Source organism: Mytilus edulis, chromosome 5 (assembly GCF_963676685.1).
Source record: "Mytilus edulis chromosome 5, xbMytEdul2.2, whole genome shotgun sequence".
NCBI classification, from domain to species: domain Eukaryota; kingdom Metazoa; phylum Mollusca; class Bivalvia; order Mytilida; family Mytilidae; genus Mytilus; species Mytilus edulis.
In genome coordinates this window covers 8946575-9018663 of record NC_092348.1, presented here as the reverse complement: position 1 = coordinate 9018663, position 72089 = coordinate 8946575, and the positions used below count along the sequence as shown (strand labels likewise).

Sequence of the window (72089 nt, the reverse complement as noted above, 5' to 3'; positions counted from 1 at the left end):
GAATTTATTAAAAATGGCCTCGTTAGCGCTCTCACAGGTACAATTCTTGCCAGATTTTTTATAAAACTTACACTTTAAGTTAATATCAGTAATATCTCGAACTAGTTCTATAATGATGGACGATTGGCTTTTTTCTAAAAGAGTTATTCCCTTTGGAATATTAAATTTATGGAAAATGGCCATGTTAGCGCTCTCACAGTTACAATTTTCACCAGATTTTTATAAAAACTATACTATAGGTTAATATCATCAATATCTCAGTCAAGTTTTATAATGGTGGCCGATCGACTTTTTTTAAAAGAAATATGCTCCTTGGAAATATTAAATTTATGAAAAATGGCCTTGATAGCGCTCTCATAGGTACAATTTTTTCCAGATTTTTATAAATCTTATACTATAAGTTAATATTAGCAATATCTTTGACAAGTTTTATAATGGTGGACGTTCAAATTTTTTTAACTCTGTTAATGGTAATGATTGCCTTAAAATATTGGAAAAATTTAAATACAGTGATTCTAGGTTTTTCAATTTAATTACGATAGTGTTGAAATATAAGCTTGCAGTTTGATATCTAAAATATTGTATGTTTCCTTGGTCCTTAATATTAATTAAGAATCTGTTTACTATACTGATCTTACCACCTTTGCTTCTCGGTTTTACTTCATGATTAAACTAATACATCAAGGGTTACAAAGTATTCTTTTTTTTTAAATCATGTTGTTGTTATGTAACTTATCCTCGTGAAATCCCAAGTCATTCAATGCATTCTGTTACTTACAATATGAATATAAGCATTTAATCGTTCTTCGTCAAATATAGAATAGTAAATGCCTTTTGTAAGGACAATTGATGTTAATTGAATATTTATTTTTGTATATCCATCATCTTGTCGTGATTAGACACTGAAGTATGTGTAGAAAACTCAATTAATTATGTAACGCAAAAAGACATTAACCACTACTTTAATCTATCATTGGCAACCAAACAAAATGAGTTTGCGTTTTGAAGACACAACAAATAAAATAATGACATTAAAAGCTAGTTTTTTACACTACAAACGCCCTTCGAAACCGAAGTTCTTCCCCACAGTGATTTTACCAAACATTGAAAAGGCACAGATAGAGCGTCAACATCATCTATAAACAATTATGCACCAACAATAGATCTAATGCACATGATCCAGGTGCGATACAATAGATAAATATTCTACTTTATATAAACACGTGTTTTTTTTTGTTTGCCTTTTCAAACTCATGATCCTTTAAGTGATTGTTTTAGTTGTTCCTGAATGTGGTTGATTATTCAGAGTATTTCGTTTTGGTGTTGGTCTTGTCAACGTAAGTATATATTCATGCACTTCAAACAACAAGTAAATGAAACAAGTTCGTACCAAAAATGTGTTTTGCACTTCTCCTGTTTTTTAACTTGTGTATTAATTCATCAAGCAAATTATTTTTGGCAATGATGTAATTTTATGATGACTTTTATTTGGTACTTTCACCTTTGTGTAGTCTGTTCTTCGATCAACATCATCCTTTCTTAGAATCGAAGTCAAGGATCACAGAAATCTTACGTCAATCACTTTGCTTCTACTGAGTATGAAATATACCTACGAATCATCTTACTTAAATGGGATTATTTCACAACCACGATTATAAAAGGCAGTCATATAAATTGTCTGTGAATGTAATAGGAAGATACAATTGATTCCATTGGTTCATTTATGATAATGTTTAAATTACAACAACCAATAGTGTATGCATGATTCAAAGGCAAATCGTTGTGACAAACTTATGATTTCCTTAGATTATTCATTATCATTATCCTAATCATTCTCTTCCATATACATTTTGATTTGTCTATAGTCGTTTACAAAGTGTGGATCGCATATATCGGAGCTTTAATTTTCGGCTTTATTTGCGACGAAATATCCTACAATCGTTCAAGGAAACCTAGCAATAGGGAAATGTCAGAAATATACTTAGAATCAGTTTACATTTTTTTCTGTTTTTCCTTCATAATTTGTTTGTTTTGTACCAACGAATCCACTCTTGACTATTGTCACGACAATTTTCATTGTCAATTAATTTCCTCTTTTTTAAATATTTTATAAAACAATTTCCTCATACATGTATATAAATGAGGAGATGTTTTATTGTTAAACATAAAGTTCAGTTACATTCCAAGGTAAGTGAACACGTATAATTCAAAGTAAATGTAAATAATGTCGGGACGTTTAAGCAGTACCAAAAGTACTTATTTCCATAATGTGTTTGTGAATGAAAAGTTAATTGAATCATGTGAAAATGCATGATTTTTTTAAAGTTTTTCATGTCGCCCTGATTTCCCCTTGTACTTCTCATTAATTTTGTTTACGCGTTATTTGTGTTTCGAAAATCCAATCTTGATCCGAATATCAGGATCATGAGGCGATGTTATTTTTGAAAAACAAATTCGGGTTTAAAAATGTTTATCATATATTTCGCCTGTCCGGCTGAGTTGATATATGTTTTAATTTCGAGCTTTATTTATGCGCTTTTTCAAACAAAGTGTATTCCTTCGGGTTTCCTGCGCTAGAATAGTTTAACAAAATGTTTGTGCCCGTTATTTGGATGGTAGGTGTGTTTAAAATTGGAAATTGTTTGAAAATGAAGCGTGATGCAATGCGACTTATTTGCTGTTGTAGTGAGATCTTATTTAACCACGAGGGAAACGAATTATGAGATATGAATTTTATTAATTGATCGTTTTGTGTTTAAGGATGTATTCTTCTCATGTATCAGTCTTGTTGAAATCTCGTTCGGAAATTATTTCCAAAACATGTGATACAAGTGGAAAATATTTATGAATTTAAGAAATATCACAATCAAACTAAACTCTGTGACAAAATTGTGTACTTTTAGTTTTTGAGTAATAAAATTTCAAATTTTAAAACCAATCCGGTCAATGTCATCCGTCAAAATATTGAGACAATGGGTATCGGTACACAGAAATGATTTAACCAGAAATATGGACATCCAATATAACGTTTTTATTTAAAAATATAAAGATATATGATTTGTTCAACCATTTATAACAAAGAAGCTGAAATTATATGCTTCTTGTTCTAAAAAAGAGAAAAATCCCAAGTTTACCAAATTTATATATATTTATTTGAAAAAAAGGTTAAGTACAATCTTAAAATAATCCTCCTACAGAAAACCAGAAATCTCATTAGAATATGTTAAAGATAATTCTTTGTAATTGAATTGAGAAAAGTTCTCAATTTTTTGTTGTGGAAACTTTACTTTTTGATACATTGTGGTTTCTAAAAATTATTCTTGCATGTTTTATACACAAACTTTTAAATTGATAAAAAGATATCATTTTCAATCTACTTTGTATATTTTTGAAATCTCTGGTTTTGGAATAAGCTTTTTGAAATTGTATATAAACAATATTTTAAAAACAATATTAGCGCTGCCGTCATATTTCTTCTTAAAAAAGAGGGACGAAAGATACCAAAGGGACAGCCAAACCCATAAATCTAAAACAAACTGACAACGCCATGGCTAAAAATGAAAAAGACAAACAAACAACAAACCACACGCCACAACATAGAAAACTAAAGCATAAACAATACGAACCCCACCAAAAACCATCCACCACAACAATAACAAATATTACCACTCAGATAAGTTTATTCCTAAACCCTCCTTCAAGTATACTTCCAAACAATTTATGCGCCTCTCCCAAATTAGGTTCCTCTGACCTCTGTTAGTCTTGTATATTTTTTTTTATTTGGGTTCACCTAAATGTTTCGGAGTTTAGTGTAACATCCGTTTTCGCTGAACTAGTACGGCTAGCTGAATCATGCCTCCGTATACGGGATTTTCTAGTTGTGGTGAAGACCCATTGTTGGCTTTGTGCTGTTACTTGCTCTTTGGTCGGGTTTTGTCTCTTTGACACATTCCCCGTTTCCATGTTGATTCCTTCAGTTTTTCACATTGATTCAAACAGTGCTTGGTTAAATGATTACAGTTAATCTATGACCATGGAATGCAGCTTATTCACCAAAAATAAATATTTTGAGCTTCGACCTTTTTATCAACTGCTGAGATTAACAACAATGATTAATTATATCATGTTTTCAGTATTATTACAATTTCTCGAGTTGTTCGAGAAAGGATTTGTCACAGATCATTAATAAAGGGCAAATATGTAAAACTTTAAGAATTTTGGTCCTCAATGCTCTTCAACTTCGTAATTTCTTTGACCTTTTTTAACTTTTTTGGATTAGAGCGTCACTGATGAGACTTGTTTAGACGAAACGCGCGTCTGGTGTATATACAAAATTTAGTCCTGGTATCTATAATGAGTTTAAGTATGTATTTAGAAAACAAAGCATTTGTTTCAAAAGTAAAATCACAAAAATACGAATTACGAGGAAAATTAAAAACGGAAAGTCCGTAATCAAATTGCAAAATTAAAAGCTAAAACTCATCAAAGGAATGGATAACAACTGTCATATTCCTTACTTGGTACAGGCATTTTTTTATGTCGAAAATAGTGGCTTAAACCTGTTTTATAGCTAGTTAAACCTCTTACTTGTACAAAAACAAATTAATGACCGTTAGGCAAGAAACGAATTATTTCCATGACAGACGTCGAACAGTTCAAAATGTTCAAGATAAGAAGTTAGCAATATCCTTTAACTCTACTTTCCGCTATATAGATGACGTTCTTTCACTAAACAATTCAAAATTTGGTGACTATGTGGAACGCATCTATCCCATCGAATTGGAGATAAAGGAAACTACAGATACAGTTATGTCGGCTTCATATCTTGACTTACATCTAGAAATTGACAATGAGGGTCGGTTGAAAACAAAACTTTACGACAAAAGAGATGATTTCAGCTTTCCAATTGTGAACTTTCCATTTCTAAGTAGCAACATTCCAGCAGCACCTGCATACGGGGTATATATCTCTTAATCGATACGATATTTCCGTGCTTGCATTTCCTATCATGATTTTCTTGATAGAGTGTTACTGGTCACAAGGAAGCTATTAAACCAAGAGTTCCAAATGGTGAAGTTGAAATCATCCCTTCGTAAATTTTACGGAAGCCATCACGAGTTTGTTGACCGTTATGGAATAACCGTTTCACAAATTATATCGGATATGTTCCTTACGTCGTAACTACAATCCCCTTCCCTTTCATGAATGTAACCTACCAAATTAGACTATTTACCGGATTTGTTATCACATAAGCAACACGACGGGTGCCACATGTGGAGCAGGATCTGCTTACCCTTCCGGAGCACCTGAGATCACTCCTAGTTTTTGATGGGATTCGTGTTGTTTATTCTTTAGTTTTCTATGTTGTGTCATGTGTACTATTGTTTTTCTGTTTGTCTTTTTCATTTTTAGCCATGGCGTTGTCAGTTTGTTTTAGATTTATGAGTTTGACTGTCCCTTTGGTATCTTTCGTCCCTCTTTTATGATTTTTATTTCAGTCATCAAGTTTTAGCTTGCCATCATGAATGTCTATGTGTGACGGCATCTGCGAATGCAACAGCGACAGCAGTCAGTTTTAATAACAGTAATGAAAGATATGTTCTAATAATAAATATACGAAACCAAACCATTTGTGTTGAATACGTAACCTAAGTTTTAATCACAGAGGATTATAATAGAATAAAATGAAAAACATTAAACCCACGGAGGGAAAAGTTCTCCGAAAAGCGCAACACGTAAACATATAACTTTCTTCAATATGAACTTAACTCTAAACCGATAGTGATAAATCTACGTCATTATGGTAATCTGACAGATAAAACAGTTTGACAGAAATATTGATACTATCTCAAAATATTTATGTTACTCAAATGATGAAATTTCACAAAAGAAAAATAAGCGTATAGATATCAATAAATTTCATGATCTTAGTTTATATATTAAAACGAAACATTGAAACAATATACCTTAAACAAAATGTTGATGTTCTTTTCAATGAAGGATGCTAATTATTAAAAATTGACCAGCAACGTGTACGATGCGAACTCACAATCTCAATGTTTAAAGGCTAGTGATACAGTAGTTTGACTAGTTAAACTAACCGTCCACAAAGACCCCTGCGTCAATTTACCATGAACTATGGTATAGACAATGGTGTGCCGTATTTAAAATAATGTGTGGATGCAAAGACTCCAACCATTGGGGAGTATCACTTGTTGTTGAACAAAGAGGGTGCTAATGTTTCAGATTCCGTTTCATTTTCTTTCAAAAATTTCTTTTTCACTTGAAACAGCAATCATTCATTCCTCCAATTGACTTTTATTACTTGTTAAATGCTATTTCCTAACGGCTAATCTATTTTACATTTTTATTTCAGCACGGCTAAGTGAGATAGAACAACATGTTTGATACATGTTTAAAAAAATGAAAATTAAACATTTTCAAAATATGATTGTTGTATAAAGTAACATCACAAAAATACTGAACTCTGAAGAAGACTTTAAAAAGTCCCTTAAATGTCCCTGAATGGACAACAACTGTATATTATTGTGAGAAAACTTATTACTAACGAACAACATTTTGATAACTAGTATATATGACATTTCAAGCATGTCTGTAAAATTTACATATATTATGATCTTAACAAAATATGATAATTGCTTCCATTGACCATCATGTTTTAGTTTCCGCCATTTTCGTTTGTTGTCAGATACAAACGAGAGGGGGTGGCACCTTCAATAAGTGTAAAAGACAGAAAAACATAAGGTTGCTATTTACTCCGGACTAAAGTAGTCAAACAAGCGGACAAAAAAATACTTTCTAAAAGATAACTTTAGTTTTAATGACTTATCCAAGAATATTCTAGACTTGTTGAATTTACCTCCGTCAGAAGGGGATGATACTTGTCTGACTAGTGTTAAGATAAAGCCATATATATTGCACGTAAAAGAAAACCATATAGATTATTTTAAAAAAAGACAGGCTTATGCCACTACAAGGACGCAAACGCACAATGAAAGTGCAATGGAATTAATATGAGTTTCAATAACTTGTTTCTCAATCCACTCTAAATAAATATGTTTAAACTAAACCAGACATGTGATTTTAGGATACAAGAAAAGGAAAATAAATTCTCTGCCGAGTTGAGACAAATAAACAACTTATCGGTTATTCAAATTGTTCGGTTGCAATTAAAACTTGTGCAATGTCAATTTAAACCCACATTGTTAAGGTCCCTATAATGTTAACTTGCAGTTCGTATTGTGTGGCCTGAATTAAGATATGAAAATATCATAAGCTGGTCAAAGGGTGTGTTTCTACTGAGATATATGAAGTTGTTAATAAAGAAAATGTAATTTTCACATTTAGTGTCAGATTTTAGTCTGAAGCAGGCCGTATGCATCAATTTCAAGATATCTAAATATAAAGCAAACTTGAGACAAGATAAATGAGAATGGTCGACACATTCAATAAGTGTGATGGACATACAGACATAAGTTTGCTATTTACTCTTGCCTATAGTCAATCAGGGAATAAAACGCACTTTCTATAAGATAACCTTAATATTTCAAACTTAACCAAGACATTCTAGACAAGGCTCTGTGTCAAGACCGTACTTTGAATAATAATGATTTACTATTACAAATCGTGACTTGGATGAGAGTTGTCTCATTGGCACTCGTACCACATCGTCTTACATATATATTGATTAATTTATATGCAAGTCTAATCAGCATACCTGTATCACATTGAACTAATATGCTTTCCCCAGTTTATACTAAGCTTCGAATCCTAAGTATTTAGTGAAAAGGGCCATGGAATAAGGTATATTATAAGGATAGATGATTTACAAGAAAAGATAACAACCTTATTTTAATGCAACAATGTTTGTAACAGTCATTTTAATTGGATAAAATCCCAAATTTCATCACATCAATTCCGAATAAATGCTTTAGAAGTGAACCTGCAAGCACAGAGGACATATGACAGATTCTAAATTTATGATTTGACATTGTTTTCTGTCAGATTTAATGAAATGGAGATAACCGTATCATATTATGAGATAGGACAATATCCATAATGCGCCTTGAAATGGGGAACTCAAAAGTAACGTGTTACCAAAAAATCTCTGTGTAGTGATAGTTGACACTTTTCTTTGATAAACAAGTGACTGATCTTAACCAGAATAAATGTGTAAAATCTAAGGAGCTATTGAATGTGTTCAAAGTCTTAAATTTTTCAAAAAACTTATTGTGTTAAAAATGGGATTTGTTACCACGAGGAGCCGCATCACAAAAGGATACTCGGGGTTTGCTATTTACGGAACATTCGATCACTAGCTGGTCGCTTATGAGCCTCATCATTCTTTGGTGTGAAAGTTTGGTCAGTTCCTTTGTCCATTACTGTTTGGAACACAAATACACAAGAGATGGCTGTATAGATAATCATTCAAGTATTTAAAATATTCATGCAGTTATTACAAACAGAAAACAGAAAATATTTTTGAGCACACCAATAAGCTGTCATGTCTATTTTCTACCCTTGATCGTCCCCAAGGGTATCACCAGCTCAGAAGTCAGCACTTCTGCGTTGGAAAATACTAAGGATTTTTTTATCCCAGGCATAGATTATCTTAGCCGTATTTGGCACAACTTTTTGGAACTTTGGGTCCTCAATGCTCTTCAACCATTTTTTTATTTGTTTGGCTTTGTAACTATTTTGATTTTAGTGTCACTCATGAGTATAGAGTAGACAAAACGCGCGTCTGATGTATTAAATTATAATCCTGGTACCTCTGATAACAAATTGCTGTCTGTAGATTGTTACCTTTTGATGATGCATTTAAAAAATTCCGTGTGTAGTACTGTCTAGTTAAAGAAGAGCTTATATTTATATCAACATTGTTTTTCCTGATATCTTCAAAATGTAACACTCTACAGGAAGACACCTTTAACCTACATATTTTTAGAACTAAAGCAGATCAGTCTTATATATTCAACATAAAGGCTCAAAGTTCAAAGTTTTCGTAGTTAGAAACAGGGAGAAATATGTCTTTTCACTATACCTTCTTCTCGTGTCCTTTATTCTTAATTGTTTTTATAGATATTTGAACAGCAGATTTTAAACTTTTCATTGACTATTGTATTACGAAAATAAGAACATTTAGTATTTAGTAAAGATAATTTGTTTGTTGCATGACTATCCAACTCAGGGCCATTCTTATTTTAATCAATAAAGAAGTGTAAATAGGGATGTTGGTAAGTCTATTTGATGTCTTGAAAACTACTCAATCATGATGTAAGTTTTTAACGACCTTGACCGGCTATACATCCCTTGCACGGTCGGGCAACTACTAAAAGTATGTCAATTAAAGGCGGACAATGGTAATCTCTTTCCTTCCTAACACATTCATTTTTAATTTAAAAAAACGGCCATGTCTTTATACAATATCATAGATGAATTAGTGATCAAAAGAATGGACATAGACATTTTCTGTGGAATTTTGTTTAAGCTAATTGTCACAGCATTGACATATGTTTAATAAAGAAATAAACTTACTTGTTGCTTCTCTATTTGCCTGAGAATAGGCCCCTGTAAAAAAAGATAACAAAAAATAAAAACTAGTATTGAAAATATCCCCTTATTTTCAAAATTGATATAATTGGAATGTTTTTCAAGAAAAAATGTTATACAAAACATTTTCTTTGACTTATCCCCTTGTCTACTAAAGATATTATTTATCCCATACAAGTACTTCGGGGATGCCAAGTTGTCTAGGGAACTTTGGTTTAGCCTCAAAAGTATGGAGTGGTATTCAAACAAATAGATTATAGAATATTGTGTCTACTGTTTTTAACAATTGTACATGTTGTATAATCAATGTGATTTGTTTAGAAAATATACATGTTTGAAAAGCCTACATTTTATTCCAATATAACAACATTGGATAGATTTTAAAACATACAGTGTTTAAAGATCATGTATTTTATTATTAAAAATTGTTACTTTTGCATAAATTTGAATGAAAGGGAAAAAAATACTCAAATGGTTTAAAATTGCCTTTTATTTTCTGTAAAACATCATGTCACTTGTACTAAGCAAGCAGTTTGCCAACAGTTTTATTCATTTATATATTTAAAAATGTTGATCTTTAATAAAAAGTGGTGTTAAAGGAAATGCTTTTGTAGTCTCTGAAAAATCATTAATAACTTGTATAAAGTCAAAGTAACTCATGTAGATTGACATATGGTATACACATTTGTCTATATTGATGAATAATGCATATTGACATCAATATGTATGTTGTTTTGTTAGTTGAAATGGTGTATGTCTCATATCTCAAACTGGTTTAGATTCCAATGCATACTCTGTAGTTACAGGTAGATGCAAATGCAACAGCTCTTATTACTGTAAATTCTGAAATTATTGCGAAGTTTAATCATTGCTAAAATTGAGACAAGGTTATAATCACAATAATTTAAACTCGCATTTTGAAATATTTTATATGAATTGAACAGGAGTCTCCTCAATTACGCATAAATTAAAATTGCATTTTTTGTCTAAAATGATAAAATCACAATGAGTTGACCAATGATAATCTGTTATCGCTATTTAACCTATGACAACGTTGTTAATTTCTTTGACAACAGCACGTGCACTCTTAGTTTCTAGTGATTGTTTTACATCACTCAATCTACTATGCTGAGAAAGTTATATTCTAATTAAGTGCAGATACATTATAAATATCCAATGATTTCTAATTTTTACACTTTCGTTTTTGCTAACTTAAAGTATGTATGAAAAAAAAAAGTTGTTCAGAAAATAAACGTATGAAATATTTTGACTTTGCAGCCATAATTTTCATGTTCTTAATTATTTTCACATTTTGATATGCAAAAGCTAATAAAAACGTCTCTGCTGACATGATACCTATTTAAAAGTAAGAACAGAAACGTTCTAGAGATGATCTCAATCATATCTAGTTATGTTAAACAATTTCAACAAATACTGTATGAAAGGCAAATCGTTACGAAAAGCTTATAATTTCATTCGGTTATTCATTCTAGTTATCATTATCATTCTCTTTATTATTTTAAATGTCTTTATTTCTATTTGTCTATATACGTCTCTTGTGGTTATCAAATATATTGAAGATTAAAATTCCCTTATCTTTTCAGTTTTAATTATGACGTATTGCCATACTGTCGATCAAGTAAACCTAGCAATAGGAAAATTCCAAACACTTTACATCCCAGTGTTTTTCTTTTATAATCTGTTTGTTATGTACCAAATGAATGCACCTTTGACTATTGTCAAAATAATTTTCATTGTCAATTAATTTTGTCTTTTTTAAATATTTAATAAAACAATTTCCTCATACGTATATATAAATGAGAGGATGTGTTATTGTTATATAATAAGTATCAAGAACATTTCAAGGTAAGTCGACACGTAACATTTAAAGTGAATATATCTTATGTAGAAAAATTCATACAAAAGCAATAATATCCGAAATGTATTTTAACATTCATTTTATCATACGAGTGTCGATTTGTTTTTCGTTATATTGTTTTCTAAATTCAAAATTTGACCCGATTTTCTAGATCATGATGCGTTTTTATTTTTTGAAAATACCAGTTCGGATTGTATCTTTTGCATGTCCGACTGAGTTGGCATTATTTGATTTAGAGCTTTATTTTTGCGCAAGTGGGTTCCTTCCATTCCAATTTTATCAAAATGGGTGTGCTCTTTTTATTAAGATCGTAGTTGTGTTTAGAATAGAAATTGATTGTTTAAAGATAAAGCGTGATATTGATTAGCGAATTGTGGTGATTAGCGAGATCTTAATCAAAAGCACGAGGAAAAAGAATAAAGAAATTAGATTTTTATTGATTGACTGCTATTTATATAGAGACAAAATTGGAAAATTTCATGCATATCAAGAATAATAACAAATTGAAAATAGATCCGCTAAATACGTTCTCTTGTTAACCAATTTTGACATGGAAAGGACCTTTCAATATTCATATAACATGTTCAATTACTGAACGATACATCGTTCAGTAATTGTGAGTTTTTCATTTAGTTTTCAAACATATATTCTACTGCAAACATTGTTAAGACAACCATCTTTAAGCAAGCCAATCAATATCTGTTCAGTTTATATTTAGACTATTTAGACAGTAAGGTTATGAAGTTCAATTTTTTACTCTAATAATTGGCCATCAAATCAATAGCTAATTTAGATAGTGAATCTGTTATACACCTTCCCACTATGCATTTAAATGCCTGCCCCTTAGCAACATGAACATGTCACTCTAGCATCCCATGTCAAGCTTATCAAGAAAATGGCTTTTAACATGAACATTACATAATAACAAAGTAAATAATTTGTTGTAGCAAATGTGAAATGGGGAAAAAATTACTGCTCATTTTAAATGTTATATAAATATGACATCTAAAGAAATTTCCATTTATTCTGAAAAAAAAAAGAAACAATTACAGTATTGCAGATTTGTAGGTTCTGGATTATTCGAAAGAACATGTTGTTTAACATCAAGATATAGAATTATACGTTACATACATGTTAAATTATGATGATAAATTACAGGTTGATTTCGGCATGTTTGATGAAAGAAGATAAGTGTGTTTACTAAATATCATAATGCTAATGATTCGTTTACCATTGCGCTAAAACAGTTTACGTTAATACCATTTGACAGGTTTTCTGTTTTTATATTAAAAAATAAATTAAGAATGATTTTAACTCCAATACTTAGTATAGTTAGTCTTCTCTGTTTTTGAATTTTCATTCATTAATATGTTTTGGGGTTTAGCATGACATCCATTTTCACTGAACTTGTACACAATTTTGATCAAGGGCCAGCTGAAGACCACCACCGGATGCGGGATTTTCACGCTGCGTTGAAGACCCGTTGGTGGCCTTCACCTGTTATCTGCATTTTGGTATGGTTGTTGTCCTTTTGACATATTCCACATTTCCATTCTCAATTTTAAACTTTTTATTTGAACTATTTAATCATGTTTGTATTATTATTATTATTATTATTATTATTATTATTATTATTATTATTATTATTATTATTATTATTATTATTATTATTATTATTATTATTATTATTATTATTATTGTTATTATCAATGTATTATTATTATTATTATTATTATTATTATTATTATTATTATTATTATTATTATTATTATTATTATTATTATTATTATTATTATTGATAATAACATTATTGTTTTTTGTTTTCATTTAAAGGAATAAATTGTTTTATTATATCGAACTATAAGAAAGACACTATGACGAAACTGATATTGATTGTCCTAATACTGTTCGTAACTACAGGTAATATTTCTGGATATTCATTCGTTTTTGATATATTTCCACAACGAATTGCTATTACTACGGCACTATGTTTCACGTGATTTCTTCACATGTAAGCGTTCGTTATATTGGATGGTTACGAAATAAATGCACATCGTACAGTTCTATGCCAATACAAGCATTCATCAAAAACGGGAAATTTATATGTAGAGCATGTAAAAGAAAGATGGGTGAATAGTGTTCGTCTCAACAAATCCGATTAATACATTTCATGTTCTATCAGGAGAGCTTTTGTTAAAACCGTACCCTAAAGACAAATCCTTCGAACATATTTTGCAATTATGTCGTATGCAGGCAAATTACAAAAAAAGATGGACAAAGACACATCAGGTTAATTTGGTTCGAGGTAAAATGTACTCGCTAGGCTACATGAACCAACTAACAACTATAAACAAAATTGTTGGTTAAACCTGGATTTAAAGCTGGCAAAACTGTTCTTCTTGTGCGACAGATTCATACTTCACAACAAATCCACATATTTGAAATAATAGTTAAATAAGATTTGATCAAAGAATAATAATTCCATATTTCCTGTAACCTTGCTAATCTAATTTAATGATAACGTATACTAAGAGAAAAGTTTACAAACCCTATAGAAATATTAATACTTTAAGAATTTTGGTCCTCAATGCTCTTCAACTTCGTACTTTATTTGGCCTTTTTAACTTTTTTAGATTCGAGCGTCACTGATGAGTTTTTTGTAGACGAAACGCGCGTATATATATAAAATATATTTTCGACAATGCAACAAGATAGAATTTTGAGAAAATCTATGGTGATATTCACCGAACGTGAAATTTAGAATGGTCCAGTAACGACAGAAAAAAAACATAAATTGATATAAGTGTTTGGTGAGTTTTTGTAGCCCAAAGAATACAAATGTAGCTTAATGCAAAATAATCAATTAGAGAAATAATATATTTGTAATCTATTTTTTTAATTTTATTGCTGCATTGTTTTAATTTAGGTATTGTGTATTCTGAACATGCTAGTAGCTGTCACTGTGCTGCGTTTGTTGATCCAGTTTGCTCTACAACTAATGTGACTCATAATAACGAAGGTTGCATGATGTGCACGTAAGTTTCTTAACAAAACAGAAAAAATACTAATCCTTAACATTTTTTATTAGATAAGAATTAACACGAACCCCGTGGTAAGAGCAACGTATATTTTAATGCATGCAAGTGATAATTGAATGCTACATGATTGTTGGTAATTATTGAATATAGTACTACGCTAGTGATAATTGAACATTGAATAAAGAAATTTCTCTTAAAAGTAATATACAAATATATATAAATCTAGACATCAATGTTGAATGGAACATTGGATCGATCTAGTTAAGATCATAGAAATCTGGTTGTCAACAACATTATACATTCACGCAACTTCATAGAAAAAGTTGCACAGCTTTAGCCGCAAAGGTATATCATATTGGAAATTACATTGTCTATTTATACAGAATTGCAACCTATAAACTGAATCACTTTAATACTAGAAACGTAACTGAATATTGCATGCTTCTGATAAGGATCATGCCTAATAATTGGTGTTCCCTGTCGGGGAACGCGGTTTCGCTAATGTGATTTAATAAGTGCTATTTTCGTAACCTTGATTTGTCTCTACCTTCACTTCATTTATGAGATTTGAAGATTGCATGGTTAATTACTATTGCTGAAAATTCAATAGTTATCAAAGGTACCAGGATTATAATTTAGTACGCCAGACGCGCGTTTCGTCTACATAAGACTCATCAGTGACGCTCATATCAAAACATTTATAAAGCCAAACAATTACAAAGTTGAAGAGCATTGAGGATTCAAAATTCCAAAAAGTTGTGCCAAATACGGCTAAGGTAATCTATGCCTGGAATAAGAAAAACCTTAGTTTTTCGAAAAATTTAAACTTTTATGAACGCTAAATCAAACGCAAGTCATTTCATGGCAAATTTTACTCAGCAATAAAATCTATTTTAATATGAGTTAAAATAAATACCTCCCACCCCCACCACAACAATATCATCTTTAATATTAGTATCATAAGCCCTCTTTCCATATTCATTCAAAACATTTTCCTAAAAAATTTGCTTACTATTCAAACGCTAATATTCGCGACTGGCTGCTTTCCTGAAAACCATTTTAAGATTGACAAATATGTTTGGATGGTCACATTGATAATGAAATAAGAAATATCACTAGTAAATATTTTATTGTTTATCTGTTGTTTATGGGTTTAAAAAAAAACATGCGCATCATTATGCCATGTTTGTGCATTCATAACTCTGTTTGTAAATACAACTTATAAAACATAAGGTACTATATATATCGCAGAGTTTATTTTAAGCTGGTTCATTAAAATTGAGAAGGAAATGGGGAATGTGTCAAAGTGACAACAACCCGACAAAGAGTTAACACAGCCGAAGTCCACCAATGGGTCTTCAACACATCAAGAATATATCGCGGCCTGAAGCAGACTTTAGCTGGCCCTAAACAAAAATGTGTATTTGTTCAGTGAAAATGCCGTGATACTTTATAACTTGTAAAACATATAAAGGAACTACAATAAAAAAAAATGCAGATAAGACTTACATTATCTCTCTCTTTATAGTTGTTACATGTTTCATATCACATAACAATTCATACACCTATTGAACGTACTGCTGTAGTCACTAATCTTTTGAAAAAAATCAAACTGCTGAGGTTAATATCAGTGCATAACTACATTATGTTCTCAGTATTATTACAATTTAACGTAAAAATAAATTTGAATCGGAATCGTTAGAGAAAGGATTTGTAGTATCATTATCTAAAGACAACAATGTATGTAATAAAAATCAACAGTATTTTTTTCAAAACATTTTCAATGACCGTTTGGGAAGAACGATATCCATAACAGAAGTGGAACAGTTATATTTGTTATTTCAGTCACCAAGTTTTAGATTGCCGTCGTGCTTGTCCATGTGTGGGTGGACCACCAACAACAGTAAGTTTAAATAATTATCGTGAAACATGTATTAAAATAAAAGATAACAAGTGTTGAATAAGTCACCCACGTTCTTAATATCGGGGAATTATAATAGAACACAATAGAAAAGCAATGAACCCACACGGAGGGTAAAGTTCTCCGAATAGCGCAGCACTTAAACCAATATCAATTTCACTCAAAACAGATAGTGGCAAATCTACATTAATTTTATTTGTAAAGGGAAATGGGGAATGTGTCAAAAAGACAACAACCCGACCAAAGAGAAAACCGGAGGTGGACTTATGCTGGCCCCTAAACAAAAAATGTATTTGTTCAGTGAAAATACCGTCATACTTAACTTCTAAAACATATAAAGGAGCTACAATTAAAAATAGTATAAGACTATCATTGTCTCTCTTTTTAATTTTGTTACATGTTTCATATCACACAACATACACCTATTGAACGTCATGCGGCAGTCACTAATATTTTGAAGAAAATAACTGCTGAGGTTAATAGAAGTGAATTACTACATTATGTTCTCAGTATTATTACAGTTAAAAGTAAAAATAAATTGAAATTGAAATTGTTGGAGAAAGGATGCGTAGCAGGTCATTAACTAAAGGCAACAATGTATGTAATAAAGATCAACAGCATTTTTTTCAAAACATTTTCAATGACCGTTTTGGAAGAAACGATTTCCCTGACAAACGTGGAACAGTTATAAATGTTATTTTTGTTATTTCAGACACCAAGTTTTACTTTGCCGCCGTTGTGAGTGTCCATACAACGACAGTAAGTGTTAAAAACAGTAATGAAAGATATATTTAGATAATTGCAGTGAAAGATATATATTAATCAAAGATAACAGGAACAAAACAAATTGTGTTAAAAACGTAACCTACATTCTGAATAACTGGGGAGTTCAATAAAACACAATTGAAAAACAAATAAACAACATAAGGAATAGTTCTCCAAATAGCGCAGCACTAAAATCGGTATGAATTTCACTCAAAACAGATAGTCAGAGGCGGACTTAGGGGGAGGGCCCAAGGCCCCCCCCTTTTGGGAAAAATTTGGTTGCTTATATAGGGAATCACTGAAGCGTGACTGGAGCAGGCCCCCTCTTAGGTCAGTCAGTGGGCCCCCACTTATGAAAATTTCTGGATCCGCCTCTGATAGTGACAAATCAACATTGAGTTTATTTGTAAAAGGAAATGGGGAATGTTTTTAAAAGAAAACGTATAAGATATCTTTGGCACAATTTAAAATATAATTATCAAGCAATTGTATAATGTATAAATCGTAGTATTCTCCAGATTTAAGCTTTTCTTTAATCTGTCAGATTTCAAAATTACATATGTTTGCCTTCTGCTTTAGTCATCAAAATATGACTCAAATGAAAAATAACGAACGCATTCTCCGAACAGCACACACTTAAACCTATTCCTTTGTCCAATATGAACTTTACTGAAAACCGGAAGTGATAAATCTACGTCATTATGGTAATCTGACAGATAAAAATGACAGAAATAGTGAAACTATATCTGAATCTTACTCAAATGATGAACTTTAACAAAAGCAAAACATTTGTGTTCTTCAAAGTTATTGATTATTTCTGCAAAAATCGAAATTAAAACTGAAAAACGAAAACGAAAATTGACACAATATACCTTAAACAAAAATTCCTCTCAATTGCGCACCTGCAACATGGAGGATGCGAACTCACAACCTCAATGTTAACAGGTTATTGATACAGTAATTCGACTACTATAACCATACACCATGCACCGAGGCCCCGGTGTGAATTGACTACGGAAAACATAATAGACAATGATGTTTCTTCTCTAAATAATGTGAGGTTTTATGTAAGAAAAAAGTAAAATCATAATAATACTGAACTCCGAAGAAAATTCATAAAGGAAAGTCCCAATTCAAATAGCAAAATCAAAAGCTCATACACATCAAACAAATGGATAACAACTGCCATATTCCTGACTTGGTACTGGCATTTTCTTATGTAGGAAATGGTGGATTGAACCTGGTTTTATAGCGATCTTAACCACTCGCTGGTATGACAGTCGCAACAAATTCCATTCTTTTGATAATGATGCGTGAACAAAACAAACAGACAGTATAGGTAAAAAAGTAAAAAAAATAGATGTACAGCAGTCAACATTTTGTAATTATCTTAATCATTATTAAAACGAACAAACTTTTTTTTCAGATGCAAAAAGACTTCAACCCTTGTTTTGGAGAGGTGTTAATAGTATCGATTTTATTTTCACTTTAAGCAGCAATTATTCATTCATCCAACCAACACTTTAATATTCCTTGTTCAATGTTATTTCCTCTAGACCAATTCATTTTACATTATTTATTTCAGCACGGGAAAGTGAGATGGAATAACATATTTGAAATATATTACAAAAGCAAAGAATAAAAGATTTTCACATTATTAGTGTTGACTATTATTATGAGAAAACTTATCATTAACAAACAACATTGTTAGCTACATCATTCCATAAGAAAACCTATACAAGATACTGAATACTGAGCATATTACAAAAGAACAGAAACATGAACTGACATTGCCACATTTTGTCTCAGATACTAGTCTGAAGCCAGCCATATGTGTTCATTTTAACATATTATAATGCAAATCTTATATTATCCATAGTATCTTTGATGTCAATTTCACCGAGATATATTATTTGTCCTTGTTGAAATGTATTGAAATGATGGGTGTCACATGTGCAGCAGGAACTGTTCAACCTCTCCAGAGCACATACAATATCCCCCGAATTACGTTTTCTGTTAATTTTGTGTTTTGTTTAAGTTGTTTGTATTTTCGCTGTTTTTTTCACTGGTATTTGAAACAGTTTGAATTCGACTGATGAGTTTGAATGTCATTTGGGTATCTGTTGCATCTGTTTTATTGGTCATTAGAAATTATAAACATACCTAAAGTTTTGTATTATTTTCAGCCAAATTTTCTTTGTTGCCAGAGACAAACTAGAGGTGGAATCAGCACCTTCAGTAAGGGTAAAGAATAGACTAAACATGTAATTTAATCCTGACTCTAGTGAATCAGGGAATAAAACACACTTTCTAAAAGATAACCTTCGTATTGCAGACTTAATGTGTTCACTTGTTTTTATGTCTTTTGATTGAGGTAAGCCATTTCAATTGATAGTTTATAGTGTGTCTTTCTATAATGTGATGTTACACTATTGTTTAGGGTAAGGGTTGGTACCTATTAAATTGTTTAAAAACCGCTGCAATTGTTTGCACCTGTCCTAAGTCAAAAATCTAATGTTCAGTATTTGTTGTTTTTTATGTGATTCATAAGTGTTTTTTGTTTTTTATATTGATTAAACCATTGGTGTTCCTGTTTGAATAGTTTTACACTAGTCATTTTTGTGGCCCTTTATTGTTACTGTTAGGTGTGAGCCAAGGCTATATGTTGATGACCATTCTTTGACCTATAATGTTTTGTTTTTTTTTAAATTGTGACTTTGATGGAGAGTTGTCTCATTAGCACTTATACCACTTCTTCTTATATCTTTTAGCCAAGTTCAATCATCACACCTCTATTGTTAGTAACAGTAATTTTAATTGGATAATTGGATAACTTGCCTAATGTCATTGCATAATTAATAATTGATACTTTTGAAGTGTACCTGCAAGCATAGACGACATATGCCAGATTTTAAATGTATGATTTTACATTGTCTTCTGCCAGTTTCAATAAAATGGTGATAACAATATTGTATTTTGAGATGTAGGTTTTAAACATCAAAAGTAGTTCCTTTAAATATGCACTTCTTTTTTTTTGCTACTGAATGAAAAAAATATTTATTGATACCAAATAAAACAAATCTGGCATAAAACTTTGAAGTGTATAACTGTATATGGTATACAATAAATGTTTGAAATTGCAGTAATTAACACTAGAAACACAATGTCTCCCTGGAAAGGGGTCTAGGATGGATGAAAATTTTTAGAGATAACATTTAATATTAATGTTAGTGTTAGATATATCAAACATTTGAATATTTTATTACAAAAATGAACAATATGATAAAATTGTTATGTCAGTTTTTGAGTTTTGCTTTCAGATAGATCTGTCCTATTTTGATCATTAGCTGGTCTCTTATGAGTGTCTTGGTTCTTTGGTGTAAACGTTTGACCAGTCCTTTTGTCCACTACTTTTTGGAACACAAATACACAATAGATAGCTGTAATGATAAATATTCATGTATAATATCACAAATTTGTAAACAGATTTTTTGAGTACATCAACAAGTTGTCATGTCTATTGAGACTTTATTGTCCTAATTGATGGGTGTTGTTGTCTTTAATTACGTTTATTTGTCCTAATTCAGTACAAAAGTAATTTCTAAATCCTGGTTTTAATATTCTAGTAGTATTCACATTTATTTTTACTAAGTGATGTTACTTCTCCTTAATGTAATTGGCTGTATAGCTAGTCCATTGTATTATATAAAATGAAATTTCGTAAATTTTCCAGCATAAATTGCATTTTAATTTTAAAAGTTTTTTTTTCTTTTGTTTTTTTAAATTTTGAACTTTTATAACACTTCTCTGACAGAAAACACAATACTTTGATTGACAGATATTTGCTAAAAAAGAAAATAACACTGACTTCACTGCCTAAACCTCTCAGATAATGTTAAATTACTTTTTGTCAATAGAACAATCTCTATTCAATCTGTTTATTTGGCAGATAGGTACAATAGAAATTCATCAATAAAGAAATTAATATTCATCAAATCTCCATCGATTGACCTACCTCTGCTACCATTGCATATACCAAGACAAGATATAAAAATTCAATATTTGCACATCCATTAAGGAAGCTCACTTGTCATGTTTTGGAATTTTGGTCAGATATTCGGAATCCTCTGGTTTGATCCATTTGAATGCCTTAACAAATTTTGCCCAGTGACCCCTATTTTTCTTTATATAATTCTTTTACATGGATAATGATAGGCTGTCTGTTGAAGTTTTGTAAAATTTTAATTATTTTTTAATAGTTTTTGAGGACTTAAACTTGTCAATGACAAAGCTATGAAAAGTCAAGAGAGAACATTTTCCCGCCAAATTTCAATGGCTAACATCTCGAAAACAAGCACGGTGACCTATATGTTTGTTTTGCTCTTTTGATTCCTTTATTAATTCCCTATCGATATAGGCTAGTGTTTTGAAGAGTTAATTTTGAAACTGAGAAGCCAACTCCCTTAATGTGAGTGAATTTTTTTTCATTTTTTTGTTTTGTTATGTTTCCTAGCTGAATTAGGATTATGAATTGATGGTAATGTCTAGTGGCAAATATTACATAAAGATCAGGACAAAATATGTAACCTTGCTTTTTACTAGAGTCACACATCAGGTCAATCCACACATTATTTTGACATTTGAGCAATTCAGTTTATGCTATTGTTCCTCAGTTGCATTTTTTAAGTCTTTTGTTTAACCAATACCACTGTCAATAGTCTCTTATCCTATCCTATCCTTACACATCTATCTTAATTTAACTGACAATTAATGTTGTCATGACATTATGCAAAAATATTGGATGAAATTGTAATGAAAAGAAATATCATAGAAATGTGTCTTCAAATAAAATTCCTGTGAAAATTTGTTTGAACTGCTTGCATTGGTCACAAAGGCACTACCTTGACATATATCTAATAAAGACAAATGAAAGAAATAAACTTACTTGTGGCTTCCCATTCTGCCTGAGACAAGGTCCCCTGTAAATAGAATAACAAAATATCAAAACAGGTATTGAGAATATCCCCATATTTTCAATATTCCTGAACAGTATATGCTTAAAAAATCAAATTATAGTTAAGGAGGCTCGAGGGTATAAAAATTTCAGAAAAAAATAAACATTTGTTTTTCACTACAAATTTTATTTATTACCTTTTGTAGTTGTTACTTTATCATATGGTACAAAAATCATTCAAAACAATCAATTCGTGTTGGCCCCAGATGACATTCAAAATGTGTACATCATTGAAAAAGTTCCAAATTATCTCCCTTTGGTGGAAAAATGCCCTTTTTTGGCTTTAAAATTGAAATATCTTTTTTAACTCATCGGTGACATATATTTTTTAATATAATTTCCATATAAGCTGTACTTAAACTAAATTATTGTAAAATTTGAGCGATTTCTGTAATAATTTTTTTATTTTATTTCGATATTACCTATATTTCTCCTATTACTTCAACCACCTTTACAAAAATGTATGCTTCTTTCGAAGGCAGATTGTGAGCGCAAATGAACGGTGACCCCACTTTTTTATTTTAATTTTCTATTTACTATAAGATAAAGTTCATTTATAGAAAAATATAGAGAAATCCTATATAAATGATTTAGACCCGCGAACCCCCTTAAACAAAATGTATTTCATTTTTGGAATTTGTAGATAACTTGAATTGTGATATTTACATAAACTAAACAAAAAGACAACAAGTGATTAAAAAAATGTATATTGATATTCATAGAGTTAATTTATGTTGTGCACATGGAACCTTAGTCCAAGGTAAAGTATTATAAAAAAAACTTTCTTGCCTGGAAATGTTTTTGGCTTATCCCTTTTCTACTTCAGGAATTACTTGTCCCATACAAGTACTTAAAAGATATTAATTTGTTTAGATTTTATGAACAGCATGAAAAGACAGGCCTGGTATTCCAACATCCTAGGTTATAGAACACTCATTTTGTAGTTTACATCAATTCTATGATTGATGTGATTCAGCCAGTTTGAAAAGCAATTCTTTATCCCAATAAATGGGGTAGATTTGTAAATATGAAGTCTAAATGTTTACATTTATCAATGATGATAATTTTTGCCCAAATTTTCCTGAATGAGAAAACAGTACATAATTTGTTTTAAACTGACTATTGATGAAGACTGCATATTTACATCTGTAAATAAAATTGAGAATGAAAATGGGAAATGTGTCTATGAAACAACAACCTGACCAAAGAGCAGTATATAGCTGAAGGTCTTTGTGTTGAGACAACAACCTGACCAAAGAACAGTATATAGCTGAAGGTCTTTATGTTAACAACCTGACCAAAGAGCAGTATATAGCTGAAGGTCTTTATGTTAACAACCTGACCAAAGAGCAGTATATAGCTGAAGGTCTTTATGTTAACAACCTGACCAAAGAGCAGTATATAGCTGAAGGTCTTTATGTTAACAACCTGACCAAAGAGCAGTATATAGCTGAAGGTCTTTATGTTAACAACCTGACCAAAGAGCAGTATATAGCTGAAGGTCTTTATGTTAACAACCTGACCAAAGAGCAGTATATAGCTGAAGGTCTTTATGTGACAAAGAGCAGTATATAGCTGAAGGTCTTTGTGTTGAGACAACAACCTGACCAAAGAGCAGTATATAGCTGAAGGTCTTTATGTTGAGACAACAACCTGACCAAAGAGCAGTATATAGCTGAAGGTCTTTGTGTTGAGACAACAACCTGACCAAAGAGCAGTATATAGCTGAAGGTCTTTGTGTTGAGACAACAACCTGACCAAAGAGCAGTATATAGCTGAAGGTCTTTATGTTAACAACCTGACCAAAGAGCAGTATATAGCTGAAGGTCTTTATGTTAACAACCTGACCAAAGAGCAGTATATAGCTGAAGGTCTTTATGTTAACTACCTGACCAAAGAGCAGTATATAGCTGAAGGTCTTTATGTTAACAACCTGACCAAAGAGCAGTATATAGCTGAAGGTCTTTATGTTAACAACCTGACCAAAGAGCAGTATATAGCTGAAGGTCTTTATGTTAACAACCTGACCAAAGAGCAGTATATAGCTGAAGGTCTTTATGTTAACAACCTGACCAAAGAGCATTATATAGCTGAAGGTCTTTGTGTTGAGACAACAACCTGACCAAAGAACAGTATATAGCTGAAGGTCTTTATGTTAACAATCTGACCAAAGAGCAGTATATAGCTGAAGGTCTTTATGTTAACAACCTGACCAAAGAGCAGTATATAGCTGAAGGTCTTTATGTTAACAACCTGACCAAAGAGCAGTATATAGCTGAAGGTCTTTATGTTAACAACCTGACCAAAGAGCAGTATATAGCTGAAGGTCTTTATGTTAACAACCTGACCAAAGAGCAGTATATAGCTGAAGGTCTTTATGTTAACAACCTGACCAAAGAGCAGTATATAGCTGAAGGTCTTTATGTTAACAACCTGACCAAAGAGCATTATATAGCTGAAGGTCTTTGTGTTGAGACAACAACCTGACCAAAGAACAGTATATAGCTGAAGGTCTTTATGTTAACAACCTGACCAAAGAGCAGTATATAGCTGAAGGTCTTTATGTTAACAACCTGACCAAAGAGCAGTATATAGCTGAAGGTCTTTATGTTAACAACCTGACCAAAGAGCAGTATATAGCTGAAGGTCTTTATGTTAACAACCTGACCAAAGAGCAGTATATAGCTGAAGGTCTTTATGTTAACAACCTGACCAAAGAGCAGTATATAGCTGAAGGTCTTTATGTTAACAACCTGACCAAAGAGCATTATATAGCTGAAGGTCTTTGTGTTGAGACAACAACCTGACCAAAGAACAGTATATAGCTGAAGGTCTTTATGTTAACAATCTGACCAAAGAGCAGTATATAGCTGAAGGTCTTTATGTTAACAACCTGACCAAAGAGCAGTATATAGCTGAAGGTCTTTATGTTAACAACCTGACCAAAGAGCAGTATATAGCTGAAGGTCTTTATGTTAACAACCTGACCAAAGAGCAGTATATAGCTGAAGGTCTTTATGTTAACAACCTGACCAAAGAGCAGTATATAGCTGAAGGTCTTTCTGTTAACAACCTGACCAAAGAGCAGTATATAGCTGAAGGTCTTTATGTTAACAACCTGACCAAAGAGCAGTATATAGCTGAAGGTCTTTATGTTAACAACCTGACCAAAGAGCAGTATATAGCTGAAGGTCTTTATGTTAACAACCTGACCAAAGAGCAGTATATAGCTGAAGGTCTTTGTGTTGAGACAACAACCTGACCAAAGAGCAGTATATAGCTGAAGGTCTTTATGTTAACAACCTGACCAAAGAGCAGTATATAGCTGAAGGTCTTTATGTTAACAACCTGACCAAAGAACAGTATATAGCTGAAGGTCTTTATGTTAACAACCTGACCAAAGAGCAGTATATAGCTGAAGGTCTTTATGTTAACAACCTGACCAAAGAGCAGTATATAGCTGAAGGTCTTTATGTTAACAACCTGACCAAAGAGCAGTATATAGCTGAAGGTCTTTATGTTAACAACCTGACCAAAGAGCAGTATATAGCTGAAGGTCTTTGTGTTGAGACAACAACCTGACCAAAGAGCAGTATATAGCTGAAGGTCTTTGTGTTGAGACAACAACCTGACCAAAGAGCAGTATATAGCTGAAGGTCTTTGTGTTGAGACAACAACCTGACCAAAGAGCAGTATATAGCTGAAGGTCTTTGTGTTGAGACAACAACCTGACCAAAGAGCAGTATATAGCTGAAGGTCTTTATGTTAACAACCTGACCAAAGAGCAGTATATAGCTGAAGGTCTTTATGTTAACAACCTGACCAAAGAGCAGTATATAGCTGAAGGTCTTTATGTTAACAACCTGACCAAAGAGCAGTATATAGCTGAAGGTCTTTATGTTAACAACCTGACCAAAGAGCAGTATATAGCTGAAGGTCTTTATGTTAACAACCTGACCAAAGAGCAGTATATAGCTGAAGGTCTTTATGTTAACAACCTGACCAAAGAGCAGTATATAGCTGAAGGTCTTTATGTTAACAACCTGACCAAAGAGCAGTATATAGCTGAAGGTCTTTATGTTAACAACCTGACCAAAGAGCAGTATATAGCTGAAGGTCTTTATGTTAACAACCTGACCAAAGAGCAGTATATAGCTGAAGGTCTTTATGTTAACAACCTGACCAAAGAGCAGTATATAGCTGAAGGTCTTTATGTTAACAACCTGACCAAAGAGCAGTATATAGCTGAAGGTCTTTATGTTAACAACCTGACCAAAGAGCAGTATATAGCTGAAGGTCTTTCTGTTAACAACCTGACCAAAGAGCAGTATATAGCTGAAGGTCTTTCTGTTAACAACCTGACCAAAGAGCAGTATATAGCTGAAGGTCTTTATGTTAACAACCTGACCAAAGAGCAGTATATAGCTGAAGGTCTTTATGTTAACAACCTGACCAAAGAGCAGTATATAGCTGAAGGTCTTTATGTTAACAACCTGACCAAAGAGCAGTATATAGCTGAAGGTCTTTATGTTAACAACCTGACCAAAGAGCAGTATATAGCTGAAGGTCTTTATGTTAACAACCTGACCAAAGAGCAGTATATAGCTGAAGGTCTTTATGTTAACAACCTGACCAAAGAGCAGTATATAGCTGAAGGTCTTTGTGTTGAGACAACAACCTGACCAAAGAGCAGTATATAGCTGAAGGTCTTTATGTTAACAACCTGACCAAAGAGCAGTATATAGCTGAAGGTCTTTATGTTAACAACCTGACCAAAGAGCAGTATATAGCTGAAGGTCTTTATGTTGTTTTGTTGGGTGCTCTGATTTATGTCTCATATCTTAAATGCTTAAACTGATTAACAGATTGCAACTACTCTAAACATGTGGATGCAAAAGAATAACAGCTCTTTTAAAATACCATCATTTCCTGAATGAGCATTTGCACTATTGTTATCACAAAAAATAATTTGAAGCTTGAGTGGAACAAAAAAATATTTTCAGAATGAACAAGTGAAACTGTGAGCTACTGCTCACTGGTGATACCCCCGTAGCAAGTGGATAATGTAATAGTGTAAAAATATGTAAGTGTTCGGTAAACAGGAAGTTGTCGAGTAATGAATCTGAAAACGCATCAAAGGGTATAGCTGACTTATATAAAGCCTGAAACCAAATTTCAGAAATCCTGGCATTGTAGGTCCTTAGAAAAATGCGAAGAAAATTTTCAACTTGGCTATCATGTGTAAAATGATACAAGTGATCGGTGAAAATGCATCACACGGTATAGCTCACTTATATTAAGCCTTAAACCAAATTTCAGAAATCCTAGCATTGTAGTTCCTGAGAAAAATGGGACAGAAGGACTGACGGACAGACAGAGGTCAAACAGTATACCCCCCTTTTTCAAAGCGGGGGATTAATAAAACAAGAATGTGTCCATAGTACACTGATGCCCCACTGGCACTATCATTTTCTATGTTCAGTGGACCGTGAAAATTGGGGTTAAACCTTTAATTTGGAAATAAAATTAGAAAAATCATATCAAAGGGAACATGTGTACTAAGTTTCAAGTTGATGTAACTTTAACTTCATCAAAAACTACCTTGACCAAAAACTTTAACCTGAACTTCGCACTATCATTTTCTATGTTCAGTGGACCACGAAATTAGGGTCAAAACTATAATTTGGCATTAAAATTCGAAAGATGATATCATGGGGAACATGTGTACTAAGTTTCAAGTTGATTGGACTTCAACTTCTTCAAAAACTACCTTGACCAAAAACTTTAACCTGAAGCGAACGGACGCACAGACGGACGCACGAACGAACGGAGGCACAGACCAGAAAACATAATGCCCCTCTACTATTGTAGGTGGGGCGTAAAAAAAATATCCCCACCCCTTCAAAGTTAAATAATCTTGCCTTATATGGCCAGGGAATCAACTCATTCTTTTGATTTCGGTGGAAATAGATTTCATATTACAATATTATCATACCACTTTGACTGGTCGTCTGTGTCTGTCATCTGCCGCTTGGTCATCTGATTCCTGAAGATGTTTTACCACTGCTTCAACAGTTTTATAATCTTCAGGCTTTTCACTGACTAAATTTGATTCTCTGTCTGCAGGGTAAGTCTGTTAAATAAAATGTATCATATGTACAGATCCTTTTTCAAAATAAAAAAAAAAATACTGTAAAATCAACAAAAAAAATATTGCATTAATTTTATTATTGTAATTCTTCAACACTGTCAAAAATGACAGATTAATAATTGTTATTTCAGGTAATGCTGCACACAAAGAAAGAGATCATAAAATCTATTGAAATTTTCGTAATAATTCTAATGCAATGTAATTGATAGAAAGTATATTACTTTAAGGAAAGAACAATAGTAATTACTTCAAGAGCTTTCATTTTCCGTAACAGCAAACTGTGGTCACCATGTTCTGATTTTTCTTTGAAATATTCTGCAAATGGTTTCCGCAGTACCAACTTCATACCAAACTCTTCTGCCAATCTGTATTCATTTAAAATAGAAGTTTAATTTTCAGAAAAAATTTACTGACTAGTTAGGTCACTTGAGCAAGTATTTCTTTATTCTTATTCTATATCAAAGATGCCTATAAAATGTATGTAGTTGATTGGGTGTAAATGATGATCATACATTTAAATATTTTTCCTCATGAATATATAATGTCATTCAGTTAACCTTCTGTTCACATTATTTCATCAATTTTACTGGAATTTTAACATGTTTAACAAAGGTTTTTAAAAGTCAGTTCAAACCAGCCAGACAATAGTTTTTATTCTAAAGTTGCAGAAAATGTTAAATGACTAATTAAAAACTTAATATCTTACTTTTCTAATGCTTGAAAATTAACTAAGAATTCTGGACAATCAACAACACCTTCCAGATGAAAATTATATTTAGCACCAAATAGCGGAATGTTTTCTATGTCATCTGACTGATATGTAATTCTGTAGACATCATTACCGAACGAGTTATCTGTTGTCTGTCTTAGTCTGTGTCTACAATACAAAAGTATGTAACGTCTTTATTAAATCAAGATAATTAATAACTTATATGTTTCATATTCACTGACCTTTTCCTATACTGTTTTGTGCAGATAAATTGCAAAGATCACTTGGATTCTAATTTTTACACTTTCTTTGTCACTAATTTTAAAGTCTGTATGAATTTATTTTTTTTGTTCGGGAAATAAACATTTAAAAGATTCTGATTTTGCAGCCATAATTGGCACAAGTTCTTAATTATTTTCACACTAAAATATGCAAGAACTAATAAAAACATCTCTGCTGATATGATACCTACTTAACAGTAAGAACAGAAAGGAGTTGGGAATATATATTTAAACTGTTAAAAGAGTGCCTGCCTGCCTGCCTGCCTGTGTTGTAGTTCTAGGCATAATCCAACTCATAATTTTAAAAAAAGAAGTAGATGTATGACAGATTCTAATCTGCATACAAACTTTAAAATGCATCACTGATAAACTGTGGACTAAAATAGGATGTCATTTTCTTTAATAAGAAGTGAATAAAATGTTTGAGTCCATTCAACATACTGAAAAATTCAAGTTATTGACAATTTCCAATCTGGTATCTGACAGATCTAAAAAGTGCTTACACATAAAAATCATAATTATTTGAATTGCAGTGCATAAAAGGCTCTTGACATAATAGATCGCTGAATATAAAGGGTTCTAGCAGTTCGTACTAACAAAATTTCATATGAGTTTGGTGTTGTTCCTATAAAATATCCACCAAGTCTGAGACATTCGCAAGCATTGCGTAACATCATCTCTGCTTGCTGTATACTTTCAAAACAATAATGGAAAGAAAACTGGCAGCTACATAAGTCAAATTCTGTGCTGGGGTCCTTATATAAATCTTTTAATCTTTTCTGAAAAATAAAGAAAACCTTTTACAGAATTGACAATGTACATCATTTGAAATTATTATAATTTTTAAGTCTGTTTTAAGTTCTATAAACCTGCAAAAACTCTAAGAAATAAGACTTTTACATAATGTTCTTTTTATCCAGTGTACCTTTGTATATAGATATAAGAAGATGTGGTATTAGTGCAAACTACAAACCTGCCAATGAGATAACTCTCCAACCAAGTCACAATTTATAGAAGTAAACCATTATAATAGGTCCCACACAGATATAAGAAGATGTGACTTCCAATTTTGCACAAGTTTACCACTTTTTGGCAATTCATTTCAGAACATGCAAAATTTTTGCTTAATTATTCTTTTTGTCTGATTTTTTAACAAAGTCTATATGATTTCTTTTTGGAAGTGCATGCTCACATGGCACTTGATATTGCTTTTCAAGAAGCTCTTTTTTTATAAGGACAACATTTTTATGGGACAGACAAAGTGATGATAGACATATGTAAACCAGTATACATGTATCACCTCATTTAGAGGGGAGGTATAATATAATGTCACTAAATAGTATGTAAGCAACCCACAATATCCTGTCCATAAGACCATTCTTTTTTTTATCTTTAAAATCTAAATGATTTCATTTTTGATATTAATGATTTAATATGATTGCTAATTTGATAAAAAAAAAAAACTAGATATCATTGAGATGGGAGCCATCTCTGTGGGCCCCGCTGTCAATAACGTGGGGTAAATAAGTTGTATGGATAATCTGATATGAAGCATTATTTGAAGTTATTACATAGTCTCATGTGTGATTTAGATCTAAGATTTAATGTTAAAACTGATAAATATTCTCATCTTACTTTCATAGTATAATAGTGATATGACTGCATGATGTGAACTCATTGTTTACTACTCTAAGGTGACTTCTGGATATATGGATTGATGTTTGAACAATATGTTTAAAGGTGCTAATATATATTAACCAACACAAGAGAATGTGTCATAATGTATGCATCCTAGGTCTAAGATCAGTCTGTCGGTCTGTCCATCCGTTCGTTGTTCTTAACAAATTGTGTCCGCTCTACCTCTCGAGAACCATTAATATTTCATACTTTATACTTGGTGGGTCATAATATATTGAAGGCATAATTCTAAAAATATGTGACAAATATCAATTGGGCAGCACCTTTAAACATCGGCGGGGCCCTAACTAAAGGCTCTAAAGAGCCTGTGTCGCTCACCTTGGTCTATGTGCATATTAAACAAAAACATAGATGGCTTCATGACAAAATTGTGTTTTGGTGATGGTGATGTGTTTGTAGATCTTACTTAACTGAACATTCTTGCTTCTTACAATTATCTCAATTTATAATGAACTTGGCCCATTAGTAAAAGAGGAAAATATTTTGTTAAAATTTACAAAATTATTAAAAATTGACTATAAAGGGCAATAACTCCTTAAGGGGTCAACTGACCTTTTTGGTCATGTTGACTTATTTGTGGATCTTACTTTGCTGAACATTATTGCTGTTTACAGTTTATCTCTATCTATAATAATATTCAAGATAATAACCAAAAACAGCAAAATTTCCTTCAAAATTTCCAATTCAGGGGCAGCAACCAAACAAACAGTTGTCAGATTCATCTGAAAATTTCAGGGCAGATAGATCTTGACTTGCAAAACAATTTATCCCCTGTCTGAATTGCTCTTAAAATGCTTTGGTTTCAGAGTTATAAGCCAAAATCTACATTTTACCCCTATGTTCTATTTTTAGCCATGGTGGCCATCATGGTTGGTTGGCTAGGTCACTGCACACATTTTTGTAACTAGATACTTGAATGATGATTAAGGCCAAGTATGGTTAAATTTGGAACAGTAGTTTTAGAGGAGAAGATTTTTGTAAAAGATTAGAAAAAATTACGAAAAATTGGTAAAAAATGATTATAAAGGGCAATAACTCATTAAGGGGTCAACTGACCATTTTAGTCATTTAACTTATTTGTAGATCTTACTTTGCTGAACATTATTGCTGTTTACAGTTTATCTCTATCTATAATAATATTCAAGATAATAGCCAACCAGGTGCTCCGCAGGGCGCAGCTTTATACGACCGCAGAGGTCGAACCCTGAACAGTTGGGGCAAGTATGGACAAAACATTCAAGCGTGATACAGCTCTGAATTTGGATTGTGATCAAATTTTTGACATTACATGGGTTTTTTTTACACAAAACAAATGTCAAGATTTTACAAATCAATTAAAGATTTCTTCTTCAAACTTTTTAAATCTAAAATTAAATAGTTGACACAGCATAGGTTTCTGACACAGAATGAATGTGGTCTAATGAACTTAAAAGGTTTTTTTTGCCTTTGAGCAATTCAGTATGCTGTTGAATATTAATCCTCTCAAAAAAATGTTTGAAGAAATTTTCTTTTTATTTATGAAATCTGAAATGAGAAAAATTTAACCCCCCCCCCCTTTTTTTTCACATCCCCGTTTCCCTTTTTCCAAAACTGATATCAATTCAAATTTCTAATGGAGTTTGCAACAATAACTACTCTTTCAAATACATCATAAAATATTAAAATGTAAAATAAAGTGCTTGTTATCACTGAATGGTGAAGATTGGTTGGTAGTAAAAGTGAATATACATTGTTTATTGTATAAAACAATAAAAAAAACTTCATCAGCAACATTTTAAATTGGCAAATTTCCAATGAAGTTATTTACATAAAGTTATTGGCAAATAAAAATAGAAAATGACATCATAGTCATGTCTGGCAAATGTCCAACATACATTATCTAAAAACATTTTAGATAAGATAAGGAAAAAAAGCTTCATCAGCAACATTTTATATTGGCAAATTTCCAATGAAGTTATTTACATAAAGTTATTGGCAAATAAAAATAGAAAATGACATCATAGTCATGTCTGGCAAATTTCCAACATATATTATCAACTACTATTATATACAAAGAAAGATAACTCCAATTGAAAATTAATTACTATTGCACAATATTGTGCAATTAGATATTTCTTGCTATTGTGCAATACTGTGCAATTGAAAATTTCTTGCTATTGCACAATACATGATATGGAATCCTGATTTGGACCAACTTGAAAACTGGGCCTATAATCAAAAATCAAAGTACATATTTAGATAAAGCATATCAAATAAGCCCAAGAATTTAATTTTTGTTAAAATCAAACTTAGTTTAATTTTGGACCCTTTGGACCTTAATGTAGACCAATTTGAAAACTGGACCAAAAATTAACAATCTACATACACAGTTAGATTTGGCATATCAAAGAACCCATTTATACAATTTTTGATGAAATCAAACAAAGTTTAATTTTGGACCCCCATTTGGACCAACTTGAAAACTAGGCCAATAATTAAAAATCTAAGTACATTTTTAAATTCAGCATATCAAAGAACCCCAAGGATTCAATTTTTGTTAAAATCAAACTAAGTTTAATTTTGGACCCTTTGGACCTTAATGTAGACCAATTTGAAAACGGGACCAAAAATTAAGAATCTACATACATAGTTAGATTCGGCATATCAAAGAACCCCAATTATTCAATTTTTGATGAAATCACACAAAGTTCAATTTTGGACCCTTTGGGCCCCTTATTCCTAAACTGTTAGGACCAAAACTCCCAAAATCAAACCCAACCTTCCTTTTATGGTCATAAACCTTGTGTTTAAATTTCATAGATTTCTATTTACTTATACTAAAGTTATGGTGCGAAAACCAAGAATAATGCTTATTTGGGCCCTTTTTTGGCCCTTAATTCCTAAACTGTTGGAACCAAAACTCCCAAAATCAATCCCAACCTTCCTTTTGTGGTCATAAACCTTGTGTCAAAATTTCATAGATTTCTATTCACTTAAACATTTGTTAAACTAAAGTTATAGTGCGAAAACCAAGAAAATGCTTATTTGGGCCCTTTTTGGCCCCTAATTCCTAAAATGTTGGGACCAAAACTCCCAAAATCAATCCTAACCTTCCTTTTGTGGTCATAAACCTTGTGTTAAAATTTCATTGATTTCTATTCACTTTTACTAAAGTTAGAGTGCGAAAACTAAAAGTATTCGGACGACGACGACGACAACGACGACGACGACGCAGACGACGACGCCAACGTGATAGCAATATACGACCAAAAACTTAAAATTTTTGCAGTCGTATAAAAAACAGTATAATTTCCTTAAAATTGCCAATTCAGGGGCAGCAACCCAACAACCAGTTGTCCTTCGGGCCAGGTGAGCTCAAAATAAAACATGGTTCAAATATCATGATTATGGACATATCAATTTAAGGTGGTACCCAACACTTTCACTAAAATTAATTTGGCTTGTTTAATTTTCCTAAAATTTTTACAAAGTATTTACTTTGACCCTTTTACAAAAATATAAAAAATTAAAATAATTTGAACCAAGCGTTTTATCAGAAAAAATTACACTGGTTATATAGCAGTTTGACAAACACTAATTTTGATCATTGAGAAGCTTTATATTGCCTTCACAACGCAACGTAATTAAAACGTTTAGCTGATATTACAGAGTTATCTCCCTGTAGTGTTAGGTACCACCTTAATTACAATTATGTTGAGTTCATTATTAAATCAAACATAAACATACACTTATTCTATTGTAGAACAACTAGCATGACTAGAGAATATTATAAGGATAGAAATTCACTCATATTTCTGGTACCATAATCATGTGGTTAGTAGTAACTTATACAGCATCACAAAACAGTATATAGAGATAAACTGCCAGTAGCTTGAATAAATAATATCTAACTTTTGTACAGTCTGCAGCAATGAATTCAGCTTTAAATATTGGTTGTGGGTATCTGTCTCTGGAATTCTTGTCTACCATATCATTGTATCTGACCTCAGATTGCTCAACTGATGTCTCAGCTATATCTGTTAAGAAAATTCAGCAATTTTACAGTTTTAAATACTATTTCAAATAGATTCAATGAGCTCCAACATAAACATGATAAACACACTGTTGCTGATATTTTAAATAATGTCCTATTAGAGAATATTGGAATAATAACACAACTTTGGTAATAAAACAAAATAAGAGTATCATACCAGCATTCTAGCTATATAGGTGATCATTTAAGTGATGTGAAAAAGATCTTTTGTTTGATTCAAAAGTAAATCATCTAGTTCCATACCAACAGTGCACAACAATTTAAATTCAATTTGTCTGCCCTTTGAAATAATACCTTACTTCCTTTGTCTGTCTTAAGTCATAAACTCTCATATCCATGATAGTCTAATTTATATTTTTATTTGTTTTTTTCTCTCATTTTGGTATTGATGGTAAATCTTTGATTGATTGTTGGTTTTTAAGTCCACTTTCAGCACTCGTTTGTATTATTGAAAACCTTATGCTGACCTATATATTTCTTTTAGTTTTTTTGTTTCATTGGGTTGCAGTCTCATTGATATACTCATCAAAAAGTTGTAAAAGCAGAATAATGACACATTGTTTTCCAATACACCTTATTGCTATTAGGAAATCTGTGTTGTTTGAGCCAAGAATCTGCACTGCTTGAGGTTTTGATGTCGTACAACAATAACTTTTCCGTTGTGGCGAGAGATGTTTTCTATTGTGACATCAAAATTTAACGGGAAACTTTGTGATGTCCAGTAATGGCTGACAAATAGCAATAAGGTTATTACATATTATAAATAAAGTCTCAAGCTTATAAGAATGATAACAATACCAATAATGAGAGGGATAAATAATAATCTATATGTATTGATTGGTAATTGTTACCTGCACATATCAATTTTGAGATTCTCCCTTTTCTCCATTTGAGAAGGTCCCCACCTTTACCAGCACATAAGTCTAAAACAGACACTTTGAGATCTGATGTGTTTTCATCTCTTAATCTGTTTATTGTTTCACCTGAAAAAAACAACTAAATTGAACTCATTTACTATTAAAAGTTAGATGAAATATAATGAATCTGGCAGCAAGATTTTGTTGTGAGTAATGCAATTACATGTACTTCTTTAAGTTGAATAGTAATGCAATTACTTACAAAAGGTGAATAATCTTATGACATCTTGTTGGTAGCATTTATTTACCATAATCTACTGTTATTTATTAAAACCTTGTCATCTTAAAAGTTCCTTCAGTTGCTTTATAATAAATGTTTGACATATTGATGGGAAAAAAGGAAATTGACAGGACTCTGCAGGAGACAAATTTATCTGTAGAGCAAAAAAACATACAATTTCTAGCTTCTTCAAGAAATGTGTTTCTTATGAGCAGATGGAATGATCAATGATTTATTTCATTTCATAAAATATTTCTTACCAATTACAACACTTTTGATCCAGTTGTTAAAATTTCTTAAGAAAAATATTCGACTATCTTTCCTTGTTTCTAGGCCGGCTTCCTGTAACTCATTATAATGTTTGGCAACTGTTCCAGTTAAATCTACAGCCTACAAAGAAATAAAATATATATATATATAGAGAATAATACATGGCAAAATCTGTATCATATGTCGTATCATCCCGAGACATCAATATCAGCCCAAGGGCCTTTAGGCCCGAGGGATGATATTGATCGAGGGTGATACGGCATGTGATACGGATTTTGCCATGTATTATACACTTTATCATATATTTCAACAGAAGAGTATTATATTAGACCCCGTTCACACTAGGACATTTTTATCGATTTAAACTAGACCGGTTCACTTTAGATCGATTTTAGGGCCAATGTGAACGCTTTGAATCGATCTTCAATCGGTCTAAACAAACACCAAAAGAGGTAGTTTAGTTTGAATCGATCTAAAGTAAACCGATCATACTTTAAATGTGAACGCAGAGATCGGTTTAAACTAGTACGATTGAATCGAAAATAACGTATGCGCATGTACAGCGCCAAAACTATCTCAGAGGTTTGTTGTTTAACCCATATTTCTCTGTTTACATACATTTAAAACAAACTGAAAACATTTTGTCGTCGCCAACGCATTGTCGTTTTCTTTAATTTTGAAAAAAAATCTGTAGTCACTGTGACAGAGTATCAAAGGATGAATTTAATCAAATCAGTTCTATTTATACACAATGTTTACAGTTTTACGGGTAAAAAGGTTAGATCAATTGCGTTTTTAATTGTAGTGTGAACGCAGTGGATCGGTTTAGACCGATAGAGATCGTTATGATTAAAGATAAAGTGAACGCTAACTGGTTTTATTTAGATCGATTCAAATTAGATCAGTTAAAAAAAATGCTAGTGTGAACGGGGTCTATAAATATGAACTGTTTTCTGATCCATAGCACTGGGTTACCTTCAGTTCTACTTTTGTCTTGTTTCAAAGGCCTTAAAAGAACTGCTCAATTACTTATCCGAAGCACCTGGGTTACCTTACAATTTGCGTGCTGTTGTTTTAAAAATATTTTGTTTATTATTGTATTAATTTGTGTGTTTTGTATTTTTCATAGTTGCATTTAGTGTGCCAAAAAATATGAAAAATTGACGTTCTTGACGTCACATACAATATGAAAACTCAATGTTCGTGACGTCACATACCAAACAATGACGTCATTCAAAAAATTTACCTATTTTGAGGAAAATTTTTCTTAAGCAAAAAAAAAACCAAAACTGACTTTATGTAAAAAAAAAAGAAAAAAAAAGTAGGGGTGTGATAAAGGGTGCGCATCAAAGTTGCGTGATATGGATTAAACAGCAGGCTATTTATCACATATGCAAAACTACTGTATTTACTACTAAACATATGATAAATATATATATGACTGATTAAAAATATTTACAGCTAACTAATGCCATTGTTTCATTCTTAAATATATGTGGAGTTTTGAGAAAGGAGTACAAGTGCACAGGGTCAATTAGATTAGCCTCTGAAATTGTAAAAACTACCTTTCAAAATTATGCCAAAAAAATAAAGTACAAATAGGATGGGAACCACTAGCTAACAGACTAAGTCACCATCGACTCATCATGCTTTACAAGATCCAACATGAGCTAGTGGACATTGAAGCCAGTTCCATCTTACGTCCAAACGATAGACGGATTAGAGGCAAACAACCTATATCAACCACCAGCACTATACAAGAGTGGAACGACCTTCCAACAGCTACAACTGAAGCTCTGACAATAGACATGAAAGAGGGGTTCCAGAGTGCACTAGCCAACAATAGTGCATCTCAGAAACCAGACAATACCATAGACAGCAGCCAAGTGTACATAGTTTTAAATTTTATATATTTGGAACGTTTTATTTTGTAAATAATTACAGGAGGATTGCTGTCTCATTCTCCGTCTAGTGGACTTATAACATTCTTTTAAAGAATCCAGTCCTTAGCAAGGAAGAAGAAAAAGAAGAAGAAAATGTAGTCTTGTAAGTTTAAAGCTGATTTTTTTTAGTTTTAATCATAGTTGAATAGTAATACACATGATACATAAAATAACAAACTTTCAAAATTAGGCTTCAGAATTTGTTTTACTTTGAAAAGCAAATACTGAGCCATAAACTACTCATATATCTGTATATTCAGTGTTCTTTATATCATGTATGGACCTTTGCTATTTTTATCTGTTTCCTTTTGTCCTGTGAAATTCACCCTTCAGCATTTTCAAATGTACCTTCCATTTGATATAAATTGTATCTTATGTATACAAGAATACAAAAACATGATAAACTGTAAGGAGCATTCAGGAAAAACTTAGTAACTGGTTCAGATAGGTTAAGTGTTTATACAATAAAAAACACATGAAAAGGTTAATTTTTTTTTACATTCAATAGATATCAACATAGTTTTCAATGATTTTTAATACATGTACATGATCATGTAGTATCATCATATTCTACAAATACAAGACCGCATTCAATAATCTTACTTGTTGACCTTGTGGTTTTTGTGTTTCCACTTCTTTCTTACCTAAAATAAAAAAGAAAATCAGTTATAACAAATCAATATGTATGTAACAAACTTGTACAATTCATTATGCTCATGTAAGCAAAAAATATTCATTTTTGTTCATTTTTTCTCAACATGTTTGTGGAATACATACCTCAACATGCTCATTGTATCTGGAAGGCAATGTTACAAATATCTTCAAACATTTATTTTGACACTTGAAGGAATTTCTTATGAAGAATCTGACCTCATACCACTACAGAATCATAAAGAAGCCAGTTCTCGTTTGAACTGGCAGGAAGTGCATGTTCCCCTATTTTTTTGTCCTTTTTTGTTAAATAGTACAAAATCCATTGTTTTAATTCATGTCTTTTATCATGTTTATAGTTATGTAATAAATAATATTGTCCAATGTTTCCAGGCTCCATACATCACATTTAAACATAGTGTCACACTAAGAAACTCTGATATTCGTTCCTAAATTTGAGGAGAAAATTGGGAGAGTTCCCTGCGACTTCCCCGTAAATCCACTACCTTTTGTTTGTTCATGTATTGCAAGATCTCTCCCAGCACAGATTCACATCAGGTATTAATTGCCCCAATTCTTCTTATCTACAGACATGCTAACTATCCTGATTTTGGTTGTATCATCCCGATTTTCAAGCCTCAACCTAAATACCGATATCAGGATCGTTTTCTCGTAAAACAATTCAAAAGTCAAATTTCATAAACATGATAAAACATACCTGAACAAATTCAACAATGAAATTATTGGTTACCCATTTTGAAGTTTTTCTGATCAATTTCTATAGAGCTATAATTTTACTTGGCAACATATTTATGCCAAGTTTACAACCCTACTCTAATCAACGGTCACAACATGTGTTATAATTTAATGTTACATGTAATCTGCTTATCTGATGGGTCATAATAATCCCCAAAGATGTAAAACAATTCAAACGAGAAACCTAACTGCTTAATATATCTATTTTGAAAAATTAAACCAAAAACAAATATGTAACACATCAACAAATGAAAACCCCTGAATTACAGGCTCTTGACTGGGGACAGGCACATACATACAGAATGTGGCTGAGTTAAACATGTTAGCAGGATCCCAACCCTCCCCCTTAACCATGTAATGTACAAGATAACAAATAACTTGAATCTTGTTTGTCATTCATGCAGTTATTCCTTCTCAGAAGGGTGGGTCTTTTCACCATCAAACCCCACCGCACGCCACCGAACACCCCAAAAACCACCGACCACTAAGAAAAACTGTGATATTATACAATAAATTGATAAAACAAATTAAATTACGTATAATTTAATCAATATTTAGATTTTTATGTTAAAATCAATAATCGATAATCAATATAAGGAAAAACGTCTCTGGATTCATTACTTTCTGGATTACATTCATGCAGGGCCGTAACTACCTATGAGGCAGGGGAGGCAACTGCCTGCCCTGAATTTTCTACACCAAAATTTTTTTTTGAAGTAAAAAAATAAAATATTGACAATATGAACACGAAGAACATGAATTTATATTATAAACAGCACAAGTTAACAGTTTTAACAGTGTTATCATGATACGTGACATGTCTGTCATTTTTCTGATTTTTGATCGAAAGTAAACCGTTTCAGTATTTGTTTTATTTTTTTTTCGTATGGCCCTTCGTCTGTTATTCAGTATTGAGGGGGTCAGTATTCGTATCAGAACACATATGAAACTTTGCTTTCGATAATTTTGAATAAAAACTTAACTATTCACATTTATTTTGGGGCTCAATAATTTAAGCAGAGTAAGTAAGTTCCTTTTGTATTGTGAATCTTTTAAGATATCGGAAATTCGTTACCGGCTGAATCAGCTGTTGGATCTTTTTTTTAAGTTTCCCGATCGTACGAGGACATATATGGTCAATACCTTAGTAGGTAAACACTCCCATTCGTTGTAGCAGGGACTTTCTATACTATGTATATACTAGACTAGTATAGAAAGTCCCTGTTTGATGTTATATACATGTCTGTTCAGCTTTCAACAATATTGAAATTCAAGATCCTCGATAAAAAAAAATATCTTGTGTTTTATAATCTTGGTATATATATGTTTTTTGAACTTACCAGTTTATAAAAAAATATCTTTAAATACAGAAAGTACAGATAATAATTGTTTGCATGAAAATTGCTCCAAGGATCCAGCAAAACTGATCTTTCTTAAAGTAAGGAAATCGAAGGAAAACGGGTAATTTTAGCCATATCATTTGAGAAAAAAATCCACGGTCACAATGTATTTAATGTTAACAATTATAGGTCAAAGTACAGCCTTCAAGACGGAGCTAGCCTTGGCTCACCCCAAACAGCAATCTCAGCTTGTTTTTCCAAAAAAGTTGCTTCCAGGTTCAAGCAATACTGATGTTTCTTAAAGTAAGGAAATCGAAGGGAAACGGGTAATTTTAAGCCAATGACTGAAAGAAAACGATCGGCGGGGGTCTGCCCCCTACCCCTATCAAAGGGGGGTCAATCGGCAGTCCCCAAATCCCTGCCTCCCCTGAATTCGAACCCTAGTTACGGCCCTGTCATGACATTACATGTGTGTTATTAAAATAATAAAATTCAAACAGAAGTGCTCCTATATTCAATATTAGTAATCAGTTCAAGTATCCTCGATCTCTGTTCTCAGTTAGATTTTGATATTTGTCTCTTCTCTCATTATTGGTACAACTATTTTATAGAAGAAAAAAAATTGAAAAAAATATATTTGAGGTATCCATGGGTATGATGGGGGTCTGCGGAGTTCAAAGAGTGGTGTGTTGTAGACCAATAGACTCTCCCTTTCTGTTTTCTATAGATATTTGGACTCTTAATCTCCTGATTTGTTGAGTTTATAACATGAATATTATATTTAAGTCACTTTTATAACAATAAAAGTCAAAATAATCAACTTTGGGTGTGCAGTGGTGTTAGGTCAGGTGAAAAGAATGTGGGAAAAAAAGTCACAGGAAAAAAGTCACAATGTATATTTTGTATGAAGTAGTCACATAGTTTTCTTTTTATTTGAGTCAAAATAAGAAAAAGTCTCAATTATTAACTATATCTATAATACTAAAATTACGAGGTTCAATTTATCAGCCGACATCACGTAAAAACGATGAATCAAAGAATTCAACTTTATATCTAACTAATATAGTACAATGCTGTTGATTAAAAATTACACCACTCCAGACCCCTTTGTTTCCCACATAATTAATATCGCCAATAATTAAGAAGTTCCAGGTCGAATCCGATACCGATACCAATAGTATATTCACCTGTTACCTACTACCTTATCTGTACGTTCCGCATCTGACAGGCGCACCACCAAACGCTGTATTTAGGATTTTGCTATATACACGGGTCGTAATCACAGGGTTGACACTACTAAATTCAATCATTGTCACATTGTTCCTGATTGTAGTATTTTAATCAGTATGACTTTCTAAGATGACAATACAGTACATTCCGGTTATTTGCATAGCCTATTTGTCAGATGAAATTATGCAATAAAGCGGAGTATGCTTATATCCGAAATGCCAAAATTCTCAGATCCGGACATCCTGGCATTTAAATTCTTCAAGGGGTGATGCAGATAGGATTCCTCTAGATTTTTCATCTACTTGAAGGTGATAACTGATTATTTATATTGTTGATTATTTTTTAACCAGAGGATATAGTATGATAAAAATCAAAATGGAGATATGATATAGTGTCTTTAAAAATATTAAGTGGGTTAAATTACTAGATTCAACTGGTGTCAATATATATCAATTAAATTAATTTGCATTGAAGTCTATGGAAAATCAAGAGGATTCTTGTCCGCATCACCTCTCAACATTGTTTATATAACACAAATTCTAATCATTGATTGGTCAGTTACATGTTGTGATGTCACTGCAGATCTGATAATACGGAGACAAATAACATCGATAGTGCAGATCAGTAAAGGAAATCCTGAAGAAAGATGAACGTCCATAATCCACTTACAACATGAATGATTATTTATTCTAATAAAAGTTATTTGTCTAGTGTCATGCATTTTATTTCATTGTTTATTCTTTCAATAAAGTTTATGAACACATTTAGTTTTAGTTTATTTATGTACCGACTTTTCCTTTACCTGAGATACGAAAATAAAATTGTTCTAAAAATAGATTTGTTTCTATGACCCGGATGTACAAATTATATTGTTACGCTTTGATTAAAACAAACTGTTGAACAATGCTACACAGTTTATAATCATTTGATACAATAAATGTGTAATGAACTGCCTTTAATATGCAGTATTTACTGATTGCACAGTGATGTAACACTGTTACTTTAACCTTGTTAGTTTCGTATATATGCAAAGCAGCAGGTAATGGGGCCCTACACGGGTTATTTGCTGGACACGAGTGTTGAAAGTGAGAAAATATAATAATTTTAAGTTAATGTTCTTTTCAAAAAATATTAAAAGTGAAAGATTGATGTATGAAATTCTTCAACCATATATAAATGCCCTGTAATATTTAACATAAATGTAGATCACCCCTAGCCAAACATTACGAGATTACACATTGGATAATGATCGATAATTAGCAGGCGTTAATGTTTTAAAAATACACCCAAAATGTAATCTATGAACAATGTTTGAAATGCAATCAATAATTAACACCTTTTGAGATAGAAGATCATAGAATGATTGTGTTTTTACAACAATCAGCTGATCGGTACCACGATTTCCCGAGAACTACGAGAACAACATAATATCCCGAAAACAAGATTATATATCCCGAGAACAAGATTTTTAATTGTGTTATAGGTGTTTTTATTGTGTTTTTACTACTTTTTACAATAATAAAGAATATTAATAAGAGATAATACTCGTTTTTATTCAATAAAAATGCAATTTCAGGTCAAAAAATCATTTTCTATGTCTTCTATGCAAAATCCTTGTTGACACAATAAGGGAACAAGATACAGAATTTATTCATTCAGCTAACCTTCACCCCGATGTCAACTATGATAGAAACATATGTATAGAAAACTTAATTGAAATACTTCCAAATGAACAAATGAATGTTGGCAAGACTGAACTTTCACACTCAAATGAATCATACAGGAATGATAAAGAAGTGGTCAACAATCAACAGAGTATAAGAAAAAGTGATCCCAATTGGTTCCACATCTCCCTTGATGGTGCACCTATAAGCTATGAAGTAAACAACAGTGACATGCATTTTTTATACCAACAGAGCCTCATCCGTCCGAAAATATAGCAATAAAACCTAGAACCATAGAAGAGAAGGCTAAAAACTGTAAATATGTATTAAAGATTTTAGATTTTAATTGTAAAAACATTTTAACCTGTGGTCCACTATTTCATGAATTAAAAGACTCTATTGACATTTATCTACTTCAAGAACACTGGCTCTTCCACTGTCAGTTACAGATGTTGAATGACATTCTACTTGATTATAAGGGTGTTGGTAAAGCAGTAGACTCCAGCGACCCAATTACTCCATGGAGAATGCCAAGAGGTTATGGTGGGACTGCTATACTATGGAAGAAAAATCTTGACTCCATAGTCACTCCACTGTCTATAGGCAATAATCGAATACAATGCATAGAGATCAATGGTGACCCAAATTTATTAGTCATTTCAGTATATTTGCCGTGTAAAGGTTCAACAAATAGTCAAACAGAATTTCAAGAATGTCTAGATCTTTTGAACGAAATATTGACAACCTATGAACTAACACACCAAATAATAATAGGTGGTGACTTTAATGAGGAAATCTTTGGATCTAATGACTCGATAAGACAGAAATATATAGTGTCATTTATGGACGAACACTGTCTGTGTACAAAAGATACGGGAAAAACATTCATTAGCGCTAATGGGAGTGATTGTACTGCAATCGACTATATACTTTTTCAAGAAACTTTTAAAGAATCAATCATTAATATTAGGAAATGTGATTTAGTTGGGAATGTATCTGACCATTATCCTCTTCTATTGTCTTTGGATTTCAAAACAACTAAGAGTTCAGATACGAAACCAGAATTTAAGACTAAAATGAAAGTTAAATGGGATAAAGCAGACTTGTTGAAGTACACTGAGATAATTAATGAGGGACTTATTACATCTCTAAAAGTTATAAATACAAAAGATGATATAGAAACAGGTTTTCATGATATAACAGCTGTAATAACAAAAGCCACCAATGAGATAGCACAAAAACCAAAGATTCGAAAGAATAAACCAAAATTAAAAGTAATGTCTGACGAAATTTTAAAAGCTATTAAGAATAAGAAATCAGCATTTTATTATTGGAAAGCAAATGGACGGCCAACTGATTGCTTAGATCCTTTTCTACTTGAAAAGAAAATTACAACACAGGAACTGAGAAAAACTTGTAGATTGGAAATTGCACAAAAACGCATGCAAGAAAGAAACGAAATTATTGAAGCAAGTTCATCAAACAAAACTCTCTTCTATAAACTTATCAACAAGCAACGTGGAAAACTATCTAGACGTATAGATGAGCTGAATGTAGGTGACAACATTTATAACACTCCAGAGCAAATAATGGAGGGGTGGAAAATACATTTTGGTCAACTAGCAGAAAACACTCTTGATGAAAATTTTGATTCCAATTATCTAAAGAATACTGAAAATGAATATAAAAACATCATTGAACTCTGCAGTGAGCAATTTATTCATGTTAATGTAACACAGGAAGAAATTTTAAAAGCTATAAACAGTCTGAACCGAAATAAGGCAGCAGATTTCTATGGCATTACAGCTGAGAATATTATCCATGGCGGTGCCAACCTTTTAACATACTTACAAACTTTAATCAACAAATCATTTGAAAAACATTTTATTCCTGATTCACTCAAAATTGGAACCCTCTTTCCGGTATTTAAAAATAAAGGAGAATGTAAAAATGCAAAAAACTACAGAGGAATTACTGTAACACCAACATTCTCAAAAGTTATCGAGAAGATACTAAAAATTAGAGAGAACTGTAAAATAATAATATGTCAAAATCCGTTACAAAGAGGTTTCACAGAAAATTCATCACCATTACTTTGTGAACTTATAGTAGAAGAATTTGAAAGAGAGAATAAAGATCTTAAGCGCCCAACATATATAGGCCTCCTAGATGCAAAATCTGCCTTCGATGTAGTGGTTCACGCAAACTTAATTAAAAGACTTCATCAATATGGTTTTTCAAATCAATCAATATTATTGATAGACAATCTTTACCAAAATGCAGTGTCATATGTCAAATGGGACAATAGCTTCTCAGAAGATTTCTTTAAAATAGAACAAGGTGTTCGGCAAGGCGGCACTCTCAGTGCTGATTTATATAAACTATATATAAATCCTCTTTTGAATTTTCTATGTGACTCTGGACTTGGTGGAAAAATTGGAAACATTAATTGCTGTGCACCGACATGTGCAGACGATGTTGCACTACTTGCCTGTAACCCATTAGATATACAAACAATGGTAGATATAGCCGTGGATTTCAGTAAGCGCGAAGGATACCATCTACAACCTTCAAAAAGCGTAATTTTACCTGTAAAAAGCAAAGCTAAAACTATAGAAACTAATTTAGGATTTTGGAAATTGAACGATACTGTAATGCCAGTGGTAGACAAAGCTTCACATATTGGAATAACGAGATCTCAAAACAATTCTGCACAAACAACTGTTGACGAAAATTTAAAAAAAACCAGAAGGGCTATCTACAGTCTAATGGGAACTGGTCTACATGGGGAGAATGGTCTTGATCCTGAAACATCAATTGCAATGTTGAGAACATATATTCTTCCAATACTAACCTATGGGCTTGAAATTGTGATACCAAAAGGCAAAATTCTTGACAATTTACAGATCCAATACAAAAAGTTACTTAAGCAAATTCTTTCACTAAATATTAATGTGGCTGACCCTGCTGTATATTTAATATCTGGTTTACTACCTATAGAAGCAGAAATACACTTAAAAATCCTCTCATTGTTTGGAAATATTGCAAGATCAAATAAAAATTCATCTGAGTGGAAGCTAGCAGAAAGACAACTACAGATTAAGAGCTTTGATAGTAACAGCTGGTTTATAGACATGAAAAAGATATGTATCAAATATAGTCTAGAAAACCCATTATCACTACTTTATATTGAAATGTCAAAAGGAAAATGGAAGAAATTGACTACCACAGCAGTACATAAATATTGGACAACAAGAATTAATGAAGAAATAATGTATTACTCAAGCTTGAAATACATTCCAACATCTTTATTTAAAGTTGGGAAAATTCATCCTTTGGCCTTAGCGAACAGTGCTAATCAAAGAGACATCAATAGAATTCCAATAAGAATAAAAATTGCAACTGGAACCTACATTCTACAAACGAATAGAGCAGCTTACAATCAAAACAACGTTGATCCAACTTGTAAATTATGTGACCAAGCAGAAGAATCACTTTCACATTTCTTGCTGTGTTGTAGAGCACTTGACCAATTTCGTACACCAATTTTGAAAAACATTATATGTAAATGTAGTGAGCTTCCTGCTTTGCAACATTCTAATATTCAGCTAGACATTTTGCAACTAATTATTAATCCATTCCACTATGCTTGCAGTGCTGAGTCAGAAAATGATATAAGCTATAGAATTGAACCTTTGTGTAGACAATTAATTTATAAATTACACAATAAGAGGTACGAAATACTTTCAAAAATGGACTTGATAAGTAGCAGGAGAAAGATGAACTTTAAAGTCAGTTAGATAGGTCAAATAGGGTTTTTGCAGATCGCCTAGGCTTAATATTATTTTTTATAAATAGAATTTTAATAGTATAAAGACAATTTTTATCTTTTACATATAAAAGGATAAATAAATATCAAAAACTGTGAACTGTGTACATAATCCTCATAGTGTATATATATTGATGGATTGATATTCTATACTGTTGCGGTGGTGGAACTATTTTTATTGTTTTACTCCATATAACGGAGGTGTGCCTATATTGGCAGAAATTCATAGGATACAGATATGGCGGACATTCTAAAGGTAGACAACTTAAGAAAATCAAAGTATTAGAAGATCTTAGAAGAACTGACAGAAAAGAAAAGTATCAAATGTACTGAAAGAATAGATTTTATTAAAAAAAAATGTTAAACATTCATATAAAACTGATTGTTGTTAATTAATTATATGTCTCTATTGTTAATAAATTTTATTTATATCGTTATTGTTATTGTTAATAAAATGAAATAAATTATGATTCGTCAAAGTTTTTACTAAAATAACATGTTTTCAAAATGATCCAAAATCTTAGTAATTATATTGTTTTCTTATTAAATGCTGTAATTACTGGACAATTTTCTCCAAATATCTCCTTTTTAACTAAAGCTTGGTGTTGTTTTAATACAAAATACAAAAATTTCAATTTTCTCAAATTTTGTTCATCAAAGAAATATGAAGACAACGGCTTGGTATTATTTTAGTAACATTTTGCATATAAAAAGTAATTTACGATTTTGGTGCTTATTCTTCCAAAATGTCAGAGGAAATGAAATATGTGTATAAAACGTTCAACATATTAGCGGATATGATGAACTTAATATATTTTTGCTCAATTTACTGACAATTAAATAAAATAAAATATATATTTTTAAAGAGGAATTTGAAATATAGTTGTTTAAAAAATTTATCTGAACTATTTCATAAAATGTAAAATATAATCTCTATAAAATGGTAATTTGTAATTCAATTAAACACTTCAAAAAAAGAATGAAACAAAAATAATTTTCAAAAACGGAACTCACTTATTCAAATATATACTTATATATTTTTTTTTTTCAAATAGATGTAAATAAATTTATAAATATCGATACTTTCTTTCCAAAACGGCAACTGAACTCTTTTAGGGTATTATAAAAAAAATTACAAAAATTTACGAAATTGCTTCCAAAATTCAACTATTTAAGATAAGCGACTTTTTTTTCTTTTTTTTTTCTTTTATAGCACTCAGATTGTTGTTGACTTTATAGAAAAAATAACGATCATATGTAAAACAATAGCACACAATTTAACAAAACAAAATATAAAAAGTAGCAGGTTATAAAAGATTTGAGTTTAGTTTAGCTGTGCATACATATGCTAAGAAGGAAGTCAAAGGATAGAGTCAAAAATAGATTACAACTTAAATGTAATAAAATTCCTATAGCAAAAACACATTTCAAACATCATTTCAATCACCTATATTAAGGTCGATCCTGATGTTGTTTTTTTTGTCAACTTTCTCATCATTGTGCTTTTTTTTTTATTTAAATTTTATTTTTAACAAAAAGAAACTACTGTACAGTATTATTTAATTGTTTGTATAAAAGTTCATCTTTATAATATTTTAACATAAGTATTTCTGATAAATGTTCTTCTACTGGCATATATCTACAAGCCCAAATACTATGAACATATCCATAAATATACGGAAACAAGTCTGTATCAATATTAAACAGTATACATGTATTTGTATTCATACTAAAATTTTGATAATTTTTTTCATTTTGTATAATACTACAAACTAAGGTTCTGAAATATGTCAAAGTTACACATTTTGTAAATAGATGTTCTAATGTCTCAACATGTTTATTACAATAGCTACATTTATATGTTTGCCTGTAAAACTGTCTCCTAGAGAGCCACGCCCCTGTTGGCAATATCATATGTACAACTTTATAAATGAAATCTCGTATATACATATTGTTTACCCTTTGTAAGTTAATCCATATATGTTGGAAATTTACATTTGGGTATAATATTTCAATCTTGTTTATAACATTGTTAAATTCTAACAGCTGTAAATAAACGTCTTTAAAACTTTTCTTATTAAGTATAATATTACTTTGATATTTATGATATATGCATTTTAATCTTTCATATTGCCCTATAGTGACCACAGAATGTCTATACATATTTTCTGCTAATTTTGGAAGTATGGTTCTTGTAGTGATTCCTATGAAATAAATGAATATTGATGTCCATACAGATGAATTTCCAGTTAAAACTTGAGTTATTCTATATAAAAGTAAGGCTTCACATTTCAGTTTAATGTCAGGAACTTGTTGTCCACCATCTTTATATTGTTTGGTAATTGTTGTTCTGTTTAACAGCTCAATGTTGTCCCAGAAAAAATCGTAAATCACTTTATTTATTTTCTTTATATAAAATTCACTAGGTGGATATATCCTTGCAGTATACAAGAATTTACTAATTATATAAGTGTTTAAAACTAAAACTTAATGTTTATATCGGAATTTTCTTTTTTTCCATTTGTCTATCTGTTGTATCAGTCCATAATATTTCTTTTTCCAGTTAATTTCAACTGCATTTTTCCCAAAAAATAGATAAGCGACCAAAGACCATAAATAGTTGAATGACACTCTTAGGTTTTACAGTCATTTATATACGCATCAGAGAGTATTGCAAGCTGACTTTGACACATGTTTATTTGAAATTGTCTAATGGTTTATGACACTGATTATAGGGCACACTTCCATAATCATTTGAGATTAATTCAGATTTATTGTAATCCCGGTTTAATTAATTACAGTTAGTAGATAGATTAGTTAATAATGTTTTGATGAATGATAAACATCTGAACAGTATTTACAATTCATAAATTAATTGTAAATTTTACAAATAGTATAAATAGAGTCCGCCATATTGTTTTCAACAAGGAATTTGCATATAAGTAACAAGACATAAAAATCTATTTTCTGAAGATTGCGTGTACTTTTATTAATTATGAACGCCATAAACCTTAATTATTGTATGCTGTTACACTTATTTAAGCAAAAAAACACATATAAAACCATAAAAAATCTTGTTCTCGGGATATATAATCTTGTTTTCGGGATATTATGTTGTTCTCTTAGTTCTCGGGAAATCGTGGTACCCTCAGCTGATTGACATTTTTATGACCTCGAGGCTTAAAATAGAATATGGGAAACTTTACCTGTGTACACATCGAGGCTTTTTTATAATCATATAAACACGAAATAAACTGTTTTAAAACTTTATTCAAATAACACATAAGTAAATGTGAAATAATATCAAAAATTATGATGCATTCAAGAAAAATATACTTACAAATTGCTGTTTCCGGTCAAAAATCTCGTTAGTTTTAACTAAGCATATCTAGCTGGCAATTATTTTCTATGCAATTAACCGAAATGCCACTTGTGGGGCTATGCATATAACCGTACCATTTAACATTAGATGAATGGGAAATGGTTTTGTGCAGGAGAAAAGTATGCAATTAACCGAATTATGCTATTAAGCGGTATGCAATTAAGTGGAATCGACTGTACGAATAATATAATTCTGGACTTAAAATAAGGCGTATAGGTACAGCATGTACAGTTTTCAATTTGTTAGCCGGAATGACGTAAAACAGCGAATCAAAGAATTCAACTTTAATTATAACTCATTAAGGACAATGCTGTTGATTAAAAAATACTCCTTTTCAGGGACTTTTGTTTTCCAAATAAAATTAATAATACCAATAATTGATAAGTTCCAGGTCGACGGGTTCAAACAGAAAGATGTTGAAAGCAGAGAAAACTGTGCATCTTATAATCGGCATGACTTTATCAGATGACAATACCAATACTAAAATAAGGCTTACGCATAGTTATATTCTTTAATTCAGCCACAGACCCGCGATATCACAGGTGTGTTCTAGTACAAATGTATGTTTTATATTTGACCACATGTTATTTTGATTTTTTAAGATGAGAATCCTTAGAGTGAGTGTAAACAAACAACTCATTGCCATTAGTAATAGTTTGGTATTTACAACACTTATTGATAGGAACTGTTGATATCGTTTAGGGGTTTCTTGTGGCACATTTCCCTTTTTAAAGACTTTTCACTACCTGTATTGGTAGGAAGCCATGCCAATAAAAAACAATTCATGCTCATTATTAAATTAAAGGAATCAATAAGCTTTCCCTGTTTATTAAAAAGTCAGTTTTGAGTAAAAAGAACATATATTCTTTTACACTATTATTAGTTGTCAGATATATAGTATGTCAGATATAATGAAATAAAATTTACCACTTAAGATAAGGCCAAATAAAAAAGTATGTGTGGTTCCAGTTACATCTGAAAAAAAGTAAGGGTAGGTCATTTGTAGGTAGGTAGGGATTTTTTTTTATTTTATTTTTTTTTTTACATTGAGTCTAACGTAAGGGTACCCAAATTGCACCGAGTACCCAAATTGCACCTATTTAGAAAAAATAGTAACGGAAATCTTACAAGATTTCGTAGAGACTAAACAATTTGTATTTTTATGATTTGATACTATGCACATCTTTCAACATAGGTAAACATATTTAGATATACACTGAACGTTCACAGTATTTATCAACAGATGGACTGTTTACTGAAAAAGCAAAATGTACGAGAACGTCATCATGCGACGTCATCAAAACGTCATCTTTTTAAAATTAGCAAATACAATATATTATAAGTATCCATTTCGTAAAATATGAAGAGTAAGCATGGACTAATATCCAATTGTTCAAAATATTTGAAGAAATTAAACAAAAGCTCGGTTATCATGGTTATTAGACTTTTGACGATGTGAATTTAAGCATGGATGCAATTTGGGTACTCCTCATTACAGAATCATGGATAGTTTGGAGGTTGATTCAAACCAATTTTTTTATGACTCAATATGGATTAAAAATTAAATTGGTGTACCTATACAATAAAGAAGGATAGGGCTACAAAATAAACACATTAAGGACATTTATTTCTTGATCATAAAAAAACGTAGGTGAAAAAACTGTCAAAATAGGTGCAATTTGGGTACCGTCACGTTATGGGTACAACGTACATTCTGACTTTAACAGTGCTTAACATGTTAATGAAAAAAGACAATAAAATCTTTAGGGTAGGCTATTTTTGAGGCGAAAAAGTAGGGAAGGTAGGGTTACTGGAACCACACATATATTTTTATTTGGCCTAATAAATCTGATACAAGTACAAATGTATATAATGACTTTTTTCTATGCATTCAAAAAGTTTAGTTATCTATTGCATACATGCAAATTTATAGTGAATTTTTCATGTGCATTCCAACATACTTCTGATAAATAATTATACTTAAATATATATTGTGACTTTTTTTCTTGTGACTTTTTTTTCTGTGACTTATTTCCTAGGGATTTTGTGACTTTTTTTCCTATGACTGTTCTCAGAATGCAGAAATTTGGACCCATTTTTTTCTTGAGCCATGGGCATGTCCCCAAAACCCCTTAGCAATTTGCACAAATGAGCGAGTCCTTTAAATGAAGGTGTAGGGTTATAAAAAATCTTTTTATAATATTTTTTTATTGATTAACTTTCTGGTAATAAGACCCATCACGGCCTGGCTGGGGGAATAGGGTAGGCAAATGCTCACTCTGTATTGATAAGTTTAAAGTAAGTATAAAGTAAAACTTTATTTGGATTCGGCATATTGACAAACAATACAAACACAGGCTCCAAATGTACTCCTCATGGTGGTGCTCCTATTTAAAAGAGGTTCATACGGATACAAGACAAGAAGAGAAACATGATGTTGAACATAATTTATGTCAAAGCTCTCATTTTCAAAATGATCAAACTCAAATGGTGCTAAATACTGACATTAGCAATTGATGTTAGCATTCATAAACAGTTTGCAATCAAATACAATTCTTTTTAATTATGAGAGGAAATGACAATGAGTAACACTTATCCTATACACTTGGAAATTAAAATTGTTACTTGCTTTCCATTTCCATTCTTTCAACTGTTGCTTATGTGTATGGTTAAACCCCAAGAATACGACATGAGTATTCCGAACAAAATGTCGTATTTACCGCAAAATTCTTTATAGATTAATAAAATAATGAATTTGAAATATTTTGAACAGATTTTAAGTTATTTCTTGTAACTTTATATCCCAATAGATTTTTAAAGGGGGATTCTTAGATATTCGCATGAAATCTGCATGTCGTAATGTGTCGTCTGTCAACTTCCGGTTTAGAAATGAGCACGTTGGATTTGACCGTCAAAATTATACAACTATTGATTTGATTCCTTGTGTCATGTCAACAAAAACCTTAACTGGAAATTGTATTTCCATTTTTAGACGGAGAAATCATGAGCAAATGGAATTTTGGCACAGAATTTTGGTATCACTAGGGAAGCCGCAATCGTCAAACCCTGCAAGACTTCGTCATATTTCATCATTTTCCTCGCAATGTTTTTGCAGACCCAAGAAAAAATGTAATTTCTAAAACATACAATTTGAAGCAGGTGCTTCAACCTCTTAAATATAAAAATAGTTGCTTCTTCCTCTCAAATATAAAAATAGTTGCTTCCCCTTTCCTAGCTGCGGAACCGTAGCTCTTAGGTCCTTATGTTATTTTTTGACTATTTGCGGACCATAGAGCTACGGATTTTTCCTATTTCAAAACGTTCGGAATTGCGACCCAGGTTCAGGTCGCACTTATATCTCAAAAAAATATTGTTCAACCTGAGTGATGTGTTGTTTTTTGTACAGATCCCAGACAGGGGAAGAGTATTTGACGACTGGACGGACAAGTGATGTGTACGTAAGGTTTTTAACCTTACGTGTGCAGTTTTTCAAGTTCCTACGTAGAAAACCTAAGGTTTTATTTGCCTTACATGTAATATTGTTTATATGTGTTCCCCAATCAAGATCATGGCTTATAGTTACGCCTAAATATTGTTGAGTGTGTTCGGATTTATAATTAATGAACAAGATTATGTATTGAACAAATGGTTGATAATTAATGAACAAGATTAGGCATTGAACAAATGGTTGATTTTCCAACTAGGAAAGATAATATACTTGACCTTTTCTGCACAAACCAACCTGCATTAATAACAAAAATAAAATCTATACCAGGTATATCTGACCATGATATTGTTTTAGTGGATGCAATCTGCAAGCCCCAAAGATCTAAACAATCACAACATAAAATTTATTTATGGAAAAAGGTAGATATTAAAAAGATAAAAGACGTAACATCTCATTTTATATCTGAACTTATATCTCAGACTAATGAAAATTTAAATATTGACCAATTATGGAATAAATTCAAAGAAGGTAGTAATAAAATAATAGATGATAATGTACCAAGCAAAATCACTAAATCTAAGTACACCAACCCTTGGGCAAATAGGGATATAGACCATTTATGTAAAAAACAATGTAAAGCTTACAACAAAGCTAAAAAAACTGGTAAACAAGAACATAAAGATAAATATAAAAAGTTAAAAGCTACTGCTCAAAGAGAAATAAGAAGAGCCCAGAGCACATATATGCAAGAAATAATTAGCCCCCAGTTAGAAGAAAAACCTAAATCTTTCTGGCAATTTATTAAAAGCAAAAAAACAGAAACATCTGGAGTGTCACCATTAAGAGGAAAGGATGGCTTATTGTATAGTGAGCCGAATACACAAGCTAACATCCTAAACGAACAATTTAAAAAGGCTTTTACTACCGAAGATACATCCTCTATGCCAAATAAAGGTACAAGTCCCAACCCCACTATGCCAGACATATTTATTAGTAATAATGGCTTATTAAAGTTACTTAAAAACTTAAATCCACATAAAGCCACTGGCCCTGATAATCTGCCAGCATATTTTTTACATAATTTTGCAGAAGAATTGTCTCCATTTTTGACATTCTTTTTCCAAAAATCTATTGATACTGGTAAAATCCCAAATGATTGGAAGCAGGCTAATGTTGTACCTATATTTAAAAAAGGTTACAAGCATAACGCTATTAATTATAGACCAGTTTCATTAACTGCAATATGTTGCAAAATTTTAGAACATATTTTAACAAGCAACATAAGGAAACACCTTACAACTAATAACATATTAAATGATAGTCAGCATGGGTTTAGAAGCAAAAGGTCTTGTGAGACCCAACTTATCATCAGCATACAAGATCTTGCTAAATCATTGGGATATGGTAACCAAATAGATGTCATACTTTTAGATTTTTCCAAAGCTTTCGATAAAGTCCCCCATAAAAGATTAGCCCAGAAATTAGAATTTTATGGTATTAGAAATCAAAATTTAAATTGGATAAATGACTTTTTAGCTGACAGGCAACAGCAAGTACTACTAAACGGTGTAAAATCTTCAAAATTAGCAGTTGATTCTGGTGTCCCTCAGGGAACAGTTTTAGGCCCAACATTATTTTTACTCTTTATAAATGACCTACCCGAACATGTAACTTGCAATGCAAGACTTTTTGCAGATGACTGTTTATTATATAGAAATGTAAATAATAGTTCTGATGCACAATTACTTCAAAAAGATTTGTCTAGTTTAGTAAAATGGGAAGAGGATTGGCAAATGAATTTTAATCCTGAGAAGTGTTATGTAATTCATATTTCTAAAAAAAGTAAACCTTCCACTTTTGATTATATATTACATAATCATATTTTAGAAGCAGTAAAAGACAGTAAATATTTAGGCGTAACTATAAGCCATGATCTTGATTGGGGAACGCATATTAACAATATTACTTGTAAGGCAAATAAAACCTTAGGTTTTCTTCGTAGGAACTTAAAAAACTGCACACGTAAGGTTAAAAACCTTACATACACATCACTTGTCCGTCCGGTCGTCGAATACTCTTCCCCTGTCTGGGATCCGTACAAAAAACAACACATCACTCAGGTTGAGCAGGTACAGCGTAAGGCAGCCAGGTTTGTCTTCAATGATTATAAAGACAGATCACCTGGAGCAGTTTCAAATTTAATAAAATCATTGGAATGGGAAAATTTAGAATTAAGAAGGAAAAAGGCTAGATTAACTATGCTGTATAAAATAAATTGGGGGTTAGTAGAAGTTCCTAAGGACAACTTAACAATTTCTGATAGACGCACTAGGGGGAAACATAAATTTAGGCAAATATCCACAAATAAAGATTTCTATAAATTTTCATTTTATCCTCGCACTATTTCGGACTGGAACTCACTACCTGAAGCAATAGGTATGTCTGACACCCTGGAATCCTTCAAAAGTGGCATATCCACTCTAACACTTGAAGGATCCACAGCAACTTATTAAACTTTAAAGCCACTGTACATAATGTATATATGTTATTGATAACGATTTTTCTTTGTCATATTATTTTTAAATTAAGTCCATATGTACATAGCACACAAGTTCCGGGAAGTTTTACACTCCTACCTAGGAGTCTACTCCCGTATTCGGAAGAAGAAGAAGAAGTATTCATATTGACCAAGGGTCAGCTTATTTGCTTCCTAGATATAAATATACATGTGATTCTTCCGGCTGGATTCAAAATCTCCCTCTTTTCAGACCCTCTTCTGTCCCTCCGAAGGGTCAATTGCAAAAATCAGCTAGCATAATGCATTGCAATTAACTTTTTCTTGTTGGTCACATGATAATCTTTCAAAGTGGAAGTTAAAATGCAGTTACTGATACAATGTAGGTCCATGTGAAAAGATAAATAACTGCCCTTCTTAAGGGGGCTCACGGGTCTAAATCAAATTTTTTTCCTAATATAGGATTTCTCTATATTTTTCATAAATAAACTTTATCATAAACTTAATAGAAAAATGAAATAAGAAAATGGGGTCACCGTTCATTTAAACTCACAATCAACCTCAGAAAGAAGCATACATTTTTTGTTAATGTCCTTTTTTTTCTGTTGAACTAATAGGAGAAATAAAGGTAATGTAGAAATAGAAAAAGAACTAAATTACAGAAATCGCTAAAATTTTACAATTATTTAGTTTATGTAAAGCTTATTTAAAAAACAAAATAAAAAATATAGGTCACTGATGAGTTAAAGAAGTTATTTCAATTTTAATGCCAAAAAATGGCATTTTTGCACCAAAGGGAGATAATTTGGATCTTTTTCAATGATAAAAACATTTTAAAAGTCATCTGGGGCTAATCCGATTCAATTTTTTTGGTTGAATTTTGAACCATATCATAAAGTAATAACTAATTGTGTAAAAAATAAAATTTGGAATGAAAAAACAAATGTTTAATTTTTTGCAGAAATTTTTGCAGCTGTGAGCCTCCTTAAGCTGTTCTCTCAATTTTTAAAAGAAAACTCCAAACTAGAGTTTTTGATAAAAGAGATGAGTTTTCTTTCCCTATTATCATGATTGTCAATTTTCCTTTTTGGACAGCAATGTTCCTTTTGCTCAATCATACAGTGATTATATATCCCAACTTGTTTGTTATGCCCATGTGTTAAGTTATGTCATACATTTTGTACATTTTAATGAACCTAATCAATGCATCACTGGAAAATTATTAAGAATTGTAGATGAAGGGAATTCCTTACCATAAATTACTTCAAACTTTCCCTAAATTCTTTCATAGACAAATGATAAATACAAAGATTTGATTAGTAAATTTAGCTGTACCTGTAGAAAACTTATTAAAAATCCTTAGTTTTACGGTAATACATGTATAATGGAATTTTATACAACTGTCATACAAGTTAGAGGTTTAGCTAGCTATAAAATCAGGTTAAATCCACCTTTTTCTACATAAGAAAATGCCTGAAACAAGTCAGGATTATGACAGTTGCTGTCCAATTATTTGATGTGTTTGAGCTTTTGATTTTGCCATTTGATATGCTTGATTATGGACTTCCTGTCTTGAATTTTCCTCGGAGTTCAGTATTTTTGTGATTTTACTTTTATTTGAACTTCCGATGTTTATGTTTATTTTCTATAAATTAAAAAGTTTAACATGTTTAAACATAATTGTATTTCTCTCTCAAACTTTTATTTTAGTATATTTTGATTTATATTTTACAGTTTTTAAAATTTCTATATGAAAATGTATGATCATGATGATTTGCATTTTATATTTCCAGATACTTGTAACACAGTAAAAAGCTCCAGTCTTTCAGTGACCGGTGGTCAGCAATACTCGCAAATATATCCATGTTCAACTATTTATCAATCATTTTCAACTAGTGCTGCTGACTATCAGAAAGATAAACCAAACGACAAGGAAACAGCAGAAAGTGAAATCACAGACAAAACAGAAAGTTCAGATAGTGTTGAACAAAATTTATCAATATTTCAAAGATTTAAAAAAGCATACAAGGAACATGGAAAAGTTCTTATTGGAGTTCACCTGGTTACGTCAACTTTCTGGTTTGGCTCCTTTTATTATTTGGCATTAAGGTATGGACAAATAAAATATACATATCGTCGCTGGGCTTCTAACATGTCTAAAATTTTGTTAATTACAAATTTTTCAAGAAAAAAATGTCTCAAAAACAGGCTTTGAAAATTTTGGCAAAATGCATGCTTCCAAAATGTTGTATGTGAACTTGAAAATTTTGTAAATAGCAATGAAATAGAAACTTTGACATTTCTGGATTGTCCAAGAACTTAAATTATTTTCACAGAAATAAAGAAATGTACAATTATTTTTTTCCCAAAGCCATTCTACAACGATTTTCAAGTTTTCATACAACATTTTGGAAGCAAACTTTACTAACAACTGACATTGGCAATTTTGTAATATGTCTTATTTCACACATTTTAATTGGTCTAACTGCATGCTATTTTGTAATACCAAAGATTTTGTCCCGCCCAGACCTTTGGTGTCAAAAAGTATTTTTAGCCAAAAAAGTCATATACGACATTTTAGAAGCCCAGCAACGATATACATATACAGTCGACTCTCGTTATGTCGAAGTCAGCCGGACCAGAGAAATATTTCGAGATACACGTAGTTCGACTCAAACGAACACCGGAAGTTCGACAATCTAAGGGACACAACTCTTGCTTAGCTTGGTAAAGCTAAAATAAATCCGGGTGAATATGGCAAGGGGATCGATATTCTAGTATCAGATCGATGTATTTGTATGTCACAGTCTTTTATTATTATAATGACATTATTTGTACTTATTCAATTGTTTCAATTTAAAAAACTCCTATGGCTTTTCCAAGAGAGTAATTTCCAATCGATAGTTTCGTTATTCAGGTCGGTTATAGCTGACAAAATTGTTTATTCTCGGATACAAGAGATTTAAGAAAATTTTGATTTCTATTCATTTTGTTTTATCTCACTCTTTCTTTTCAAAAGCAAATATAACAAGATTAAAGACGATGTTGAGTAGTTTTTAGGTGATCATCAACGGAAGCCATAATCCTCACTTTATACACACCCAAGCTCATTAGTGTAAATCACAAATTAATTGTTTTGTAAACATTTTAAATACTTTTTCATGAACATTAACAATGTATCACTAATTATTTATCAAAATTCTATAAAAGATAATCTTAGGTAAACACTCATAGAAATAGCATGTCTTAAATCAATACAGTGGTCAGTGACCGGAAATTTAATTACACGTGTATTGTCAGATTAACTCTTCAATCCATTTAAATCCCGGAGGTCATGTTTTGACATATGTGTATTAGTTCGAGATAAAAAATGAATTTTGAATGCTTTGTTAACCTTGGGACCGTAAATTTAGTTCGACTCAACCGAAATTTTGACTCATCCAATTTCGACTCATCAGGAGTCGAATTACATACTTTTGTATGGAATAAAGTTCGGGACCACGTGAAAACTTCGACTCATCCGAAATTTCGAGTCAACCGAGTTCGAGACAACGAGAGTTAACTGTAGTTAAAATTTAATTATTGTGTAATCAAAATCATGAATACTAATTCAATGTACTAAGATTTGCTGTAGAAATTAATATAGAATTCCTTAGACATAGAAATTCTGTTTACCTCAATTTTTTTTTATGTACATGTGTTTCCAAACAATAGCATTTTCAAATATCATTTCAGATGTAAGGAAGACCAGATATATGTTTATTTTGGTGGTTTGATAAAATAAAAGTTGTCTCCCCTTCCACAAATTCATATAATATCTCAGTAATTTTATCATGTATAGATGTTCATGCAAAAATTATTTCTAATTGGATAAAAAGATTATGATCAAAATAAATAATACATTGAAATTATTGTGTCAAAACTCTTCAAACTCTTGAGTCAATCTTTAATCTGAATCAATTTTTCAAAGAATTGCTGTGTTTCATGTTGTCATCAGTGTGTCCTTAGAGGATTGATGTATTGCAATCACCTGTTTGTCTAACACATATAATTTCATCCAACTTTTCTCAGTACTTAACTATTGAATACACAATTTTTCTTCTCTAGTAGGCAGTTTGACAGTGATGTGTTATAATGTTTGAGCACTTTTCAGACCTCCCAGACACCTATGCATGTTTTCAGATAACTTGAATAACAAGTTTACATATGATCAACCAAACTATATAAACATAAGGAGATGTGGTAATATTGCCAATGAGACAGCTAAACAATGTATCCTCCCAAGTTCAAATGAGGTGGATGTAAGTAATTATAGGTCCTTTAACAATGAGAAGAAAAAAATCCTTATTGTAGACTTTAAAAGGTCCTGACATGAAAAATATGAAACCATTCAATTGAGTAAAGTAATGGCCTTATTAATGTGCCTGCATTCTTGTTATTTTCCTATTTAAAAATACTTACTTCACACTTTCTCTGTTTATTTCAGTGGTATTGATGTGGTACCATTGTTGGAAAGAATGGGAGCTGGAGAAACCATAATGAAGCCTTTTAAATCATCACATGCTGGAGAAATAGCTGTGGCCTATTTGTTATACAAATTGGCTACACCTGCCCGATATACTGTAACTCTTGCTGGAACTAATTTTACAATCAAATATCTGCAGAAATCTGGAAAAATGGTTAAACCAGCAGAAAGAGAAAGCTTTAAGGAAATTTACAAAGATGGCAAACAGGAATTTAAAGAAAAGCGAAAAGAAATTGATTCTAAGATTAAAACAAGAACTCAGAAATATTCAAAAAAGTGACGTCATTGAATTAGTGACTTCTAACACATATTTGTTTATTCATAATAGTATGCCAGTTAAGTCCACTTGATGGATGTGATAGCATATTTATTTATTGTATCAATATATTTAAGGAAACAGAGTTTCTAATCTAATATTAAAATGAAATATTCCATTTGTTTGTTGGATGTTGAGATGAAGAAGAAGTAACATTATAAATACCTTAAGAATTGTACCAATTTTATATTTGTAGCTCATGTCAGTATTATGTCATTTACACATCTTTATAATTTCAAGTGGTACATAAATAAACATCTTCCTATCATTACAGGTTGTGTAAGTCTCAGTAGTCAGTCCTGAAGTATCAATATGATTTATATTTAACAATCCTGAAATTGTCCATTGTCCATTTTACAGATGATTTGGAAACTAATGTTTTGTAAATTTCCTTAGGCAAAGTTGACTTTAATGATTTTGACTTAAATTATATTGTCCTTTTTGGTTTAGGTTAAACATATTTTATTGCTCAAAATGACAAATGGATCAGACACAATATAGCTCTTCAACAGTTAAGCTTCTAATAGCTTATTGTCTTTTCAATATTTAATATTGAGTGTTCCTTATGGAGGTAAATTCAGAAAACTGTTTCTGATGCATGAAATATATAAAGTTTTGTTTTCATTATTGTATAAAAAGAAAAAGGTCATAATATCACATATTTTAGATTATTTTCAAATGTTTATTAAAACACACTAATGCTTACTAACAAATAGAACAGAAATTGATTGACAGATTTCAGTGCCATATTGATCAAAGTTGGTGGTAGTCATTTTATGACCGATAGACTCAATCTGAATTGAATTTATACAGGACTAATAGTATGTGAGAAGTATAGCTTAATTCACCGATTGAAATGGTTGTATTATTTAAATCATGGTAATAATTTTGTAATGTGCTGTTGAGAAAGATATATATTATTTGTGCTCTGTTTATTGTGTGATTCTGCTTGTTTGTATGACTTCTGTAGATCTAGTATAAATAAAATGTTATTCAGTGTCAACTTTCTTAATACATATTAATAAAAGTGGGTGTTGTCTAGATATTAGTAAGGCAGCTTTCTTTTTGTTCTGTACACTTTTCTTCTTTTTTTCGTTCAGACTAAAACAATGCTTAGTTATTCCAACTTCATATGAACCTTGGTGGATAGTTGTCTCATTGGCATTCATACCACATCTCCTTATTTTTTTATATTCAAATCAGTGTTACAGATGTTTTAAGTAATTGCAATTGAAATTCCCTCTAAATCTTTGAGTTCATCATTTGGTTCATTTCTAGGAAATGCATAGCTTCTCATGTTGTGTATGTATTTTCGTTGAATTGTAATTGAAATGGTCAGTCGGATTCATAATATTGAACATCAAATTCTTTACAATTTAAGAAGATTACAAGTAAAGTAATAAATAAGTTGATGGCAGTGATAAACTACAAGATATGTTTTTTTTTTCCTACATTTTTTTTTAAAGGACTTGTTGTCTAAATAGTTATCAAAAGTACCAGGATTTTAATTTAGTACGCCAGACACGCGTTTCCTCTACATAAGACTCATCAGTGACATATCCAAATATTTATAAAGCCAAACAAGTACAAAGTTGAAGAGCATAGGGGATCCAAAATTCCAAAAAGTTGTGCCAAATACGGCTAAGGTAATCTATTCCTGGGACAAGAAAATCCTTAGTTTTTCGAAAAATTCAAAGCTTTGTATCAGGAAATTAAAAAAAATAATCAAATAAATGATATTCATGTCAACACCGAAGTGCTGACTACTGGGGTGGTGATACCCTCGGGGACGAAACGTCCACCAGCAGTGGCATCGACCCAGTGGTGTAAATAGTTATCAAAAGTACCAGGATTATAACTTAGTACGCTAACTGTTTAAGGTGGGGAGATTTTGGGATACGATTGCTTTCAAGCAATTTGAGACTTATACCATAGACTCAGGGCCATGCCCTCACGTCAACCGTTTTATTCTAAACATTAAGGAACATCTCAGATTCTTATGATTGTCTTGCTTTAAAAGATAAAAAGAAGCAAAAGGATTGAACTTAAACAACTTTCCTATAATATTCTTCTCGTAATCTTCATGTTTGATATTTCCCTTTACTTATATGTGTGTTTTTAACAACACGGAAAATCAGAATTAAGCAGTATTTATATTTAGTGTTTTTATAAATTTAGAAACACGTCAGAGGGAATTTCCCAGTTTTGATAAAATGCGAGAGTTCTCTGAATTGCGATAAATCTATTTCTGTCATATAAGAACTGAAGTGGAGTTTTTCTTATATATGTCACCGTTATGAATCTGACATTTGATATTGTACTCTCATAAAGAAATGGAGAACCATCTAGGTCGTTAAATTATCATTTAATAAACGTTCTTGCTCCAATCACAAGTCGAGGGTTTGTTTATGTATTTTGCGCATGCATATAGTTTTCTTGACTTCAAGGGGTATCAGATTGAATGGTTGCTCTGGATTCCCCGCTTTATTGATTAATTTGAAACTCATGGGATCCTTTCTATGTCTGTCTGCTATTGAGGGTTATTGTTGTTGCATAATTTTAAATCATATGCATCATTTAATTTATATTAAATTTAGTCCACATCGTACAGGTGTAACTACAACACCCCTTCAGCCGAAATGGAGTCTTCCATTTTATCGTTTCGAGCTGTCTCCCTTCCGTAAGTAACTTCCGTCAAAATCAAAATGAGATACGACACGTCGAGAAAAATTAACTCGTTAGATGTCGATACTGACGTTGTATTATATTAAAAACGATCGCAAGAGGAGTGTGTACGGAAAGGAGTCATGCCCACTGACCTAAAGGAAATTAAATATTTAAAGAGTTAGAAATGGGGTTCTTCCTAGAATTAATGTAGAAAAATAGGTGATAAGATACGAAGTGAAATACCTTCTCTCACTCTCAGTGACTGCTGTGGAAAGTATGCTTAGAATTGATAGTAGAAACATAAAACATAATAAGTACAGTCATTGCTCATACACTTGTATCCAGGATTGGCTATTTTTAAAGTTGAGTAACTATTCAGATTACGCAAATTACATTTTACATGTGCAGTTGAATTAGTTTTGAAAATAATACTATCCAGCAATACAAGGGCAAAAGATGCGTGAGACTCACGCATGTTCGTGCTTTTTTTGCGGCATTATCTTTTGACAAATGTTGATCTATTGTTTTTTCTCTTTGATCTTTTCAATTTTGGCCAAATCTCACGCATTTGCTTTATGAAAAGTTGGCAGAACTGCTATACATGTGTCAATGAAAACAATGGCAATCGTATACCTCAGAGCAATCTGCTCTTTGATTTGTAGCCCCATTGGCTTTCATTCTGCCAAAAAGTTTTTAAGTGTAGGTCTGTATAATAGTCAAATATCCATCATTAGTCCCACAACCCATTTATCAAACAACCAAGTATCTGTACCACAATCCTTTACCAATGAGTCGCAATAAGTATATCTTTCCTTTATCTCAAGTTTTGTGGGATAGGTGCGTTCAAAATAGTCACAGATTTTTGAATTATTTAGTGAAAGAACATCATCTATATAGCGAAAATGAAAGTCCAAGGATACTACTAACTCCTTTTATGTCTTCTTAAGAAGTTCCAGTATGAAGTCATCCTCAATGAAGAAGGTAACAATTTTAAGTCGCCATGAGGGACAAAGTTTGTTCCCATGCGTATACGGATTGTTAGTTAAAAAACACTTCCCCCAGTCGTATCAAATATGTTGTCAATCAAGAAATCTTGATAATTTCAGTTTCAGAGAATTTGTTTGTTTGAATTAGAGTGATATTTTACAAAGTAGGATTTATTATCCCTCCCTAAGACAAGAAACTTATATCTATGTTGGCCATTGATTTTTGAATATCAAACCAGGACCAATTCTTTCATTTTGTAGTTTAGTTTGGAATGGTAAATACTTGTGTAGAAAATTCAAATGTTTTAATAATATTGCAAGATTAAAGAGTCTCAGATTGTATGTACTGACTTAAAGATAATAAAATTGAGAATGGAAATGGGGAATGTGTCAAAGAGACAACAACCCGACCAAATAAAAAAACAACAGCAGAGGGTCACCAACAGGTCTTCAATGTAGCGAGAAATTCCCGCACCCGGAGGCGTCCTTCAGCTGGCCCCTAAACAAATATATACTAGTCCAGTGATAATGAACGCCATACTAATTTCCAAATTGTACACAAGAAACTAAAATTAAAATAATACAAGACTAACAAAGGCCAGAGGCTACTGACTTGGGACAGGCGCAAAAATGCGGCGGGGTTAAACATGTTTGTGAGATCTCAACCCTCCCCCTATACCTCTAACCAATGTAGTAAAGTAAACGCATAACAATACGCACATTAAAATTCAGTTCAAGAGAAACCCGAGTCTGATGTCAGAAGATGTAACCAAAGAAAATAAACAAAATAATACATAAATAACTACAGACTACTAGCAGTTAACTGACATGCCAGCTCCAGACTTCAATTAAACTGACTGAAAGATTATGATTTCATCATATGAACATCAGGCACAAACCTTCCCGTTAGGGGTTTAGTATCATACCATCATAACATATATGAGAAGAACATAACCCGTGTCATGCCAACAACTGTTTTTAGAATAAATGTGTTTAGTTCCGATGCAAAGACCTTATCAGTGACTCAATATTAACGCCAAAATATGCAATCTTTAATGACTTGACAACAGTATCGTAATTATATCCCTTCTTAATAAGTCTATTCAAAGGTTTTGTAAGTATCTGAGGTGAATACTGACACCTTTGTGCTTTATAAAGAATATTACCATAAAAAATTGGATGTGAAATACCTGAACGTATTAGAAGTCTGCATGTTGAGCTATATTTACGAATGATATCTTTATACCGATGATAAAATTTAGTAAATGTTTTGACTAGTTTGTGATATCGAAAACCCTGGTGTAATAATTTTTCAGTAATACATAAATTTCTTTCGTTAAAATCTAAAACATTGTTACATACACGAGCGAATCGTACAAGTTGAGATATATAAACACGGATAATTAACGATAGGAAATGAAAAATCATCCCTTTTATCATAAATTTTAGTATTCAGCTTTATTAGTGATATAGATATCAAGATCGAGAAAAGGGCAGTGGTCAGTGTTAGTATTAGCTTTATTTAAAGTAAGTTCAACAGGATAAATTTCATTAATATACATACTGAAGTCGTCATTATTGAGAGCCAAAATATCATCCAAATATCTAAAAGTATTATTAAATTTGTTTACCAGATGTTGTTTCGATGGGTCTTTGCTTATTTTTGTCATAAATTGTAACTCATAACAATACAAAAACAGGTCCGCAATAAGTGGTGCACAGTTAGTCCCCATTGGAATTCCGATAATCTGACGATATACGGAATCCCCAAAGCGAACAAAAATGTTATCTAGTAAAAATTCAAGGGCATATATAGTATCAAAGCATGTCCAATTAACATAGTTTTTTTGTTTATTGCTACTAAAAAATGACCTAAAAGAGTTTGAACATATATATTCACATTCTGATTTTTTGAATGCCCATTTAATTAGGTGTGTGAATTTTTTCTTAATGAGAATGTGAGGCAATGTGGTATACAGGGTAGAAAAATCAAAACTTTGAACAGATTCAAAATCACCAATATTTGGAATTATTCAATATCCAAACTGACTCACGCCCACAATAAAATTAAAGCACATATATAATTTAAATGAAGGCCACAGAAGTATACCGGTGTTCAAAAGTCATAAATTGATTGATCCGGATTTAGATAAAGCCGAAGTAAACACACCTGTAAGAGGAACAGTGATGTACAACAAAAACAAACGCCAACATACATAGAAAGGAACTATCTGATAACAACTGCCATATTCCTGATTTGGTACAGGACATGTAAAAGAAAAATGGTAAGTTGAACCTGGTGTAATGGCTTACCAAACCTTCCGCTTTAAGACTGTTAAAAAAATCGCTAAAATTACACCACTACGTGACAGAAATACATCACAAACACACGCAAGAACTTTCATCTCAGAGAAACGCACAAACTAATAATATAATATTCGACACAACATGCAAGTCTCTTTCATCTAGTATTTTAAGATTTTAGTTTTAGATTTTAAGTATTCCCCATTCAAAACTGAAGGAGAATTGAAAGTATTGGCTCCGTTTTGTTTCATAAAAACGGATAGCCTGTTACTCCGTAATAAAACCATTCTGATTCAAATAAACAAATAATTATCAAGATGCTAGATTTTTCGATTGACAACTTATTTGTTTAAGATCTGGGAACGTGTATTTCAATCAACAATTGCCATTTCAATGGGAAACAACTGTCCTCCTCTTGTTACCGAGTCGCACTTGTTCTTTTGTTTACATGAGACTTACTTCATACAAGAGCTTCTTGGAAAGAATAAAAAGAAGCAAGTATTTTCCTATAACCTTGCATTTCGCTATATAAATAAAGGCAACAGTAGTATATACCGCTGTTCAAAACTCATAAATTCATGGACAAAAAACCAAATATCGGGGTAACAAACTAAAACCGAGGGAAACGCATTAAATATAAGAGGAGAACAACGACGCAACACTAAAATGTAACACACACAGAAATAGACCAAGCATAAGACAAAATCCCACGAGAATAATAAATATAACATAAAAACCAAATACATGAATTTGGGATAGACAAGTACCGTGACACGTCTTATCGCAATATGAAATTACACTCAAAAATAAGAGAAAACAAACGACGCAACGTTAAAATGTAACACACACAGAAACGAACAATACTATAACAATGGCCCTATTCCTGACTTGGTACAGGACATTTTTAAAGGAAAAAGTGGTGGGTTGAACCTGGTTTTGTGGCATGCCAAACCTCCCCTTTTATAGCCATGTGAAATATAACATTAAAATGACAACTCAACACCACAGGACTATAATATAAATAAATTGGAGAACACAATTGACAAAGAAATGATGTCTTTACACTAACTTATTCAAAGTTTGGTGACTATTTAATGTAGTCATAATAGACAAGCTTTGGTATGATTGTCAATGAGACAACTCTCCATCAGAAACCAGATGACATAGACTCTCGATAAATTTTGTTTGAATGTCTTCTCATTTACATATAAAACATATTAAATACCTGCTGGATGAAAAGTGTCAAGCCCATACATCAAACAGTGTATCAAATAACACTCACCATAGGTACCGGGATTGAAATTTATATTTGCGCCAGTCTACAAAAGCATTGCTAAGGTAATTTATTAGCCACCGCTGTTAGTTTTTTCATTATTCTGTTCGGGATAAAAATTAAACCTGATAATAATGTGCTTTAATTTGCAAAATAAGTTTTAGTGAAAGAAGAAATTGTCTGCTACTGCTGTTTGAGGACAGAAATTGTTACGGTTGCCTGATAGCAGGGAATTATTGTCGCTTGTGGACGGGATATTGCTGTCGCCGCTGCTGCTCAAATGTATATCGATAGTTATGTTTGTTTTTTTACATTAAGTGTTGGTGACGAACAGCAGTTATAAGATATGATGATATAATGAAGGTGACAATGTCTTCTTCCATTAGTTTTTTCTTAGTTACATCATTTTATTATTCTGGTAATCATTTTAATTTTGTGTGTTAATTTTTTATGAAACTTTATCATTCATTTATGGTTCTCTAATTTGATAGAAATTCCTGTTTCTAATCATTTGTAGTTCGGAATACCATATGAATTATCTTATTATATTTTTTAAAGATTTTGAAAGATTTCATAACAAATTGTTGCGAAGTATTCTGTTCTGCTCCAAATCTTTTTCGATTGTCTCCAGTCTACTCCCGATGTTTTGTTTGCTTCTTCAGCTTTTCTGTTATTTTTCGACTTGCGCCAGGATGTGTTTTGAGTAGGTCTAGGATTTTGCATGCCATTTCATTCACGTATACCAAATATTAAAATGGTAATTTGAAGAACAAGTTCAAGACCATACATCAAGCAATGTATTGGCTACTGTTCTCTTGTTTTAAGAAACGCATTTTCATGTTAGGTAACGCGATCATTAGAAGCAAGAAGTCTAAAAAATAACATATGAAAAAAAATCATGGATAAACTTGAAAATACTGGAAGGAGCCTAAATCAACTTAAAAATATCGGGAGCAATCTTGACCAACCGGAAACATTTCATGATCAGGTTGAGGTCGCTATGGAAAAACGCTACGGAGATGACAAACAGCAACAGCAGAAAAGAACCTGAAATACGGCGATTTGCATTTCCAACTACAAGAGGTCATATAAGACAGATACAAAATATACCTTTGACTACTCATTTTTTTCATTGACAAATACATACATATAATTTAACCGATCTCGAACAGATGATAAAAGAGGGACGAAAGTTACCAGTCAAACTCATAAATCGAAAATAAAGTGACAACACCATGGCTAAAACTGAAAAAGACAAACAGACAAACAATAGTACACATGGCACAACATAGAATACAAAAGAATAAACAACACGATAAAATATGGACTTGCTTTTATCTTATTGAAACAATTGCTAGGACTATTTAGAAACAAAAAAATTAAAGTCAGTTAAAAAGAAGTCTGTATGAAAGAAAGCCATCTTTCATGTCACTACATCATCACTCTCCAAAAAGTAAAATCACAAAAATACTGAACTTAGAGGAAGATCAATTGGGAAAGTCCATAATCACATGGCAAAATCAAATAACAAAACGCATCAAAAACGAATGGACAAAAACTGTCAAACACCAGCTCACCACCCACACTAAATGTCATAGATACAGTATTAACAACATACATTAGAACACCAGTTGCGATAGCAATATACCACTCTTAATCACAAACACCAGCAGCAATCTCCCGCCTTCAAGTAATACCAGCAATAATTACCCTCGTGTGACAGCAGCAATAGCCCGAGAACTCTGACATATATTTTTCAGTAGTATGTAAGATACAACTAGATTGATGTATGCAGATGTTTTGGAAATTGAGAGAAATTGGGGTCATTTTTATATATTTTGAATAATATCTTCCGTCAAAAACAGATCATAGAATTTTTATGTAAATATGTTTTGTAAAGAAATTTACTAAATGTATTTCATTAAAAAAAAAACGAAAAATAAAAGCAACAGTAGTAAACCACTGTTCAGCATTTTTTTCGGCCTTTATATTTTTTGCCTGCATGATTCGTATATGGAAAGTGTATTAAGTTGTTTTGCAAACAAATCTCCAATAAACATCTGGTAAATACGTATACACGATTCAAATAAGATGATTAATTTAGACCGTATCATGTATACCCAAAGCTTGATTCAGATCGGTTCATTTGTACCTGAATCCGTATCTCATTCATTTCATTAATTGTTGAAATATAACTAGTCTAAATCTAATTTTAATAAAAAGATTTGAATTGAGAAAAAATATCGCAGTAAATGGTTTGTGTATCCCATTTTTAAAAGATCTGTACAAACGGGTTAACGAGTGGGAAAACGACTTAGAACACTTTAAACACGCTCGTATGCATGTAGCAAGGAAACACATCTTTGCATTTTCTTAATTTCTAAATTTTGTTTGACATTTTTGTTTTTAAATACATTTCTTATTGCCTTTATGGAGAATGTAGGGATTATATGGGTTGTTGGAGAGTCGTGTGTGATTTCTTTGTTATAATATGATGTTATTTAAATGTGTTTTAAAATTGTAAATCTACTTTAATACATAAAATAAAAATATCCATAAAAATGTTCTTATTTTTCATCGCATCATTGTGATATGCACCCCTTTTCAGAATTGTATGTGTACCAGTAAGATATTGGCTTTTCCTGGAATGTTTTCCTAAGGTTATACAAGTAATCTTATGTCTAATTTCTTATCGTAATTTCAATAATGATGCAACTTACATAACACTTTTTGATTTCTTTGCAAGTATCACATTAACAACCTTAGGATCGTTGCAATGACAAGTTTTTTT

The 72089-nt window shown here is 31.6% G+C and overlaps 2 protein-coding genes across 2 annotated transcripts; one reads left to right on the top strand and one right to left on the bottom strand.

Moving 5' to 3' along the window:
* Nucleotides 1–20375: 20375 nt before the first annotated feature.
* On the bottom strand, nt 20376–54150 carry LOC139522905 (mRNA cap guanine-N(7) methyltransferase-like). Its single transcript, XM_071316533.1, has 11 exons — nt 53894–54150; nt 39016–39056; nt 36460–36589; nt 35914–36045; nt 34921–35045; nt 29929–30110; nt 29048–29218; nt 28589–28706; nt 28186–28323; nt 22122–22155; nt 20376–20616 (listed from the first exon to the last, which is right to left on the bottom strand). Exons 1-11 carry the CDS (start codon nt 53904–53906, stop codon nt 20468–20470), a joined length of 1233 nt encoding a protein of 410 aa, XP_071172634.1. The 5' UTR covers nt 53907–54150; the 3' UTR covers nt 20376–20467.
* LOC139522906 (protein FAM210A-like) lies at nt 54131–63071 on the top strand. The gene is made up of 3 exons (XM_071316535.1): nt 54131–54393; nt 59021–59336; nt 61714–63071. The coding sequence occupies exons 1-3, from the start codon at nt 54213–54215 to the stop codon at nt 62030–62032; spliced, it is 816 nt and encodes a 271-aa protein (XP_071172636.1). The 5' UTR covers nt 54131–54212; the 3' UTR covers nt 62033–63071.
* Nucleotides 63072–72089: the final 9018 nt, after the last annotated feature.

Bases quoted from the DNA above. Each gene is read 5' to 3' on its own strand.
- LOC139522905 (XM_071316533.1), bottom strand. The intron at 30,111-34,920 runs GTTAGATATTAT...TTTATTTTTCAG, and splicing joins TTGCTGCAGACTGTACAAAA to AAAAGATTAAAAGATTTATA. The intron at 20,617-22,121 runs GTAAGTTTATTT...TTATCATTACAG, and splicing joins GGCAGAATGGGAAGCCACAA to CTATCTATTGTGTATTTGTG.
- LOC139522906 (XM_071316535.1), top strand. From the start codon at position 54,213: ATGTCAACAAAAACCTTAACTGGAAATTGTATTTCCATTTTTAGACGG. The intron at 54,394-59,020 runs GTAATTTCTAAA...TTATATTTCCAG, and splicing joins TTGCAGACCCAAGAAAAAAT to ATACTTGTAACACAGTAAAA. The intron at 59,337-61,713 runs GTATGGACAAAT...TGTTTATTTCAG, and splicing joins TTTTATTATTTGGCATTAAG to TGGTATTGATGTGGTACCAT.